This window comes from Bufo gargarizans, chromosome 4 (assembly GCF_014858855.1).
Source record: "Bufo gargarizans isolate SCDJY-AF-19 chromosome 4, ASM1485885v1, whole genome shotgun sequence".
Classification (NCBI taxonomy): domain Eukaryota; kingdom Metazoa; phylum Chordata; class Amphibia; order Anura; family Bufonidae; genus Bufo; species Bufo gargarizans.
In genome coordinates this window covers 156842236-156914324 of record NC_058083.1, presented here as the reverse complement: position 1 = coordinate 156914324, position 72089 = coordinate 156842236, and the positions used below count along the sequence as shown (strand labels likewise).

Below are 72089 nucleotides of genomic sequence, written 5' to 3'. Positions count from 1 at the left end.
CATTAAGGATGCAGACCCATTCATTTCAACGGGTCCGCAAATCCAGAGATATGGGAAACGGTGCGGAACACTACGGGGTGCTTTCTGGGGTTCCGTTCCGTACTTCCACACCGCAAAAAGATAGAACTTGCTCTATCTTTTTGCGTAACAGAAGGATCGCGGACCTATTAAAGTAAATGGGTCTGCGATCCCCATGCGCCTGCCCCACGGACGGTGCCCGTGCATTGTGGACCGCAATTTGCGGTCCATGGCACGGGCAGGGGCTTCACACGTTCGTGTGGACGAGCCCTTATACTGTGGCACCGTAAAAAAGGAGCGAGCCAGCCTAAAGCCCCATTCACACAGTCAGTGTTCGGTCAGTGATTTCCATCAGTGATTTTGAGCCAAAACCAGGTGCAGATCTTTCCCTTTCCCTTATGTCTGTGGAGGCTCCAATCCTGGTTTTGGCTCACAATCATTGATTGAAATCACTGACATATGAAAAAGGGCTCATGCGCACGACAATAGCCGTTTTTGCGGTCCGCAAACCACAGATACCGGCCATGTGTGTTCTGCATTTTGCAGAACAGAATGTCTGTCGCATAATAGAACAGTCTTAACCTTGTCCATAATATGGAAAAGAATAGGACATGTTCTATTTTCTTGGTGGGCGCCGCGGAGCGCACATATGAATGCGGACAACATATGGTGTGCTGTCCGCATCTTTTGCAGCCCTATTGAAATGAAAGGGTCCGCATCTGACCCACAAAAATGCATTTGTGTGCATAGACCCTAAGGTATTAGTGACTGCCGTAAAAAAGAAATATCAGTGGTCACTAAGGCGCTAAGGAAGCAACAGGTCTCTCTTATGGGCATGTTCACAGATTCACACACGCAGATTTTAGTGCAGTGTTGCTCAGCGCCAGCAAAGTAGATGAGATTTTAAGAAATCTCATCGACATGCTGCGTAAAAGATCTGCAGTGTAAATCGACCTGCAGTTCAAAATTTGAAATCTACAGCATGTCAAGTTAGGCCTCATGCACACGACAGTGAAAAAAAAAGTCTGTTAAAAACTGACACACAGTCAGATTTCCATGGTCATTTTGCATCAGTGTGTACATCCATTTTCTGGCCGCGTCCGCTTTTAATGTCCGTTTTGTATGTCCGGTAAAAACGGACATGAAAAATGGATGAATTTGTTTGGCAGTTATTTCTAGACCCACCCTTCTGAGAACACCCACAGGATGGTAGGCCCCCAGCTAAAATAATGTCCCCCATGTAGGCCCCCAGCTAAATAAATGTCCCCCACAGTGTATATAATTTATTTTATAATGTCCCCAGCTTTTATAATGCCCCCATGTAGGACCCCAGCTAAATAAATGTCCCCCACGGTGTATATCATTTATTTTTTATAGTGCCCCCAGCTTTATAATTCCCCCCATGGTTTATATAATGCCCCCATAGAGTCCAAAACACCCCAAAATAAAAAATAAACAAGCTCTCACCTTATCCACTTGCTTGCGCTGCAGCAGTCTCTTCTCTCTTCACAGAACGGGACCTGCTGAAGGTGCGCGATGACGTCGCTGCGCGCTCCCACGTGGTTACTTGTCACCACGCAGATCGCAGGTCCTTCAGCAGGTCCTGCTCAATAAAGAGAAGAAACTGCCTCTCCGCGAGCAAGTGGATGAGGTGCCGATTGACTCCTGTCAATCGGCAGTTAAAAACTGTCCCATTTAGTTCAATGGGGTCCGTCCATCCGTGAAAACAGCCAAAAATAGTCCCATTTTTTGGAGGGACGCTATTCACTGGCTGTTAAAAGAACGGCCATTTGAATAGCCCCACAGACTTTCACTGGTGCTAAAAATGGCCGTGTGACGGACGTTACTGACGGACAGTGACACTGCCATTTTTCACTGTTGTGTGCAAGTAGCCTTATGCTGTCGATCTTTGCCAAGCATTTCACCCTTTGCAATGGAGAGGGTGAAATCCAAAGCCATTTCCGTGGCAAGAATTGTGATACATGCATTTTTTGTTGTGTTTTTTGTTGCGGATCCACTGCAAAAGTCGCAGGATAATTTTCTATCCATGTACATGTGCCTACCCTAAGGCCTCTTTCACATGAGCGTGACGGATTAGGTCCAGATGTGTTCAATGAAACTCGCACCATTTTGCACGCAAGTTCAGTCAGTTTTTTTCCGCACGGGTGCAATGCGTTTTGAAGCGTTTTTCACGCATGTGATAAAAAACGGAAGGTTTACAAACAACATCTCTTAGCAACCATTAGTGAAAAACGCACTGCATCCGCACTTGCTTCCGGGTGCAATGCGATTTTCTCTGAAGCCCCAATCACTTCTATCAGGCCAGGGCTGTGTGAAAAACACAGACTATAGAACATGCTGCGTTTTTCACGCAACGCAGAACTGATGCGTGAAAAAAAATGCTCATGTACACAGACCCATTTAAATGAATGGGTTAGGATTCAGTGTGGGTGCTTCGATTTCACATCATGCATTGCACCTGTGTGGAAAACTTGCGGCTGACCGATTGGTCCGAGAACCACCTCTCTGCGACATTCTGGTCTGGAGCCATGAGCCCTAATCTGTTTTGTTGCTCATTTGTTGCCAGCCCCAGCAGAGGGGGAGTGGACCCCTCCCAGAGGCCGGGAGGGGAGGGGCCAGCTACAGGTAAAAAGGCTTGTGCCAGCAAGCGGGCGTGTCTTTTCTCTGAAGGGAGGTCACATTGTGCAATGTGTTAAGAGGGACCTGCACCCGACTGACATCACTGCTTCCCATGTGACTACAGCTAAGAACTCATCACAACTCAAAAGACTCATATACATGGTAAACTGACCTTTTTGTTCTGTTTAACCCTGTTTGTACCACGCCATCTGTATTCACCACTCAGACCACTGTATATATTTTCAGTGTATATTGTGTTAAGTCTAGTGCGCCCTTAAGGCAATTAAATATATAATTCAATCTTGTGCTGTCCTTGTATCTCGATCACGAATCCCCACATCCGTGTTTCAGCCTAGTTAGAAGCTTACCCTATATAATCCTGTTAGTGGACCGGGCTTATATCAAACTAGAAACTGTTGGCAGTATACCCGGGCTGAGGAAGTGCTGTTTCACTGGGGCAGTGAAAAGGCTCCCTCAGCTGTTGCCTCTCTGTGTCCGTGTGGACAGGAGTAGTCGGGGAACACCGGACCAAACTGACCTTACCTGTTCCTCAGGGATGGCGTAACGTCACGCCTTGGTAACCAGTGACTATACCGTATCTCGCTGGTTCTACGTTCTTCAACGGTATTCATCACAAAGTCATTCTATAACGCCTTGAGCTCTATTTTTACAGTTATTTCATTTTCCACATTGTTTTATAGATCAGAAATTCTTTAACACCTTGATTCTCTAATTGGGGTGAAAAAAAACAGTTCAACACTACTGCTATTTTACACTTACTACCTGTCTGTAGTTACTTACAGTATGTCAGTCAGACAGGTGCCAGGGCCTTCCAAGGGAACTGGCCATGGCAAAAATGTTCTGGAGCTCGCAGCAGTCGCAGCAACAAACCAGATCTATCAATGTTCTCCAGCAGCCGTAGTTTGACCAGCAACCCAGCTGTCTTTAAATTATTGACTCGGTCTTCAACTTCATCTCAACTGACATCAGACACTCACAGCCACACGTCGGTCGGTACCTCTGACACCACCCTTAGTTGGCATGGCCCAGGAACAAACTCTGTGCCTCCACCTGTCCTGAATCTGCCTCTTTCTTTTTCTGCTCGGGGAAGTATTGTATGCTGCTGACTCTGCTATACTTTTCAGGGAGGACAAGCTTATTGAGGGCAGTCAGCAGCCACTGCCCAGCTCACTCCTTCACATTCTGGAGCAGATGCTGATAAATTTGGCTGGCATGGGGACAGGAAATACGGAACCTACATCTCACGGCCACCTGAGACCTGTGGGGGCTGAACTGGCGGAGGAGTATGAGGACGAAGACATTTACGCACAAGCAATGTATACAGAAATAGGTGGTTTACATGCACAAGTGATAGAAGGAGGAACTGGAGGGCGATGATTTAGACAAGGCAGATGACCCCTACACACCATGAAAGTATGCAGTGAAGATGGAGGCAGGGAGTCCCTTGCACAAATGGCCAGATACATTCTGAGTTGCTTGCGTAGTGACAGCTGCATCACCACCATTCGGCAGAGGGATGACTACTCCCTCTTCACCATGTTAGAACCTTGCTACCATGTTAGAACCTTTTTTTTTTTTACACCTGCTGAGAGGAAGGATAAACTCAACTTACTACAGAAACATCCTTTGTAGTCAGTTGGTCGCTGCCTATGTGCGCCATCGCCCATCCTCACGAAGGTCTGATCAGGGAGGCCCTCTGGGCTCATGCTTCACTGCCATGACTGCTGAATTAGGGTGGGGGGCAGGAGCAGCACCAGCTCTGTCAGCAGTAACTTGGGTCTCAAGTCTCTGATGAGCACGTTTCCTCACCTGCCTACTAAAGAAACAGGCCAGCAGCAGGACATGGAGCAGAACCTGAACCAGAAGGTGGTGGCATACTTGGACTAACTTGAATTGTGGCCGCAACTGGCCAAGTTTGCCCTGGACAAACTTTCCAGGACAGTCAGCAACCACTGCCCAGCCCAGATTCGCAGGAGGGATCCTCTGCTTCCTCCTGTAGGTGGGCAAATAGTGACAATGAGACTCGCGTGGGAGCAGGTGTTGCGCGCAGTCAGTGGCGCAGCCATGAGACTGGTGAGGGCAAGCAGTCAGCAGGTAGTGGTGGGGGTAAAATTCCCTACTCACCGGTGTGGGAAATTTTCAAGTCGATGGAGGACGTCTGCATGGTCGTATGTAGAATCTGTGGGTGTGAATGTTAGAATGTGAAGCGTGGTCATGGCACCACAACACTATGTCATCACATGGAGCATCACCATAAAGTGACCTGGGAAAAACCATGAAGCTAATATGGTAGAGCCTGAGGCATCTCATAACGGCCACATACCCCTTTTCCAGTAGTCAAGGCTCCACCACCCCATAGTCTACTGGTCCTGAGCACGTTTCTCCTCCTACTACTCATTATGCATTTCACCAGCAATCTATCATCGAGGCGATTGCAAAAAGACAACAGTATGCATGCACTTATCCAACGGCACAGAAGCTAAACGTGCTCCTGGCCAAGTTGCTGGTACTACAGTCCCTCCCTTTCCATGTGGTGGACTCTGCACTTTCTAGAGAATTGATGGCTTGTGCCAAGCCAAGGTGGAGAGTCCCAAGTCATCATTACTTCTCCAAAAAGGCTATACCAGCCCTGCACATGTATGGTGAGCAGAAGGTGGTCCAGTCCTTGAGCCTGTCTGTGTCGAGTACAGTTCAGAGCAGCGCTGACGTGTGGAGCTGTAACTATGGTCAAGGACAATATGTGTCCTTTACGGCCCCTGGGTAAATGTGGTTCCTGTCCAGGCACACCAGCGAATTGGCCAGGAGACAGCAGTGTCGCCTCTGCGTTCTCAAGCTGTGATTCCGGCACCAAAGTCCTCCTCTGGTTCCTCATCCTCAACCTTGTCCCCAGCCTCCACTGTAGTCACAGTTCTCAGTGGTCCTCCAGCATACCACCTATGTAGAGCACAGAGGTGTCACGCTGTTCTGCACCTGTCCTGCCTGGGCGCATGGAGTCACACCAGGGAGGAACTGCTCTGCACCCTTCAACAAGAAATTTAATCCTGGTTGTCTTCTCGCTAACTGAAAATCGGAACCATAATCACTGATAACAGGAAGAACATTCTGTCAGCACTGCATCAAGGAGGGCTGACCCATGCGCACTGCATGGCACATGTCTTTAAAGAGGACCTTTCACTAGAATAAAAAATCTAAACTAACTATACAGACATGTAGAGCGGCGCCCAGGGATCTCCCTGCACTTACTGTTATACCTGGGCACCGCTCCGTTCTCCCAGTATAGCCTCTGGTATCTTCATATGTTAGGCTCCACCCAGGGGAACCTGCCGGCGTCTCCTCCCATGCTGTAGTGCTGGCCAATCACAGCGCTCAGCTCATAGACTCAGAGAAAAAAAAGCATCTCAGGCGATGGGCTGAGCGCTGCAATTGGCCAGCGCTACAGCATGGGAGAAGGAGACGCCGGCAGGTTCCCCTGGGTGGAGCCTAACTAGGAAGATACCGGAGGCGATACCAGGAGAACGGAGCTGCGCCCAGGTATAACAGTAAGTGCAGGGAGACCCCTGGGCGCCGCTCTCCATGTCTGTATAGTTAGTTTTGATTTTTTTTATTCTAGTAAAAGGTCCTCTTTAATCTGGTTGTAAAGCAGTCCCTGAAGTCTTCCAGTCAAATTGCAAAATATCTTGCAAATGGCCAGGAAACTGCATGCACGTCAACCACTCTTATCCTGCAAAACACACCCTCTATGAGCTGCAAAAACAGAATGATGTTCCCCAACATCACCTCCTATGCGACATTTCCACACGTTGGAACTCCACCCTCCACATGTTGGACTGATGAAACGAGCAGAGGAAGGCCGTGAACGATTTCCGGATGATACTGACGGACAGAAGTAGTCGCCTGTGTAACTTCATAGTTAGCTCAGGCACTTTATTTGTCAGTCGCCAGGACTACAGAATGAATGATGTAATTTCACTCCTTCACGTCCCGGAGCAGATGCTGATAAATCTGGCTGGCCAGGGGACAGGCGATACAGAACCTACATCTCACGGCCACCTGAGACCTGTAGGGGCTGAACTGGCGGAGGAGTATGAGGACGAAGAGATTCACGCACAAGCAATGTATACAGAAATAGGTGGTTTACATGCACATGTGATAGGAGAGGAGGAACTGGAGGGCGATGATGTAGACAAGGCAGATGACCCCTACATACCATGGCAGTATGCAGTGGAGATGGAGGCAGGGAGTCCCTTGCACAAATGGCCAGATACATTCTGAGTTGCTTGTGTAGTGACAGCTGCATCACCACCATTCGGCAGAGGGATGACTACTCCCTCTTCACCATGTTAGAACCTTGCTACCAGACCAAAACGGGGGCTTTTTTTTTTTTTTTTTACACCTGCTGAGAGGAAGGATAAACTCAACTACTACAGAGACATCCTTTGTAGTCAGTTGGTCGCTGCCTATGTGCGCCATCGCCCAGGTGTCAGAGCAGGTGTTTAGTGCGGCAGGGCATGTAGTTACCCCAAAGAGAACTCTGACTGCAGTGTGCTGCCACAGCAAAACATTGTGACAAATGTTCCCTTACTCCTGGCCATCTGCTTTACTAATCTGATGTTGCCACCTACCTGCTGCCGCCATCTTCTACTGCTACGGCTGTTGGCCCCCCAACTCACCACTCTGTGAATGGGCTATTATGATGACTCCTCTTGCTGTTGCCACCCTTATCACTTTGTGACTAGGCCACAGTGTTGATTACTCTCGCTGTTGCCACCCTCAGTCTGTCTGCCTCTCACTAGAGTTCCCAGAACATAAGTGAATGGAAAAAAAAAAAAAAAAGGTCATGGCTTTTTTTTTTTTAACCACTTCAGCCCCGCTAGGTGAAACCCCCTTACTGACCAGGCCACTTTTTGCACTTCTGCACTACACTACTTTCACCGTTTATCGCTCGGTCATGCAACTTACCACCCAAATGAATTTTACCTCCTTTTCTTCTCACTAATAGAGCTTTCATTTGGTGGTATTTCATTGCTGCTGACATTTTTACTTTTTTTGTTATTAATCGAAATGTAACGATTTTTTTGCAAAAAAATGACATTTTTCACTTTCAGCTGTAAAATTTTGCAAAAAAAACGACATCCATATATAAATTTTTCGCTAAATTTATTGTTCTACATGTCTTTGATAAAAAATAAAAAAAATGTTTGGGCAAAAAAAAAAAAATGGTTTGGGTAAAAGTTATAGCGTTTACAAACTATGGTACAAAAATGTGAATTTCCGCTTTTTGAAGCAGCTCTGACTTTCTGAGCACCTGTCATGTTTCCTGAGGTTCTACAATGCCCAAACAGTAAAAAAAAAAACAAAACACAAATGACCCCATTTCGGAAAGTAGACATCCTAAGGTATTCGCTGATGGGCATAGTGAGTTCATAGAAGTTAGCGGGAAAATTATGATTTTTTTTTTCTTACAAAGTCTCATATTCCACTAACTTGCGACAAAAAATAAAAACATTCTAGGAACTCGCCATGCCCCTCACGGAATACCTTGGGGTGTCTTCTTTCCAGAATGGGGTCACTTGTGGCGTAGTTATACTGCCCTGGCAATTTAGGGGCACATATGTGTGAGAAGTAGTTTGCAATCAAAATCTGTAAAAAATGACCGGTGAAATCCGAAAGGTGCACTTTGGAATGTGGGTCCCTTTGCCCACCTAGGCTGCAAAAAAGTGTCACACATCTGGTATCGCCGTACTCAGGAGAAGTTGGGGAATGTGTTTTGGGGTGTCATTTTACATATAACCATGCTGGGTGAGAGAAATATCTTGGCAAAAGACAACTTTTCAATTTTTCTTATACAAAGTTGGCATTTGACCAAGATATTTATCTCACCCAGCATTTGAGGGTCTCCGCAATCATTACATGTATGCAGGGGTCGAGTGGAGGGGGAACGCATGGGAACGGGGTTCCTGCACTTTTTTCATGGCAGGAACGCCGTTCCCTTTCAGCCTCAAGCCAGGAGAACACGGCTGAATCAGATTCACAGGGGGAGACGGAGCGCACTGTGCAGGGCAGGTTAAGGGAGGAGGGGCGGCTTCAGTTGAGAGGAAGCTGTCTGTGCGGTGCCGCTGCCTGCGACTCCTCTCATGGCGCCCCGCCCCCTAATGACCTCATCTCCTTCACTACGAGATCATTTAGAATGTCTTTTAGAAAAGTTTGTCCTGGGATTCGAACTCACGACCTCTACACATCAGAGGAAGGCATTTACCCTCACAGCCATGAAAGCCGTCTAGGTAGTTGTTTAAAAAAAAAAATATAAGACTTCTAATTATACCTAGTGTACTGATATCTAGTGTACAACCATACACATGACAGCTGCCCACTGTGTATGGATGTAGCAGAGCTGGGTGTGTTGGGGCAGCTGTCATGTGTATGGTTGTACACTAGGTATCAGTACACTAGGTATAAGTAGAAGTCTTATATTTTTTTTTTTAAGCAGCTACCTTGACAGCTTTTATGGCTGTGAGGGTAAATGCCTTGCCTCTGATGTGTAGAGGTCATGAGTTCGAATCCCAGGACAAACTTTTCTAAAAGTGTTTTTTTTTTTTTTATAAGACTTTTACTGATACCTAGTTTACTGATACCAAGTGTACAACCATACACATGACAGCTGCCCACTGTGTATGGATGTAGCAGAGCTGGGTGTGTTGGGGCAGCTGTCATGTGTATGGTTGTACACTAGGTATCAGTACACTAGGTATAAGTAGAAGTCTTATATTTTTTTTTTTAAACAGCTACCTTGACAGCTTTTATGGCTGTGAGGGTAAATGCCTTGCCTCTGATGTGTAGAGGTCATGAGTTCGAATCCCAGGACAAACTTTTCTAAAAGTGTTTTTTTTTTTTTTATAAGACTTTTACTGATACCTAGTTTACTGATACCAAGTGTACAACCATACACATGACAGCTGCCCACTGTGTATGGATGTAGCAGGGCTGGGTGTGTTGGGGCAGCTGTCATGTGTATGGTTGTACACTAGGTATCAGTACACTAGGTATAAGTAGAAGTCTTAGTTTTTTTTTTTTTAAGCAACTACCTCAACAGCTTTTATGGCTGTGAGGGTAAATGCCTTGCCTGTAATGTGTAGAGGTCATGAGTTCGAATCCCAGGACAAACTTTTCTAAAAGTGTTTTTTTTTTTTATAAGACTTCTACTGATACCTAGTTTACTGATACCAAGTGTACAACCATACACATGACAGCTGCCCACTGTGTATGGATGTAGCAGAGCTGGGTGTGTTGGGGCAGCTGTCATGTGTATGGTTGTACACTAGGTATCAGTACACTAGGTATAAGTAGAAGTCTTAGTTTTTTTTTTTAAGCAACTACCTCAACAGCTTTTATGGCTGTGAGGGTAAATGCCTTGCCTGTAATGTGTAGAGGTCATGAGTTCGAATCCCAGGACAAACTTTTCTAAAAGTGTTTTTTTTTCTTTTTCTGATACTTCTACTGATACCTTGTGTACTGATACCTAGTGTACAACCATACACATGACAGCTGCCCCAACACATCCAGCTCTGCTACATCCATACACAGTGGGCAAAGTTACCTACAGTAGAAGTCTTATATATATTTTTTTTTAAGTAGCAAGCTAGACAGCTTTCATAGCTGTGAGGGCATATGCCTTGCTTCTGCTGTGTAGAGGTCATGAGATCGAATCCCAGGACAAACTTTTCTAAAAGTGCTATTTTTTTAATTTATTTTTTAGTCCGCAGCGACACAAACTACAGCATGCTAGATTTTCTGTGCTTTTTTATTTTTTGGAGGGGGGGGGGGTTGCAGTGGATCTTGGGTGAGTTCCCACACTTTTTTTCCCAGGACTTGACCCCTGCATGTATGGCCAGCATTAGGAGTTTCTGCTATTCTCCTTATATTGAGCATACAGGTAATGCTATTTTTTTTTCCGTTCAGCCTCTGGGCTGAAAGAAAAAAAATGAACGGCACAGATTTCTTCATTCACATCGATCAATGTGGATGAAAAAATCTCTGCCAAAAATAAAAAAAGGAGGGGGAAAGGCATCTGCCAGGACATAGGAGCTCCGCCCAACATCCATACCCACAGGCCGCAACGCAATAATTTTATTAACTTTGGAACAGAATATATAAACTTTAACTTTTTGAACTAAACATTAACCTTTTTGCTTACTGGCGTTTTTTTTTTTTACCTTTATAGAACAAACCTCTCCTTCCCCATGGGTCAATGTGCAAAGCGCAAATCGCCCAAAGATGTGGCGAAGTGCGTTATGCACTTGTCCCAGGTGAAAGGAGAGGTTTGCAGCAGCTGTATGTGAATGGGCCCTAATAGCCCTGTGTGCCTGTCCTGGTGAGATGTGATCCCTATGCTAGGTGTATCTGTGTGTGGTACTTCCGGAAACACTCTCCAAAGCATAGGGCAGGGTGGTCAGGACAGTCGGGGCAGAAATAGCGGGTGTCCACTCCTGCTACAGACACGACATCTTTTTCGGGGTGACGGTTGGGTTGAGGTACCAGGAACGACATTGGGGAAATGTCACTCGCGTAGACGGCTAACTACACTGGTGGATGGGGCCACGGAACCTCCTAGGTACAGGAGGTTATCGATCTCTTCCTGAAATTTGAGGAAGGATCCAGTTCTCCCAGCCTTACTGTAGAGAACAAAACTATTATACAGAGCCAATTGAATTAAATATACAGACACCTTCTTATACCAGCGTCTGGTTCTGCGGGAAACTAAATACGGAGACAACATCTGGTCATTGAAGTCCACCCCTCCCACGTGAAGGTTATAGTCGTGGACTGAGAGGGGCTTTTCAATGACACGGGTTGCTCGCTCAATTTGTATTGTCGTGTCTGCGTGAATGGAGGAGAGCATGTAAACGTCACGCTTGTCTCTCCATTTCACCGCGAGCAGTTCTTCGTTACACAATGCGGCCCTCTGCCCCCTTGCAAGACGGGTGGTACAGAGCCATTGGGGGAAGCCCGCGCGACTAGTTCGCGCGGTGCCACAGGCGCCAATCCGTTCTAGAAACAAATGCCTAAAGAGGGCCACACTTGTGTAGAAATTGTCCACATAAAGATGGTACCCCTTGCCGAATAAGGGTGACACCAAGTCCCAGACTGTCTTCCCACTGCTCCCCAGGTAGTCAGGGCAACCGACACCGGCTCCAGGGTCTGATCTTTTCCCTCATAGATCCGAAATTTGTGGGTATAGCCTGTGGCCCTTTCACAGAGCTTATACAATTTGAGCCCATACCGGGCGCGCTTGCTTGGGATGTATTGTTTGAAGCCAAGGCGCCCGGTAAAATGTATTAGGGACTTGTCTACTCAGATGTTTTGCTCTGGAGTATACAAATCTGCAAATTTCAGGTTGAAATTGTCTATGAGGGGCCGAATTTTGTGGAGCCGGTCAAAAGCAGGGTGGCCTCTGGGACGGGAGGTGGTGTTGTCGCTAAAGTGCAGGAAACGCAGGATGGCCTCAAAACGTGCCCTGGACATAGCAGCAGAGAACATGGGCATGTGATGAATTGGGTTCGTGGACCAATATGACCGCAATTCATGCTTTTTAGTTAGACCCATGTTGAGGAGAAGGCCCAGAAAAGTTTTAATTTCGGAAACTTGGACTGGTTTCCACCGGAAAGGCTGGGCATAATAGCTTCCCGGGTTGGCGGTTATAAATTGTGTGCCGAACCGATCTGAGCTGTCTCAACCCGAACTCCAGACTGGGCAGTGAAAGGGGGAACTACAGGTGCGGCTGAAGTTGGGGACTGCCAATCAGGGTTTGCCAGCACCTCTGGGATTCTAGGGGCTCTACGGGCCCGTCTTTGCGGTGGCTGCAACGGGGTCACTACTGCTCGTGCCACCGTACCAGCTTCAACTGCCCTTCTGGTGCTCGCCACTTCACCAGGTTGTACGGCAGTGCTGGTACTAGGTCCAGGGAGGGCTGCGCTGCTGGTGTATGCCTCACCACGTAATCCGACAGCGCCAGCCCCACTCTGCTGGTCTTGAAGCGGATCCTGCGCAACCTACGGTCTAGCGACACGGGGCCGGGTACGCCTGGTGCCATCAGGGACCTCAGCCTCCTCGTCCGAACTTTGGGTCAGAGAGCCACTGCTTTCTACAGGTTCGTATTCTGACCCGCTGGATTCATCAGATGAGGGTTCCCATTCCTCATCCGACTGGGTCAGAAGCCTGTAGGCCTCTTCAGAAGAATACCCCCGTTTGACATTTGGGCAACTAAATTTAGGGGTATTCCCTGAGACTACCCAAGAAAAAAAAAGCAAGCCTGTCTTACAAAGGGGAGGCTAGCGAAGTACCGGAGGCCGCTGCGGTTGATAAAAAATATCAAAACTGATTTTTTTATCGCAGCAGCGCGTGTAAAGTGAATGTGCAGTGATAAAAAAAAATAAAAAATTTGTCACTGCGGTGGGGCGGGCGTGGGCGAACGCACGTGTGGGCGACCGATCAGGCCTGATCGGGCAAACACTGCGTTTTGGGTGGAGGGCGAGCTAAGGTGACACTAATACTATTATAGATCTGATTGTGATCAGTTTTGATCACTTCCAGATACTACAAAAGTACAAATGCTGATTAGCGATACGCTAATCAGCGAATCAGGGACTGCGGTGGGCTGGGCGTTAACCGATCCCTAAACTACCTAACCAAGGGGCCTAAACTATACTAAAACCTAAACGGTCAATACCAGTGAAAAAAAAAAAAGTGACAGTTTGCACTGATCACTTTTTTCCTTTCACTAGTGATTGACAGGGGTGATCAAAGGGTTAATTGGGGTGCAGGGGGGTGATCTGGACCTATGTGTAGTGTTGGTGCTACTCACTGTGAAGCCTGCTCCTCTGCTGGATCCAACCGACTGAAAAGGACCAGCAGAGGAGCAGGGCAGTCATATAACAGATCATATTTACTAATATGATCTGTTATCTGGCACTTGATTGTTTTTTTTTTAAATCAGCTTGCCAGCCGCGATCATTGGCTGGCAAGCTGATGACGCGACCCCCCTTGACGAAATGCCGTCCCAAACTGCGCATGCGCGGGCCGGCAAAGCGCGTGATGACGCGTATATGCGTGACTCTGCGCAGCGCTGCCGCCTCCGGACCGCACATCTGCGTTAGGCGGTCTGGAGGCGGTTAAATAAATAAAAACACCCGGTCGTGAAGGGGTTAAATACTACTGCTTTAGAGCTAGACAAGTTAAATTACTCTGGTTAGTTTACAGATTTAGAATATTTCTTTATAAATATTATCCTAAGGTATGCCAGATTGGGGAAAAAATAAATAAATTTTTTTTATATATATATATATATATATATCTATATATCTATCTATATATCTATATATCTATCTATATATCTATATCTCTCTCTCTATATATATATATATATATATATATATATATATATATATATATATATATATATATATATATATATATATATATAGATATATATATATATATATCTATATCTATCTATCTATCTATCTATCTATATATATATATATAATGTGACCAACCGTACTTCTTTCATTCATTTTACATAGAAATATGCATAATATATGTGCATACCTGTCTGCATTACCTTGAAATAGTTGCTCTTGATGCTCCCTCCTTAGAATCAGTATGAGCAGTAGAATGTGGCTCTAGTGACATCTGCTGGACAAATTTATAGTATCACAGCTCTAACACTTGTAATGAAACGAGAATACATATAATTATACTTGTTTACTAATTAGTATGTTCTAAATGAGTCATTTGCACATGTAATGGAAATACATTTATTGCACATTCAAATGTATAGTCTGTATGTGTTCATAATTAGACCTTTTTTTATGTTCTAGAACACAGGTTAATCATACACACAAATTTGCAATTTTTAGGGGCATTTTTTTTGTTAATCATGTGTTTGCCCACTAGCATTTTCTTCATGGCTTCTCTCTTATAGAAGTGATGTGAAAACACCTGAAAAAAAACCAAGAGCTCCAGCATGCTGCATTTAAAAAAAAAAAAACTGACATAAAAGGCCAGCTAATTAACAAGGATGTCAGTTGCAAAAACAATTGCATGGCGTGCATTTCATATTTCCCAAAGAACTTGAATCAGCTAAGGCTACTTTCACACTAGCGTTCGGGGCTCCGCTTGTGAGTTCCGTTCAAAGGCTCTCACAAGCGGCCCCGAACGGATCCGTCCAGCCCTAATGCATTCTGAGTGGATGCGGATCCGCTCAGAATGCATCAGTCTGGCGGCGTTTGGCCTCCGCTCCGCTCAGCAGGCGGACACCTGAACCATAGTGTGTCATCTTCAAACGGATCCGTCCCCATTGACTTACATTGTAAGTCTGGACGGATCCGTTTGCCTCCGCACAACAGATCCGTCCAGACTTACAATGTAAGTCAATGGGGACGGATCCGTTTGAAGATGACACACTATGGCTCAATTTTCAAACTGATCCGTTCCCCATTGACTTTCAATGTAAAGTCTGGACGGATCCGTCTGAGGCTACTTTCACACTTAGAATTTTTTTTACAATATAATGCAGACGGATCCGTTCTGAACGGATCCACCGTCTGCATTATATGAGCGGATCCGTCTGACGGATCTGCTCTGAACGCAAGTGTGAAAGTAGCCTAACATCTGCAGCTGCAATTTATAAAACGCAGGCTCAAAAAAAAAGACCACTAAAAATGCAAAAACCCATGTGTGAACCCACCCTTATGGAGCTTTTGAGACCCCCAGAAAAACAGCTGATTTTGTAATCCTCCGTCTGCCGATTGTCATTCAGGTGAGTCGCTGTCTATGTGATACATGGACAGCTTGAGTCAGCAAGTGCTGCACTGCAAAAACCTCGTTCCGTGATATCTCACCCACAAATAACCGAGCTATAGCGGGGGAAGATAAAAAAAAATGACACTGACACATTATCAAGAAAACGGTTTTAATTTTACATCCAAAAAAATACAAAAAACAATATACTTTCTAAAGATTATGAATATAGTAGATTTATTACAAATCGTAAAGAAAATAATAATAATGTAAACTAAATAGAACACAATGTGCTCTTTGCTCAAGTTCTGAGGCCCAACATTCGTGATTGCAGCATATCCGAGGGCAGACTGAAAATATGGTTGGAAGTGTACTGTAATATATATAGGCCATTAGTTTAATATAACGGGACAGTAGCATTCATACAGGAAAAGGGGAGTCTTGCATAATGTGTAATGTGGGAGTTACGTTTCTCAATAATTAGTAGTGGAATTGTTTTACTAGCGTTTTATTTTTCGTTTAGGTACACGGCAGTGCTGGTCAGTCACAGCAATGTAATTCCAGTGGTTGCCTATCCTTCACCAATGGGGCATCAGCTACAGACAGCATCTGGCAGCTGTGGGGATGCAGAATTAGGGTAGGTTAACACCTCCAGAACAGACTACTGGAGTTACTGAACCTGGCATAGCTGAATATTGCCGCACACCACCGCATTCTCATTGACTATAATGGGATCTGATGGGGAACGGGCAGATTTCCGGCATAAATGCTGGCTTTCAACCGGACAAACATAGTTGCATGCAGCAGTAACTCTTTGGCCGAAAGACAGCATTTGTGCCGGAAACCATTATGGTCAATGGGGATCCAGTGGTACCTGGCAGGATCCGGCTGTGAGAACAGACTCTAGGAGTTATGTGCTGGAGATGTGGATGTAGCCTTACCGAAATAGAGCTGTGTGGAAATTACAGTTTAATTTTACAGATTTTTGTCATAAATGAGATGAAAATATTAAAGTTACCAATATGGTCTGTTCACAGATTTCATCCCCAAGAGTGTGTAAGCAGACCAGATTGGGAATTTTCCCTGTTTTCTTATATATTGATCAATTCTAGCAATTTACTAAAAAAAAACTAAATCAAACACTTTAAAGGGGTTTTAGAGTGGTTATAATATTGATGACCTTCCTATCTTCAGGATACGTCATAAATATCTGATCGGTGGGATTTCGACACCCAGAACCAACACTGATCAGCTGGTTGAAGAGGCTGCGGTGGGCACTTTGGCCTCCTCAGAGCATACCAAGCACAGCGCCGTTTGGTACTGCAGCCTGGGCCCACGTTGTGCCAAGGCCATGTGACCGTTGTACTTGACATCACTGGCAGAGGACAGGTCATCAACATTATACTCCTGGAAAACCCCCTTTATTAGAAGGCGGCCATAAAATCTATTTCCTAAAGCCTATCCCCAGCATACTTGTCTATACATTTGCATCAGTACACAAGACAAAATCTAGCGCTTGGTTTGCAGATTTGAACAGAATCAAGAGGTATATCGCGGCGCATTATTACAAAATATAATCTTTGTGACACAAAATTGCACAATTAACACAAAGGTCCATTAAAAAAGTATCAGACTGCGGTCTTGTGTGCTGGTAACTTAGAGTAATACAGGAAAATCTACGTAAAAAAGAAAAGTCTATAATAAAAAAAATAGTTTTAAATCAGTCTCCAGGCTAAAAACTTTATGACAGGTTTTAACCAACAGGTCTGGAGGATAGTAATGATGTAAATGGAGGCGAGTTAGTCAGAATAGTACATGACACTTCGAGAGTCCCTGCTGGTCAATCTTAATCCCAAGTCTGAGCGATGAAGTCAGGTGGACTTCCTCACACAAAAGCAGCATCATCTCTGATCAGCTCCCCCTCTTCCTATATCTCATACCATTTACCAATGTTAAAAATAAAAATTAAAAAACACAACAGGCTACAACATGGCCCAGGAGATGTGGGCATGGCGTGTACAACAGTGACTATTTTCCTGATGACCGCAGATCATTTCTGGAGAGCGGGCACCATTTATAAGGTAGGTTCATGACAACATTCCCCAGTTTGCATAGACTGAAATCTCTGATACACCGTAACGGTTATGTATAATCCCTAATAGCAGCTTCAGAAATCATTTGGCACATTTTACCACACTGAAGGACAACCAATTCATGGACAAAATCCTGAGGGATTTTATTTCAAGACACTTCTGTGGGCCAAAGACGACAAGTGGCTGCAGTAGTGCTCCGGCAGCTGGAAGGGAAAAGATAAGCAATACGTGAAAATGTGGCTGCTGATCGTTCACATACACTGTGCATATTTGTTAATCATCCACACAAAAAAATATTTTTAGTCAAGTCAGTTTTCATTGAAAGTTTCAAAGAGAATACATAAACGGCAAGAAAGAATGCAGGCACACCGAATTACATCTCTGTAGGGACAGATACGAAGAAACAGCAGCGTCAATGTGGAACATATAATAAATCTCAGCATCTTGTACTTTTTTTGTGCGAGTAAATAACCTTATAATGGAAGGGAAAAAACAAGGGTTTGGGGGGGGGGGGGGCTAGGAGGAGGAGGAGTGCCACCAGGGAAGTAGCAGGTGTATATGATGAAGTGCCTCAGCGGAAAAGTGTGACCGCCATCTATGGGGCTATTCACGTGTTTTTGGTTTTTTTGTTGTTTTTTTTTTTTTAACAGGCAGTGAATAGCGGCCGTCTAAAAATAGGACATGTCCTATTTTTGGGCCTTTTCACTGTAATCAATGGGATAATTTTTAACGTCTGTTAGACAGGAATGCCCCTGTCTAACAGAATTAAACAAGTTAACATGCCTTTCAAGGGTTAACATTTTTTTTAAATGATCCACTAGCATGTATCACATGTGACGTCACTAGGAGAGTCAGGTCCATCCAGTTCCCTCCAGTGCATTCAAGTTGAGGCTATGCGAGGGCCCTTATTTATACTGGGGGGCCTTTTTATACTAAGGGAACGCTACCGGGGGTATTATATACAGGGGGCACTATTGGGAGGTATTTTATATACAGAGTGGCACTATTTTTTGTTTTGTTTTGTGGGGAGCTTATTTATACTGGGGCATTATAGACACTGGGGGCACTACAGAAGGGCCCATTATAGATACTGGGGGCACTGCAGGGGTTGGGATCTGGTAATTAAAGGCTTTAGACACAGTGATCAAGTGATATCACGGCATCTAAATGCGCAAAAATGCTTCCTAGCGACACCCCCTGCGACCAATGTGGCTACCGATAGTTGTTCTGAATGTTATCAGCCTCGCTGATGAGGCTGATAGTATTCATGCTGCAATTCTTACTTCGGCCACCAGATGGCAGGCCAACATAAGAAATGAGCAATTCACAATAATAAAGTCATAAAAAAAAATCCTGATTGTACAAATTGCAGTTGCGAGCAGGAAAACAGAGAAGACCGTGAGCGTACGAGCACTGCATTCTCTTAGAACAGCTGATTGGTGGGGGTGCTGGGAGTCAGCCCCCTGCCAATCTCATATTGATGACCTATTCTAAGGAAAGGTCATTGATAGAAAAAAAAAAAAAAAAGGGGACAACCCCTTTAATCTTATCAAACCGTTATAAAACTGATGGTGGATCATGTTGTAGCCATTTTTTATATATTTTTTTAGTTATTTAGACTGTATTTAGATTATTTTTAGTTATTATTTAAATTAAATCATTAAAGAGGTTCTCCGAGATTTTTTATATTGATGATCTATCCTCAAGATAGATCATCAATATGAGATTGGCGGGGATCAAACAAGAAGCAGTACACGTTTATTACCTGCGGTGATCATCACACGTACCTGTGCTCCCAGCCTGGAGAGATATCTAACCCTTACTGCAAACGCACTCAGCGGACGGATCCTACTTTCTGAATTTTGTCTTCGTAGTCGTGCTTTTTCAGCCCTATAAATCATATGATAACATATAGTAAATTGATGAAGCAATGATTTATGCAGTGAAATCCCAAGCAGGCTAGCCACACACTAACGCATCATTCTGCTTTCAACTACAATGTATAGTTTAAATCCACAAAATAAGTTGAGTAAATTTGTGAATACTTAGTTTTAACCCTAATTAAGTAATTTTATAGAAAAAAGTCATTGGCATAATTCAGGAGAAAGTGAGGGCCACAAGTCAACAAGGACATTAACAGAATAATTTGTACAGAAAAATATATAAAAAATATGTTAGAAAATTTAGTGTGAACAGAGCCGCATCCAATGCCCTCCTACTTGTCAGCTTTTGTAACAGCTCCCAGAATAAGTTCTTCCACGTGCCACTGCCAATCTACTGAGTTTCAAAGGGAGCCGTCATGTTAATATGTAGTTTTGTGGGAAGAAAGTTCAAAATGTATTTAAATTCCTGCTCATTCAGAGGTTAGGAGTCCAGTGGGCGGTCTTATCAGTGATTGACAGCTGTGTGTACGCACACCCATAAAGGGAATGTGGTCAATCACTAATGAGACTGCCGACTGGACTACTAAGTTCTGAAAGATTTAAATTCATAAATTAAAAGTTAAGCCTCAAGCATACAACTGTGTTAGTTTTGCCATCCGCAAATTGTGGATCCACAAAATACAGAAGCGGTCTTTGTAGTATAGGACATGTTCTGTCTTTTTGCAGAATGGACATAAACGGATGCAGAAAGCACAAGTGCTTCATCCATGTACTTTCCGCATCCACTTGTCCGTTCCGCGAAAAGATAGAACATGTCCTATACTTGTCCCAAAAATATGGACTATAGACCCATTAAAGTCAACAAGTCCGCAAAAAAAAAAATGCGGACGGCACACAGACCACTTCAGTATTTGCGGACTGCAAAAATACATACGATCGTGTGCATGAGGCTTTACACTGCATCTCTTCCCAAGAAATGATGTAGAAATCTGCTGAGCTCCTTCGGCTCTAGAGCATACTGTCCGTAGATCAGACACCAGGTGTAAAGTGACTGGTTCCAGTTAACACTGCATTAAAGGGGTTATCCAAAGCTGTAACCCCCCCCCCTACAATGTCCATTCCCTTCATACAGACAATACTTACCTGGTCCCCGACGCCTATGTCCACACAGATCCCCTCCATGGCGGTCGCTGCACATGTGACATCGTCCGTGAGCTATTGACTACAGCCCCCGTCGCCGGATGCTGTGATCTGCGCGGGGAGAAGCAGCAATGGTGGGAGGACACAGGTGTCAGGGACCAGGTAAGTATTGTCTGTATGAGGGGCCTAGGCATGGTGTTCGTGTTTTTAATTCATTGTTCCTCATCTCATTATGTACTTCATATCTAATGCCCCCTAAAGCCCCTATAAAAGGACACGCATATGATGTCTACATATAATGGTTTAACATTTCTAATAGAAATAACAGCACAGACAACAGTCTTTTATAAGAGGTTTATTTTAACAGTATTTTAGTAAAATAATTTTTTAAGAAAGTGCATTTTCATTATGAAAAATAAAGACTTATTAGTGAAACAAATTTCAAACCTGAAGATACAAATATAAAAACATGTAAATAATCAAATTCTACCAATCATCTGTAAGTAGGCCTTTCGGAATAGAGATATTCCCTGAGTAACACAAGTGAGGACCTCGGAGTTTACACCGATCAAGCCGTCTGCACTTTGGGGAAGGGGCCATCTATGAAGCAGAAAACCCTACTGCTCGAGTACCAGCTAATGAAGTGGTAGATAAGCATTAAAGATACCCCTGCTTTAAAGGTGCAGTAAAGAATACAGTGGGAAACCGCTTACATGGCGATGCTCGCAACAACAAAAATTAAGTAGCAATTCCACAAAACATATTTATTGCATTGCTCCCAGTACTAACAGAAGTGACGAGCTGTAGACAGGCTCTTACAGCAGTTTATAGTATGCCAAGCTTTATACACCAGCATGCGGTACAACAGAAATGTAAAGTTTACTTGCAGTAGATTCATGCTGCTCTAAAAAGCTTTTGTGCTTTTAGACCTCATGCACACAACCGCATACTTGGTCTGCGTCCAATCCGTGTTTTTTTTTTACAGATCACACATGGACCCATTCATTTATATGGGTCCTATGTGGCCGGGCCACTAATTATGGGAGCCTATTCCATTCTTGTCTGTTTAATGGATTGTGTGCAGGACGGGGGGGGGGGGAGGGTGGTGTTGGAGGTGAGCTGCCCAGTGTAAACTTCCCCCTGCACGGAGCTCCTTTTGAAACTATGGGGAAGATTTATCAATAAATCTGCGCAAAAACGGCAACGCTAAATGCACCAAATTTACATGTAAAGAAAATTGGGCCAAATTTATCACATGCCTACGTTAATATCCACTCCAAAATTGAAATCTACTGAAAAAAAGTGGGCATGGCTAATAAGGTGGCGTAAGGCTAGTTTCACACTGGCGTTTATCTTTTCCGGCAGGGGAACAGCTTGCTGGTTCCGTACTACAGAGTACACAGGTGTGCTGCTGGAAGTCCGCCCCCATTACCGATAATGTGGAGTGGCGTAGATCCGGCCGCAGCATGGCAAATATGCCGAGAGGCGGCCGGACACAGACCTCAGGACTGTCACATTTGTAAATGTGTTATCAGAGAAAAGGCGCAACTATAGATGTTGTAAGCATACCCCAGATGAGCGTAAACTCAGGAAAAGTCACATGCTATGGGCGAAATTGCTACTTTTTGTTAAAAGTCTCAAGATTCCTGATGAAAAGGCCATATTCATTACTTCCTGCCCTTTCCCATAAACTGGAGTAAAAATGTTGCAATGTCCATCAAAATTATGCAAATCTGCACGATGTCTCATTATGCTCTGTATGACATTTTATAAACTTAGTCTCCACTTTTACCCCCGCTATAAAAGTTAGTTATGGTGAAAATAGCGCCAAAATTGATAAATCCCTTCCCTATGAAATACTGCAGTTTGTACTATGGGAGTCACTCAGTATTTCCTGTGGTTAGAGCAGCGTGAATCTTCCCACAGGTTCCCTCTAAAATAAGCGCACGTCACTTTTCCTGCTGCCAACATCTATTCAGGACCGCACATCAACTATATACCGTATTCTACGTACCTCAAACCTTTAAGCAGTGTGCAACATTAGGCAAGTGTGGTGCAATTCCTTTCAGAAATTAGACTTTTTTTAAGCATTAAATAAAAAATAAGCATAAAAAATAAATAAAATAAAAAAAAAGAGATAACTAAGGACAAGAATGGCAATAAGCTACAGAGGAATATAGGGAAATAAATTATGTAACAAAAGAAACAATTTTTCGGATGGCCAAAAGGTAACAAGATGACTGCAGGCTCCACTGCAGCAATGGTCAGACACACTGAACTGTCCCAAGATTCCTAGATATCTGTCTTATCTGATATGATACTGGTATAGTTAGAAGCTTGTCATATTTGAAATAGCTATTTACATGCAGGACATAAAACAAGTAAGAAGGGAGCGGGGAGAGCAGCGGTGGGTGGAGGATCTGGGATTCCCCACACAAGTGAATGGGAGCGCACCGCACTTGCGCGGCCACCGCTCCTATTCATTTCTATGGGGCCTACGGAAATAGCCAAGGCAGCGCTCTGCTATTTTTGGCAGCCATATAGAAATGAATGGAGGGTGGCTGCACATGCACAGTGCACCCTCCACCACTTTTCCCTGCTCCGTTCTTGTTGTAGGTGCGGGTCCCAGAGATGCGATATCGATATCCTAGCGATATGCCCCCATTGTCTATGATGGTGGGCCAACCCCTTTAATAACCATCTATACAGTGCTAAAAGTATGAAGGGGCAACTAGGGGAAATTTTAATATTACGCTACAATGTGACCTTATTATAGGATCGCCTCTTGGCTAATAATACAATAAATGGTCAATAACTTTTCACACAATTTTGCATACATCAATTGTACAAGGGACCACAAGAAACTCTGTAATATGTTTCATCAATGAGAAATGTCTAGTTCTCCTGTTATTAGCTGTCTACCAGCCTCTCCATGCCAATTGCTTTTCACTTAGAAAAGTAATTTATTCCCATCTAGGACAGATCATTTCTGCAGGAGGATCATATTACATATGTCAATTTAAGTGCAATATATATATATATATATATATATATATATATAAAATAGCAGCTCCCCCTCTGATTACTCTGGATAAGGTGCTCTATCTAAATGACTTCCCCCTGTGACAATATAATTAATTAATAAATTAATTGGGGAGATAGGCAACTTCACCTGGAATAACCCAGAGACCTCAATATTCCCAAATTATTTATTAGATATTCAATGTTGTAGGTATGCACTATCCGTTTAGAATTTCTTCAAGAAAATTAATCATATCTCAAATACATATATATTTATTAAAAATATATAAAATAGTATATATAAAATGTCTTTTTGGGTTTTATATATACAATTTTATATATTTTTAATAAATGTGTATTTATTTGAGATATGATTAATGTTCTTGAAGAACCCTCATTCTAAACGGAGAGTTGAATATCTAATTATTGAATATCTAATAAATAATTTGAGAATATTGAGGTCTCTGGGTTATTCCAGATGAAGTGTGCCTATCTACTCCATTAATTAATCTTTCAATTTAAGTCTATGGAGAGGGGAGGACAGAGGATGAGCAGGAGCTGAGGAGACACAGAGCGCTCAGCTACATAGAAAAGTTATAGGTCAGCACAAGTGTTTTATTCACAACCACACAGGTAAGTACTTCTCTGTAATGTCTGCCCTTCTCCTGTGGATGCTTCTAAGTGAGTAACAGAAGATCAGGAAGGAGATTCTCCTCTACTTTCTGTGCAGTGGATGGGAGATCTACCCCCTATGTCAGGGAGAACTGCACTCTAGATATTCAGCATGCAGAGGAAAACGGCTATAAAATGTCAGATAAAAGTGATATAATGGCCAGAAATATATAGTGTTATTCCTCAAGTACACACCCTGTAACAGTGGTTAATATAAAGTTTGATGAAAGCTCAGTGACGCTTTAAGGCATTGTTGCTTATGCAATTCTCTAATATATATCTGCAGTTTCATACACACTGACAATGGGAGTTCAAAATGTCAACCATTGCAGGAAGACGGTCACTAAAAGTGCAGAAAACTCCAAACAAATTGCTAATAGTTTGTGTGTTTAAAAATAATATTACATTGGTTAGGTTACGGATTTTCTGAATTCACACCAATAAAAGGCAAGGAGTTGTCTGGTTTGGTTAGCCACTATTTACACTGTTATCAACAGATTTGCGTTCTTTAAAAACCGCCAATGACAGAGCTGAAGTGAACCAACCCACAGGGCAGAGATGAACAAACAGATATTCAGGAACCAGTCAGACCAGGAACCTATTGGCACGCCAGTATGAACGCCAAAGCCAAAAGATGTGCCAGAAGTAATGTATGGGCACCCCAGTTATCTGGACCTTTGGATCTGGCCCTGCCATAATACAGGACGACTCAGAAGCATAATTTAATTGTGAAATATAAGTAAAATATGGAGACCCAGTTAGACCAATATTTGCTCACTGGTCTTATTTGCAAAATAAAAGATCATTGACCCTTTCTATCCGTTTAACTGGCCAAACATAGGGTAATGCAACATTACCATGGATGCTGGCTTTCCCCCCTCCCCCACACATCCAGATGTAAACTATTGCACATACTAAAGAACCGGGTTCATAGTGCTTAAAAAAAAGTTTTTTTTATCAAAAGATAACAATACTCACCTAGCCTCTCCTCTTCCAGCTCGTCACTTCAGAACGGAGTGGGCCTGCAGACGCTGGTGGGCTCTGGTCACTAGCTATGCCTTCCCACTCGGTCTGCTAGTGTACAGAAGAAGGGATCTCGAGAGTGACTTTCTAACTATTCAGCTATCATATAATATACAGAGTGACTGAACTGTGGATTTAAACATATTTTTGTACATATAAAACAATTTAAACTTAAAGAGGACCTGTCTCTTCTCCTGACAGGTCTGTGTTAGCAACTACATGCACTCCCTATGTAACACTAAATCTTGGGCATCTTTCCATATAACTAGATTGGGTCATTCTTCTATTATTCCAACTAGAAGTTTATAAGTGAATTGCCAACAGTTTACAATGAAGGTTCAATGGGGTGTGTCCCTCCCTGCACTATCCAATCAGTGGTGTCAGTGTAAGACTGTGCAGGGACACACCCCCTAATAGTAATACCCAGCTGGACCTAGCTTTATAGGTAGGCAATTTATTCACAAACTTCTTGCAGGAGCACAAAATAGAGTCATAAGAAAAAAAGATGCTCCAGAATTGGTATTACATGAGGAATACACGTGGTTACTAAGACAGACATGGAGGAGGTGACGGGCCAGATTTAACGTGCAGGAACACATAGGGAGTTGAGGTTTAAGGCATTTCCAATTACAGTATTATGAAGATTGCAGTGGAGCACAGATGAAATGTAGTCTCTATAGGATTTCCATATTGTACAAGTCAGTCAGCAGCAGATTTACATCCCTACGGCAGACCCAATAGCCTGGGAATCCTCATCATAAAATCCTCATTACTGGAACTGGTTCCATGCATGTCAGGAAATACTACCGTAAACAGTACCATGCAGCTAGACACAAAGTGCTAAAGAGAAAGAAATTAGATTCCTTACAAAATGAAGTGCCTCATGTTAAGGACATAAGCCTCGTTAAACAATTAAAACAAGAATGATGAGATCAAACCATACTGAGTACCAAGCGCCACATGGCAATGCCATGTAACCAGTAAGTGTGTAAACCGTCCATGACAACCATTACTGCCTTTAAGAATGCCTTCATTAGCACTGGCATCCTAGAAGGTGGTTAGGGTATAGTAATGTTGATTTGACTATCTGCAGCAAGCTCAGAAGACACTAAGGCTCTTCCAGTTGACAGCTTGCTGACCGCTTTCAGCATACAGGAAGATGACATTTTGCTATTCAGTTTCTTTTCTGCAAAAGATTATTATAAAATGTTACATTAAAATGAGAACAAAGTGCAACGCTGGATTACAGAACCAATGACATATTGTATGGAAATACACTGAACACCAGAAACAAACCGTTCTAGAGCATGTACCATTTATAACCACTTTACCCATAAGGCTGACCAGCAAACGTCAGTGGACCAGTAAAAGAGAGCATAAAAATAGCATAGTCAACTGTGCTATTCCATACCACAACGTGCAAGATGTTAAACGTATACATTAGTTCAACTCTGTAGTCTATGGGTGTCACTAAACGGCATCTAATGTAGGCTAAGGGTCACTGTATAACCAGAGACAAAAAGGCGCACCATAGGGTGAGTATGTCCCAGGAAGAAGAATGTTACTCCAAAAATGGAGGTTCACCTTTTGCGGTTGTGCTGGAATAAGGCACGACACTATTGTCGGCTTGTTAGGATGTAAAATCTGGTTGTTAGGTATGCTGCCAACGCGGACGGCCTTGAGGTAGAGGCGCCCAAACTCCCAGAAGGATGGATACAGCTTCAGAAAAATTCACCTTTTCCTGGCGCAAGGAGCCATAACAACCGGCATAAGAGAATCTTCTTTTATCTTCTCAGTTGTAAATACATAAATAAAATAGTATACAATTGCAAATAAAAATAAAGATGGGAGACAACGTGTTTCGGGGATCAACAGGTCCCTTCATCAGGTCAAGGTTGCATACAAGCTGCGGTATGGGCTGTGGAAATAAATACCCTAGTGTGGAAGGTACCAAAAAAAACTGGGGGGGGTGTCCAGATCAGAATAGGGATAGTCAAAGTGCTGGAGTTGATGTAAAAAACTAAGCGATCAAGATAAAATATCGTTCAGTCGGGGCATCAACTCTCAAAACGAACTGGCAGACTTTATTAATATAGAAAATGAGGTCCCTGCAGGAGGAGGATCACATGTAAGTGATCACAAAACCTCTGATCCGACAGTACATTCAGACGCTATTCAGGAGTATACTACGGGCTGGGACGCTTGTACGCAGCTCAATATATAATGAAACTGTAGGCAGCACTCCCTTGAGAACTTGTGAAGAATGTAGGGTGCCCGCGATAGTCCCTCGACTCAGGACGGCAAACAGCAAAGAAAGGTTCGCAGCACTCCTTGAAAGATAAAATGTGCTCTTTCATTCACACATATCGAATGACAACGTTTCGGTTCTCTCACAGAACCGAAACGTTGTCATTTGATATGTGTGAATAAAAGAGCACATTTTATCTTTCAAGGAGTGCTGCGAACCTTTCTTTGCTATATATATATATATATATATATATATATATATATATATATATATATATATATATATATATATAGTACAGACCAAAAGTTTGGACACACCTTTTCATTCAAAGAGTTTTCTTTATTTTCATGACTATGAAAATTGTAGATTCACACTGAAGGCATCAAAACTATGAATTAACACATGTGGAATTATATACATAACAAAAAAAATATGTCATATTCTAGGTTCTTCAAGGTAGCCGCCTTTTGCTTTGATTACTGCTTTGCACACTCTTGGCATTCTCTTGATGAGCTTCAAGAGGTAGTCACCAAAACCCAACATGAAAACATATGGCTTGAATTTCATCACTACATACAGTATGGCAGCAATCATAATGTAGTTAGGAAAGCCTTATCACGACACTGGCACATCCTAAAGAAAGACCCAGTACTAGGAAAGATTCTGCCAATCAAACCACAACTAACATTCAGACATGCAAAAACCCTAAAAAAATAAAATATCCTCGCACCAAGCAAACTCAGATCAACAACAAGTGGAAAAAAACGAAATAACAGTTTAAACATCCTCCATAACAAAACAATCTGGAATTTTCAAATGTCACCAACCAAGAAGTATGTGTTGTCAAACTTTGTGTGACTCTGTCTTTCAAAACAAACGGAGTAGTGAAACCTTTGGGAACAAAAACGATTTTGACTGTGCTTCCAATATAGTAATTTATCTACTTTAGAGTGCCCATGTGGTCTCCGGTATTTTGGCCGCACCATTCAGCCTTTACAAAATAGATTAAACAAACACAGGTCTAACGTAAAGAAAACATTTCGGTTGCGTATCGTTTCCCGCCATGCCACAAACTATCACGAAGGCTCATTCCTGGGTTTCAAGATCACACCCATTGAAAAAATCCCGAGCTCTCACCGTAACAAATCACAAACCATTAAACAATGGGAGATGTTCTGGATTTTTTAACTCAATACCCTTAACCCATACGGCCTCAATAAAGCCTTTGAGATCAATTTGTGATTCTGACAATGTGTATTAGCTTTATTTATTTGTACTATAGAGAATATGAAGAAGTGGAGGGCACTCAGATGACTGGGTATATAGATAATCAATAGTGTCAATACAGGTATAGTATGGAAGGTTTATTATATAAAATATATATACACAGTACTGGATCTGTCGATTCAGTAATCTTTAAGCACATATAAATGATAAAAGGTTGGTTTGTTAGCTCAATATAAATAGTCTGTTGAACTATATGTTAACCTGCTTATACAGGTGATCAGTCTGTATAGAGATGCTGCTTAGAATAAAATCATGTGCACAATAAAACCATTAATGATATGGGTATTGCTGCTTGGATCCTGGATAAGTATTTACGACTGTATATACTACAAAACAGTCTTACCCCATCAGTTGTGGGTCTCAGGGGATGGCTGCAAGAGATTCTACGTATACAGTGTCCCGATGTGCGGGCAATGGTCCGGTCCTGGATGGCGTTGGTGCGCACGTGGGAGCATTACACCACGTGCGCCGAGGGAGCATCACACCACGTGCGCACCAACGCCATCCAGGACCAACATCAGCCTCCACCTAGGAGAGGCAAGCGTTCCCCATCACCATGAGAACCATCCCCAGTTACAATGTAGTATCGGCTTGGAGGGGCGGGACATCCGCAGTCACGATCTCCCCAGCCTCCCGGAGGCGCGTACAAGCGCCCCAGCCCGTAGTATCCTCCAGAATAGAGTCTCCACCTCCATGGTAACGCCAGACAGTTAGAATGTACTGTCGGATCGAAGGTTTTCCTCCTCCTGCCACGCAGGGCCCTCATTTTCTATATTAATAAAGTCTGCCAGTTATTTTTAAGATTTGATGCCCCGACTGAAGCATATTTTATCTTGACCACTTCGTTTTTTACAACAACTCCGGCACTTTGACTATCCCTATTCTGATCTGGACCCCCCCTCCTGTTTTTTTGGTGCCTTTCACACTAGGATATTTATTTCCACAGCCAATACACCAGCTTGTATGCAACCTTGACCTGATGAAGGGGACCTGTTTATCCCCAAAACGTGTTGTCTCTCATGTTTATTTTTATTTGCAATTGTATACTATTTTATTTATGTATTTACAACTGAGAAAATAAAAGATGATTCTCTTATGCCGGTTGTTATGGTTCCTTGCGCCAGGAAAAGGTGAATTTTTCTGAAACTATACGGCATCTGTCACAGGAATCAATAAAACGTATGTCATGAGCTTCTTAAGACATAGTTTAATGGCTGCCTCTATAACCTATGGGTGATGGATGAATTAAAAGAATGCCTTAAAGGGGTGTTCCCATCTGAGTCCTAGAGATATGTCCCCATTGTCTGATAGGTGTGGGCACCACCTCTGGGACCCGCACCTACACCAAGAACTGAGCCCCGAAAGTGGTGGAGGGTGCACTCTGCATGCGCAACTGTTCTCCACTCATTTCTATTCGGTCGCCCAAAATAGCCGAGCTCAAGCTCAGCTATTACCGTCGGCCCCATAGAAACGGTTGGAAGCAGTGGCCTGCGCAAGAACGGTACCCTCACATTCACTTCTATGGGGGGAGCCCCATAAAAACTATGGGAACAGTGGCCGCGCAAGCACGGTACGCTCCTATTCACTTCTATGGGGAGAGCACTCGGTGGTAGCCGGACCGGAAACCAGGGGTATTCCAGCCACCATCTTCCGTGATCCATTCTCGACATAGGTGTGTGTCCCACTGCTGGGACTCGCACCTATCAGACAATGGGGACATTTCCTAATGATCTGTCCACATTGTCTCAGATGGGAATACCTCTTTAAGGCTGCCATACAGATTCAGCCATCTCTCCCGACTTCCTCATACACACAAACGTTCGGCTCAGCTGAGTATGTATGTGTATTCAATGGGGGAGACTACAGTAAGACACCTCTGGCGGTGGCTTATCTCCTGGGAGAACATAAGGATCGAGGGAAAATATTCACCTTGCCCGATCCTTCTCTCCTTTGAAATCATCTGATAGTTGGAAGTTCCCTACACACAAAACTGTCAGCCAAACGCGCCATTCTCAACGAAAATGTGTATGGGGAACTTTAGGCTCCTTTCATACTGAGCTTAAGGCGTCTGAAGATTACCTGAATGGAAACCCTGGGTGCATACATTAAGCACATGCCATATAATGGTATCTGTCCCCCATAAGCGGCCATACTTAATTAAATACAGTATACCGTACTGGATAGCTCTGTATGAAATAGTGCAGAGGCTGCTGTGCCATTCCATGCAGTAAAAATACCTGCCCAACAAAAGCCAAGTAATGCTTTTGGCAGTATAATGGGGGCTTATGCATCCATTTAACGTATGCGGCGAGAGCTTTCCTGTTGCATACGTTAAACATACAGAGTGTGAAAACAGCCCAACTGTGGCATCTATCACTCATAGACTACAACTGCATCCATATAACAATTAAGTCATGAGAAGCTATTGACAAGCTTAGGAAAAAATGTAATGTGAACATAATCGCTAATGGAAGTTAATGGAAACAGGATCTATCTGTCACCGAGACTTTCTTGCAAACCAGCATTGTAATGTGTCATCTGAACATGGCCCAACAGTGCTCTGGGCAGTCACCAGACAGTCACAGTTTGTGGGATCAACCTGAACAACAGGAAAACTAGTAATAAAGTGGTTCTCCAACCACTTATCATGGAGCTCCCACAAATAGATTGTTACAGGAGCAGCCACAATCCAAAAGAGGATTAAGCAAACCAGACAAACCTTCAAACAGTTATGAAGAGCTAAAGAAAGCAACAGAAACCAGGTACATACTGCTTATGTGATACCCACTGCCACCAGAATAGAAAAAGGCAACCATCCCAGTGTACTGCTGGTATTCCACTTAGTAAAGTCACACCCAATATACAAAGCATACGAGAAAGTGCGAACAAGCGAGCAAGCAAGCAAAGCACGTAAATGCACAGCGTGGATTAAATATGATTAGCTTGTCAGACTGGCAAAGCATTCTAAAGCTGCAGGATTAATAACTAGTACACTACTGTGATCCTCAGTGACTCCACAACTGAAGAACACAGAAATTAAAGTGACGAAATCTCAGACTCTCATGGCAAATTGCAATTTCACTTACAGCGTGCCACTTTTCATGAGTTTTTGCCTGTCTGGAGTAGGCTTATAACAATCGCCTATATATTTGCCCCCTTTCTACCAATAAATGTGATGGTCCTAATGCCACTATATTAATTACAGCTACATTTCTCAGTAGATTTCTATTTTGGCGTGAATACTGACATTGGTGAATGATACATTTGGCCCAAACTAGATGGCTTGTAATTTTGGCGCAGACTGATGCAATCCGGCTGGTTGTTCCTGCAGAGGAACAGCCTGCCGATGTTCTCTGGATCCGGCCTACCCAGACACTGCCGTTTACTGTCGGGCCCACTGACTATAAAAGGGAACCGATCAGGAGTCGGCTAGACAAACACTGTCGCTCGCAGAGATATTTGTCCAGTCAAATCCCAGCATAAATGCCAGGGTGCGGCCAGATCCCATTATAGTCTATGGGGTCTGGCAGGCACGCACCACTATCAGGCTATACCGGATCCAAAGAACTCTGGCAGGCTGTTCCTCTGTTAGAACAGCCTGCTGGATTGCTTTAAAGCGTACCTGAGTTTTCAAAAAACTTTGCTGCATAGCTAGATGCATTTCACTCAGGAGGGGGTGTCTCCATTCTCCCAGCACTGCACTGCTGCGACATCCTTTCCCTTACTTTTCACTAGGTTTTCAGCTCTGAAGCTCAGAGAAAAGATAAGGAGAGATAAATCACAGTTACAGAAAGGCCAGAGGCTCCTGTGATGCTCAGAAGCAGAGTAGAAGCTGTTCTTTTTTCAGACTCAAGATCTCACCTAGCTCTAACTCTTGCTTCAGACATTTATGATGTAAATAAGAAAAAAGATTTACCCACCATGCTAAGTGGGTGTGACTTGGCACAGAGTGTATCCTAAGATGGACATTTTGTGCCATTACTGCATCACAATTTTGGCAAAAAATAAAAATCATCACAATGTAAGCCAACCTATAGGTGGTATAAAAGGTAGACTAAAAAAATAAAACCGTCTAGCCCTGCACCAAACTTGTCATCCAGCATGAACCAATGTGATAAATGTGGCTTATCTTTAGACTGCCTGTCTAAGCTTACACTATTCACATTTTAGACAGAATTAATCAATCAATCTGCCCCAGTGTTTTCATGGATCCAGGCTAAGCCCTGATCCAAAACCATAAAATTTAGAAAAAGTACCAAATTCAATCATCTTCTAAGCTAGATGGGACTTCTGCAGAACTAATCCCTGGTTTAGGACAGAAGTAACACAGGTGCTTTTTTTGCACCTGTATTTAGGAGGTCACACTTGGATCTCCTGTGGTTCATCAGAAACTGAGTTATGATGCCCTAACTCTGGTTCTGAAGAACGGCAGGAGGCCAGGTAGTTGATTTGCAATACGCTGGGAGTAGTTTTCAATGAATACATTTAAATGCATATTATACAATGTACTCCCCATGTTAAAGGTTGACTACATTAGCACAAGACCACAGTGGAGCAGAAACCACTACCAATATTTTGCAGTTTCAGCTTCAACAACCAACTCTGTAGCCATTTGGACAGCATAGAAATCACTAACTTTATTTTAAACATACTTATCTATAAAAAAAAAAAAAAAAAAAAAAAAAAAAAAAATCTTTTAGGAAACTAGCCCCATAAGGAAACATCTAGTGCAATTCTTTCCATTGTAAATTTTCAAAATCCTGGTACAGGAAGGCGCTAATCACATGTAGTGAAAACCTGGAGGATTTTCACATCAGAATGAATTGAAAATATTTTACCATTAAATATGCATGGAGTTTGTGCAGTGATGTGCAGTGTCTGAAATGTGCAGTGTCTGAACACACCCTAAGGCCATGTTCAGACACGTGCAATTACCAAAGATTTTTGATGCGGACTCCACACTTGATGTCCATAAGTATGGCCCTTTCTGTGATTTTGTGTTGTGACTTACCCTAATAGCAGATAAGCAGTGGCAACTAGGTTAGAAGCACATAAAGCAACATGAATCATTAGAAGATGCAGCATTAAGCAGCAAAAGGACAGACAAGCACACAAAACATTAAGGAGTTGTTCAATTTTGGTAAACCAATCTAAAGCTACCAAGTCCAATTCTTATGAAACTTGTACCTTTCTTCAATCAAGGTGAGAACAGTGGTGTCTCAATAAGGTTTAAAGGCTATGTCCACCTTTGGAGGCAATGTATTATTATTGCATTTTACTCATTTTTGGCTAAAAATCTTTTTTCTTCAATTGGCCTTTATAAAAAAAAAATATATATATTGAGCTGTGCTGTCACAAAGGGTTAACAGATTTTTCTAACTGTGTGACTGGTACTTTCACTTTGTGCCAGTCATCTAATAAACCCTATCTCTAAACTACTAAGAGGTAATAAACCCTTTTATCAGTAAGGTAAAAACGGATAATGAGTGTTTGTAATGTCAGAGAGCAGAGATAAGGAGCCCGTCAGCTCCCCAAGTGACAGAAAAGAGAAAATCCACCGGCTGCTACTGAAGCTATGTACAGAAAAAAGGGCTCCATATTTTTTAATAAAGACCAATTGAGTATCAGAATATTACATAATGTGGATGGAGGGGGAGGATCTATTAAGAGTGGCTGCCCTAACTTTGGAGGTCTCTGTAAATTTATACTGTATTAAACATACAAGTGATTCTTCTGCCTGTACTTACTCAATGTCAGCTTGTTTCTGTAGTTTTTCCCTTTCCCATGAAGACAGATTAAGATCTCCACCTAGAACAAAAACGATGTTTGAGAACTTAAACCAGATAGCAATTCACACGAAGTAGTAACTTGGTAGATATCGCCTCTCATTAATAAATTACACCATGGGAACCGCACTGCTGTACTGAATGAAAAAAAATATTGGATTACACTTACCGGTAATCATTTATATTTGAGCCTATGACAGCAACCCTGGAGAGGCCACCTCCTCCTCCGGACAGGAACCAGAACTGCCTTTTAAAAGAGGGATCCTGCCCTCTACCTCCAGTCCTTTCTCAAGAACTAAGAAAACATCTCAAATAATACCATCCTCAATCAATGTATATACAAATCTTTTTATTTTTTACTGTTTTATATTTTTTGGGGGGAGGGATGGGAATTAACCGGGTGCTGTCATAGGCTCAAAGAAAAAAAGATTACTTTCGCCTATGACAGCACCCCTGGAGAATTGGCAAGAATCATATCTAGGGCAGGACCACAGCCTGCAGCACCTTACGGCCAAAGTAAAGACCTTTATTAGAAGGTAGCTGTAGTCTATAGTGCCTAAAAAAAGTATGAAGAGAACTTCAGGTAGCTGCCCCACAAATCTGCTCAATCGAAGCTGAAGCTCTCTCGGCCCATGATGTGGAGACTGATCTTGTAGAGTGAGCAGGCGGAACTACTCCCTTAGAAGAGTAAACTAAGGAAATTGTCTGCCTGATCCACCTAGCAATAGTGTGAGAAGAGGCAGCAGAACCCTTCCTAGCTCCCTGAAATAAAAGCAGTAGACTAGAGGAAGCCCTCCAAGGCTGAGTAACCTTCCGAGTAGATCTTTACATTTCTGCCCCTGATAACGGGAAGACTCTGTACCAGGGCTAACCTAATCGCATTTAACTCCCTGAAATTGTGAGACTGGCATAAAGCTCTGCTGTCCCAGCTTCCCTGCAACAGAAGGGACTCCACATGGGCTCCCCAACCGGATGGACTCGCATTCCTCGTTAAAGGAAGAACCGCTTCTCTGATCCACGGGACTCCTCTTTGTAGATTCTCTAAATCCATCCACCGCCTCAAGGAGCTCAGAGTCCGAGGTGATAGAGATTTCCGATTCCAGAGAGAATACATTTGTCCCATTCCTGTAGAATCTGAAGCTGAAGAAATCTTTAATGATATTGGGCCCATTCTACCCCGTGAAGCGCAGCAGGCAAGAGACCCAACACAGACATGGCTTCTCTTAGGGGCGACAGACTGGGTGTGAGTGAATCCGCTGGACCCTGAACTTTATTAATAAGGCCTTTTGAAGGGGTAACAGACACTTCTGGGATCTGGAGTCTAAAATCATCCCTAGGAATCTGCACCTCTGGCTTGGACGTAAACCGGACTTTTCTAGATTTATCTCCCAACCTAGCTTTTATAGAACTACCCTCAACCAGGCAATCTCTCTGAAGAGCCTGATCTGACAGACACAAGAAGAAAGTCATCCAGGTAAGGTATAATGACTCTCTTTCTCCCTCACGTGGGCCATCATTTCTAAAACAATCTTCGTGAACACGCTCGGAGCCTGCGAAAGCCCAAAGAAATCTAGGTAATTGTTTATAATGGGGAAGGAGGTAAGCAACTGTTCACTAGGGGTACCTCCTTTAATGTGGGCCTATAACTTCCCCCATCCACACCTTTAAGGACCTAGCAACAGACGTAGAAGCAATAGCGGGTTTAAAAGCTGCTGCAGAGGCCTCCCAATTTTTAAATAAACATCTGCCCTTCTGTCCATTGGGTCCTTAAGGGAACCCATATCTTCAAAGGGGAGTGCATTTTTCCTGGACATCTTAGCCACAAGAGCATCTATTTTTGGGGCCCTATCCCAGGGGGCGGAGACTTCTTCATCAAACTGATATTTCTGTTTAACAGAGGAAGGAACGAAAAACTTCCTATCAGGTCTTTTCCATTCTCTGGCGATTACCGCCAGAATGTTTTTATGCATATCAAACATTTTCCTCTTCCTAGGACCTAGGCCCTCAAACAGTCTTGCACCGATTGCTGAGGTCTTTGATCATCCAACCCCATAGTAGTTCTAACCGCCTTGACTAGGGAGTTGGTGTTCTCAGCATGAAACAGCGGTTTCAATGCGGCCTCCTCCTTGCACCAAATCTTCTTGCACCAAACCAGAAAGGATATCGCTGTCACTGGAGGGGGAATTTTTAGATGCAGTAGCAGAAGTACCGGGGCGGCATTTAATCAATCCGCTAACCGACTCTCTGACCTTATCCTGGATCATCTGCTTAATGCTGCTCATCAAAGATGAAGCTTCCTCCTTCATTAACTTGCTGAAGGATCCTTGACAGACAGACTTCTTTTTACAGACAGTACACCCCCTTCTTTTAGCTCTGGAGGTCTTCCTGGAAGACTCCTTAGACACCTAGGCACAAACAAAGAAGACCCCATGAGCAATAATAAAAATACAATCTGCTGGGGAATGACTCCTCTTACCCCACCCTGGTACCGATGTATCATTGGTGGTTGGTCTCAGCGCGCTGAACCTGCTCTATTCTTTCACACAGCACAATCAGCCAGAATGGGAAACTGACAGCTGTTCAGTCGGCATGGCAGTCAGCTGGCTGGGCTTTTTTCTCCTCTGTGCGAGCTGCCGGCTCCCTCCCCTTACCGGTCCGCAGCAACGGTTTCCTCCCACCGCTTGAAACTGGAAGTAGATGCACACGCGGGCCGGCGGCAGAACTTGCGAACACGCCCGCAGAGGTTCGCAGGAACCCCAGAGAGGTCAAAACTCCCCAGGCTCCAGGAAGGGGAGCGGAAGGTGAGGGACAGAGACTGGAGCCTACACTTTAGCAGCGGCTCCCCATGGAGACTTACGCAGCCCTGGGTAACCCTCCTCACCGCATCAATTTCCAGGGGCCCCCGCAGCTCTAGAACAACTCCATACGGCGGTTCCGATTTTTCTCCTGCCTTAGGACAGGAAACAGAACTGGAGATAGACGGGACGAATCCGTCTTTTAAAAGGCGGTTCTGGTTCCTGTTTGGAGGAGGAGGCGGTCTCTCCAAGGGTGCCGTCATAGGCGAAAGAGAAAATGTGACTTTCAATGTGGTATGCAAAATGGCACATAAATGCCAATGAAGAAGGCATGCAGCACTTGGAGGGGAAGGGGGGGGGGGGGTTAAAATGACCCTAGGCTTTTGCCAACCAGCCTTTATATAGTAGTCATAAAACAAAAAAGACCAAAGGAATACAGTTAGGGCCCATTCACATGGCCGGCACCCCAATAGAAATGTCTAGTCTTGTCTGCAGGCTGCGGACAAGAATAGGACATGTTCTATATTTTTCTGGAGCTGCGGACCGGAAGTTCGGGGCCGCGCACGGGAAATGTGGATGCGGACAGCACAGTGAAAATGAATGGGTCCGCACCTGTTACGCATAATTGCAGAACGGATTCGGACCCATTCAACGGACATGTGAATGGACCCTTAGGGGAACATTTTTGTCCTTACTGGTTGGAAAGTCACCTACAAAACAGAATATTTTTCTTGGGTAGATATGAAGTCTACTTACCTCTAAGGTGGTTTACAAAATACAACATGACAACAGCTATAATGGCCACTGCAAAAAGAAAAGGGAAAAATCATGAAAAACATACAGAAACTGTTACAATCAATAATCATCTGCCGAACCGAAAAACCTCAATGACAGGACGATAAAGAGTGAAGTACAACACTATTTTCTCCCTGTTCCTAATGGGTGGCACAATAGATTTTTACTTGTCATAGTACATACCTTCAGTGGGCAGAATGCCCATGTTTAGGTTTATTGTAACCAGTTTTCAGTCAGTAGTCATAAACTAAGGTAGAGCTTAAAGGGGTTTTGTCACTTCAGCAAGTGGAATTTATCACGTAGAGAAGGTTAATACAAGGCACTAATGAATTGTAATTCTCCATATTCCTTCCTTTGCTGGCTGGATCCATTTTTCCATCAAATTATACACTGCTCGTTTCCATGGTTACAGACCACCCTGTAATCCATCAGTGGTGCTCGTGCGTTCACACTATAGGAAAAAGTGTCGGCCTCTCTGGTGACGGGACCCTGGGAACGCACATAGGCTGGTGCTTTTTTTCATAGTGCGCGAGCACGACCACGACTTCAAGGTGGTCATAACCATGGAAAACGAGCAGTGAATAATGTGATGGGAAAATAAATCCAGACAGCAAAGGAGGCAAAATGGACAATAACAATGTATTGGTAAATGGCTTGTAGTAACTTTCTCTACATGATAAATGCTATTTGATGAAGTGACAAAACCCCTTTAATGTCACTGCATACCTGAAATGTCATGTTCCAAAGCAGGACAGTATAGGGGGCAAGTATCTGGTCTGTGGGGGTCCGATCGCTCAGAGCCCAGTCCCCTGCATGACTAGAGTTGCACTTGCCGAAGATATTTGAGTAAAGCACTTTGCTATTTATGTCAGTGCCATAGAGAGTGAATACAGCAGCAGTGCACAGGCTCAACCTAACATTTCATTTGTACGGGGGTCCACTCAGACCCCCACTGATTAGATCATTTAGAATTTTGGCACAACCTCTTTAAGTGATACTTCAGCTGTCCATGTCTGCCTGCGACACAGAGGGAAGCATTAGCTGCCTTTTGGCAGGAAAGTGGAAGATTGTATTTAGCCATACTTAAGAAGTCATTGAGTTTTCATAAAACTTTTGATATGTGATTGAGACACACAAAAGTTTTGATTAGTGGGGGTCTGAGTGCTGAGACCCCCGCTGATCACTAAAACAAGGACAGTAAAGCTATCACACCACATTGTCTCTCCTTGCTGTAGAAGGAGAGAGGAGATGAACTCCATATAAAGTCTAAGGGTCCGCCTCAATTCCATCCCCTCTCTCCTAAAGATCGTGGGGGTCTTAGGACTCAGACCCCCGGTGATCAAATTTTTGATGTGTATCAAAGCAAAAGGTTTTATGAAAACTCAGTGACCCTTTAAGCCTAAATTTGCAGGCACAAGGGGACTTGTCTGATAAAATGATGCAATAGATTGAATAAAATGCTTACTGCAGATGCAGGCACTGAAGAAGACTTCTAAAAACAGATATCCTCGAGAATCCAATATGACACCAGCAGCAATGGCAATAATAGCAAGACCCAGGTTCTGGATGGACTGCATACTGCAAGGGGGAGAAAAAGCACGCATCTAATGTCAGGACACATGAAACGTTCACTACTTCCATCTGAAAGCCCTGCAGTTATCTACTTACAATCCATATGCAGTGCCTAGCTGATGCTCAGGGACCACAAACGCAACCATAGGCCACAACGCACAAGCCAGGAGAGAATAGGAGACCCCCAAGAAGCTCTGTGGAATAAAGACAAGCAACATAACTAAAGAGACAAGCGTGTATATGTAATATATATATAAATAAATATCCGCAGACAATAGCCATTTATTAACGGCATCTTGCAGCCTCTTGTGGCAGGCTGGGTTATAGCAGCAGGCACAGATTTTATCAATGCAGCATCCATAATGCATGAACTTTATAACTGAAAATAAATGTATTGTAATGTGCTTTCTCTCCTCCAAACCGTTTAACCTTGATATTGCAAATTTTACTACACACTATACATCTAAATTGAAAGAAAGATTGGTCTTGTTGCTCAAGGCAACTTACCGTATATTTTTCCTATTGCACGGTTTTGAGAAATGAGGCCCAGTGTTTTCTGGCTCATAGTTTACTTTATAATAATAAATAAAATATATAAAAAGATCTATAAAGTTACCAAGGGTACACTGCCAACACCGACAGAAATTCGATGCCGACCTTCTGATTTCTACTGTGATTGGCCCCTCTTGTAACTTAATGGGAATAATCTTTGCATTTTCCACCTGATCTAAGTGATCTACCACTTATTTCAGTGGCAGATAAAAACCGCTGGAAAGATTTCCCTATGCATGTGAATGGGGTTGTGGAACAGTCATTCCGAGGCAGGGGGTGTGGATTGTCCGTGGATTTCATGGGGAAACCCGTATGACATTCCGTGGAGTGAACATAGCCTTAAAGGGAACCTGTCACCGGGATTTTGGGTATAGAGCTGAGGACAGTGGGTTGCTAGATGGTCGCTAGCACATCCGCAATACCCAGTCCCCATAGCTCTGTGTGCTTTTATTGTGTAAAAAAACGATTTGATACATATGCAAATTAACATAAGAGTCATATCTTACTTGTGTGACCAGAGAAGAGTCATATTTTCAAGCTCTGACTCATCTCAGATTAATTTGCATATGTATCAAATCGTTTTTATACACAATAAAAGCACACAGAGCTATGGGGACTGGGTATTGCAGTTGTGCTAGTGGCGATCTAGCAACCCATGTCCTCAGCTATATACACAAAATCCCGGTGACAGGTTCCCTTTAAGCAGTCAGGGAACAAACCTTAATTTTATTTTAGGTTCAATAACATACAAAATATAAATGCACTCCACATGCGCACCAGTCAGCCCATTGGTGTGGCCACGCTCTCATGTGTGCTTAGAGAGCTGATGGTGCTGAGGTCCCTAATGCGTCTGTCAGGGAAGGATTTGCCCCTTCCATTCACTGTATGCAGACAAAGGTGTGTTACAAACACACTCCGTGTGACAGCTGTATCTCCCAGACTGAACACAGCTCCTCTGACCGAACTCAAAGTACCTTAATGGTTTATGATGCTGTGTGTTCCTCCCTGACTGCAGGTCTACTGAACTGTACTCCAGCCATTATGGCCCCGATTTATCATATCTTCACTCCAGAATTCTGGCATCAAAAAGTCGCAAAATAGGTCTTTTGCGACATTTTTTTAATTCGATTGTGCAAAATGTAAGTGATTGTGCAAAATGTGCAATATGCGACTTTTTGTATTTTTACACCACTCGCTCCAGTTTTGTAATATCGGTGGAAAAGTGGGTGTGATTAGCTAGGTTAATGAGTTTCACTCCAGATTTATCATTGCCACTTTTTTTTTAAAGTCGCAAATAAGTCACAACCTCACTCCAGGAGGAAGATGGAGTAGGAAAAGTGGAGTAGCTTCTGTAGACGGAAGTGTTAAGTTTAAGGACAAGCCAAATGTATCAAACAACATGTGATTACAGAAGACTGTGGTCAGGCGGGAACACAGTGTCATAAATCATCATGATACAGCGAGTCCACATCAGACGACCAGTGTTCAGTTCGGGAAATACAGTCGTCACACAGAGCGTATTTTCTGGATGCGCTCGTGTAAAATTGGTTAAAATCAAACCAATCTGTTGAGGTCATCTGATAAGTTGCCAATGCCCAAGGGTAGAGAGACAGTAGGGTAGCAAGATAAGACACCTAAGGGACTTGCTATCAAGAAAAGTAAGAGGAACTGAGGATCATTTAGATTTATTTTCTGTAACAACTTGGACATTATTTCTATAGGCCAATTCCAGCTGTAGTATGTACTCGGTTTTGTTGCTTAAAGAGGTTGTCCCATCCGACATTCATGGCATAGCCACAGGATTTCCCATAAATGTCAGATAGGTGTGGGTCCCACCTCATATCTCAAGAACGGGACACTGTCGCGCACTGCAGAGAATGGAGAGATGGCTACAAATGCCCAGCTCTATTATTTCCCTGAACACCGGACTACAGCGAAGCCTGCATACTCTGCTAGGGTAGAAGCCCCATAACAGTGAGACATGCTCCATGTTCAATTCTTCAGATAGGAGCGGTATAGTAAGGTCTGGAGTTCTTTACATGCACAACATGCCCTCGGATAAGGTCTTTTTTCACTGGCGATTTTATTTTTAATTAAAGTTAAAGATTTTAATTTTCACTAGCCAACAGTATTTTTCTCAAACTATTTGGTGATAGATCGTCATTGAAGGAAATGTGTCTTTTAAAACTGTACCTGCCAGTTAAAACCAGATAGTAACCCATCTCCTTTTTTACTAATCTGTTTTTTATTTTTGATTACGGATTTTTTAATAATTTTATTTCCTGAACATGATTATGGAGGCGGCCAACTTGCCTGACTTGTTCTTAAAGGGGTTTTCCCATCTCAGACAATGAGGACATATCACAAGGAGGTGGGACCCGCACCTATCTCGTAAAAGCAGCCGGCAAAGTGAAGGAGGGCGCATCGTGGGTTTTCTATGGGTTCGCCATTTCTATGGGTTCGCCAAAAATAGCCGAGTGAATTGAAGCGGTGGCCGCGCAAGACCGGTACGCTGACATTATTTCTATGAGGATTCCGAAAATAGGCAAGCCCGTTGATCGGCTTTTTTCGGCGGGCCATTAGCGGACGATATTCTGTTTTTTTTTAAGTTATTGGTATCGGCATCTATTTTGCCGATACACCGATAAATCGGGAACATGGATCACGCTGCTGTCAGCGCGATCCGTGTTCCCTCAGCAGCACAGGTGAGAAGGAAGCACCGTCTTCCTCCCCCCTGGGCCGCTGCTGGCACCAATGAAAGGAGAGAGGAGAAGAGGAGGGGATGGGCTGTGGTCCCTGCACTACCAATGATGTTAATTCACTCATTCATTCAAATTCAACAGGAGGCGGGAGCTGGCTGCAGAATCATATAGCCGCACCCGACCTCTATGACAAGTAGCTTCCATCCGCGGCAGTTAACCCACCTCCTGTATTTGAATTAATGGGCGTGTTATCTTCATTGGTTGCGCAGTGCACCCCCCCACCCCCCCCACCCCCACCCAAGCTCCCCTGTATTAATCCTTGGTGGCAGTGGCCACAGGGTCCCATCCTCGTCATTGGTTGCAGTGGCAGCTTCTGATCCGAGCACCAGCAGTGTAATCCTGGGGCTCCGATCGGTTACCATGTCAGCCAGGACCCTACTGAAGCCCTGGCTGCCACGGTAACATCCCTAATGCTGTGTGCACAAAGCCCAGAGAAGCAGGGAGAGTGTAAAGTCCTATTCACCCTAATAGAGATCTATCGGGGTGAATAGGACAAGGGCTCTAGCCCCTAAGGGGGCTAAAAGTTAAAAAAAAGTTTAAAAAAAAAACAAAACAAAAAAACACCAAAAATTAAGTATAAATGAAAAAGAAAGATTTACAAAAAAAAAAAGCTATACATTAACAATAAACAAATAAACATGTTCATTTTCAGCAGATTTGTTTAGGAAATATTTTTTTTCTAAAATGAAAATGCACAGAATATCGATATAAATTATCGCCTATCGGCCTGAAAGTTCACAGCTTATTGGTATCGGCTCTAAAAAAAAAAATCTATATCAGTCAAGGAGGAGTCAATTATTTTGTTACACAAAATGTTACTGGTTTTTTTCAGACACCTGTTTTGGCCTATAGGGAATTTTATAGTAAAACACCCTAAAGAAGGCAACACCTGAAGTATACTGCAATTAAAATAAAATAAAATTGCAGGTGTTTTTAGCAAACAAACAAAAAAAAAAAAAAAACACAACAACTACTCTAATCCATGCTTACCATAGCGATCCAGGGATTCCACAAAGTAAAGGCCAACATGAGATGAGCACCAAGAGTAGTCACCACAGCACACATAACCCAGATAATATTCTTCCCAACTCGGTCAACCATGAAACCAAATACAGGCGAGAGCGGTGCAGAGATGATATAAACCACACTAAAAGTTAGTAAGAAAAAGGGAAGAACATTAATAATGTAAAACTGGTGAAAGGCCAATTTCACACGAGCCTATTCGGCCCAGGAAACACGCTCCATGTGACTGCTGTATCTCCCAGACTGAACACAGCTCCTCTGACCGAACTCAAAGTACCTTAATGGTTTATGATGCTGTGTGTTCCTCCCTGACTGCAGGTCTACTGAACTGTACTCCAGCCATTATGGCCCTGATTTATCATATCTTCACTCCAGAATTCTGGCATAAAAAAGTTGCAAAATAGATCTTTTGCAACTTTTTTTGCACTCGATTGTGCAACATTTTAAAGTGATTGTGCAAAAATGTGCAACATGCGTCTTTTTGTATTTTTACACCACTCACTCCAGTTTTGTAATATTAGCAGAAGTAGGTGTGGGTAGCTAAGGGAATGAGTTTCACTCCAGATTTATCATTGCCACTTTTTTTAAAAAAAAAGTTGCAATTAAAACGCAATCTCACTCCAGCAGGAGGATGGAGTAGGAAAAGCGGAGTAGCTCCTGTAGACGGAAGTGTTAAGTTTAAGGACAAGCCAAATTTATCAAACAACCAGTGACATTTGATAAATGTGGCATAAAGTACTCCAACGCAGACTCAGCCAAAACTGACTTTAAATATTCCCCTTATGATAAATTCCCCCCATATGTGATTACAGAAGACTGTGGTCAGACGGGAACACAGTGTCATAAATCATCACGATTCTGTGAGTCCAAATCAGCCGACCAGTGTTCAGTTCGGGAAATACAGTCGTCACACAGAGCATATTTCCTGGATACGCTTGTGTGAAATTGGTTAAAATCAAACCAATCTGTTGAGGTTATCTGATAAGTTGCCAATGCTCAACCCTATCATTTCCATTCTGCACATAGCCCCTCTATGCAAGTAAAGGCATACCTGTTTATGGCTCCTGCTTGAACAGGTGAAAATTGAAATTTTTCAATAAAGAAGACCCTATAAAAATAAATAAATAATAAACACAATGGGCCACATTAACAATGTCAAACGAATACTCTCAAATCCCTGAATATGTATTAGGTGTGACATCCGTAACAAGAAGTGGAGTAGACAAAATGTCCCCAAAACTCCCCATGTCTTAACTGACAGAATTGCTGTGATTAAGAAGGATGTAGTGTAAGAGCTTTCTTACATGTGATACTGGTCAGCATCATGTATTGTATGAAATGCCCTTGTGACAATTTGTATATTGGACAGACGTCTATACGGGAGAAGGTTAATGAGCACAGATTATTCCAGTCTGTTTTACCCAAGCTCTTACACTTTTGCACCTTTCTGTACATGGATGGCTATCGACATCGAATTGAGGCTGCATCTACAGCCAGGGGCGGCGATACATTCAAAGCTAATAGAAAGTTGGCAGCAATCCCCAAGTTAAAAGCATAGAAGACACCATCTCAAATAGTATAGGTTCCCAATAAGTGTAAAACAAATAAAAAAATTAAAATCTAACAGACTTTCAATGATCTGACCCATGCTCAAATACAAGGGAACTAAGTAAATACATAAGGTATACTTACTTTCCAAGGCCAATGAAAGGGAATACCGCAACATAATAGCAAACACACACTAAAAATATCAACCAAAGGCTGAGAGAAAAGTCCTTGACATCAGTCAGCTTAATGACTTCCCCTGGGAAAAAGAAAAACATATTTAGAAAGTGCCAATAAAATAGTGAGGACTTAAGGCTCATATATCATCAGGGCGCTGCAACTTAGAGCGACGGCAGAGGGGCGCTGCAACTTAGAGCAACGGCAGAGGGGCGCTGCAACTTAGAGCAACGGCAGAGGGGCGCTGCAACTTAGAGCAACGGCAGAGGGGCGCTGCAACTTAGAGCAACGGCAGAGGGGCGCTGCAACTTAGAGCAACGGCAGAGGGGCGCTGCAACTTAGAGCAACGGCAGAGGGGCGCTGCAACTTAGAGCAACGGCAGAGGGGCGCTGCAACTTAGAGCAACGGCAGAGGGGCGCTGCAACTTAGAGCAACGGCAGAGGGGCGCTGCAACTTAGAGCAACGGCAGAGGGGCGCTGCAACTTAGAGCAACGGCAGAGGGGCGCTGCAACTTAGAGGTTCCATGAAATTTAACAGAAAAAGTTAGGAGGAGACTTATGAAGACTGATAGTCTTGATCTATTGTGTCCTGGAGTAAATTGCACCTGATTTATTAAGAGGCAGGTGGCTCCTAAAGAGTATATATCAGCAGGATCAACAGTATTAAACCAGACATACTAGCTGGCAGAGTTGATCCTGCTGATTACAAGACACATGCCTTGTGAAAATCTGTTGCGGCATTAATGAAAAAAAATAAAAATAATGAATCATTTTTTATGGCCCGCACCGAGAAGCTGAGGACTTGGGTGCACCAAGGAGCCAGGCCCTGCTCCCAAGTGCACTGAAGCCTTCATTTGCACAAATAATAAAAAAAATGTATTTTTTCTCAGGAATGCCACAATCTATTTTCATAAAATAGGCCCCTTTTTGATCAGCAGGATCAACCCTGATCATGTTGCCAGGTGCAATTGATCTAATAGATCAGGCGCAGCTCTGGCCCTTGAACTATAAAACTTTGCAGTTTCTGGCATTATTATAGGAAATCTGGTGGCCAGCTGGAGGCTCGTCCCCCTCCCACTAAGCCCTTTTGGAAAAGTGATGAAAAACTGAAAAATTTGCAACTATGGCAAAACATGACTTACCAGTTTCTCCTTGTTCTTTGTTGAGTATTTTTTCTGCTCGCCTATCCAGATACCCAAGTATTAATGCACACATCAGTGAAAAAAAACACGTTAGTCCACCTGCAACAGAAACACAAAATGTAAGGACCCCAGTTCAAATCTAACATCACACAAGCGCCTCATGTGTAATGCTGCTCACTAATGATCCACCCTGATCCTGAAAAACTTCTGACATGTCATAATCCAGTCAGTCAATCTGAGAACTAGCTTCCAGGAGAAAACTACATGATGAGCGTAGATTTCGGAAGACCAGAAGCAGAAAACTGAGTAAAAGCCTATCAGTCACAAGTTTAGAATTACATTTGAGAGTGCATTTTTGGGATCACTCTTCGAGGGCATTCACACAAGTTTTTTGCAGACTTTCGCAAGAATGCCATCTACAGCAGCTCAGGACGCCTGTTCTAGGCATAGAAAATGGTCTAAATGTAAGGTAGATAGGAAGCTGTCTTACACTTAGGCCTCATGCACACGGCCATGGCCGTATTGCGGGTCGGCAATCCAAGGCCGCCGGCCGTATGCACCCCGCATCACGGATGCTGACCCATTCACATGAATGGGTCCGCAATTCCGGAGATGCGGAACGGAACACCGGAAGCACTACAGAGTACTTCCGTGGTGTTTCTTTCCGTTGTTCTGCACAGCAGAAAAATATGACATGTCCTATTTTTTTGCGGTGCGGACTGACCATGGACCCATTAAAGTTGAATGGGTCCAGCCCGCTGCACGGAACGGCCGCGTAACGGCCATGTGCATGAGGCCTTAGAAGCGGTGGTGGATCCGCCAAAGTTATGTAGAGGCCAGAGCCGCTGCCGCTTCTCCCTGCACACGGATGAAAACATCCGGTGTCGGGGGGGAGCAGCCAATGGCAGGCGGGGACAAGCCTCCCTAGCATCGCGGCAGAAGTGTGCAGAGAAAAGCAGCAGCAGTGGCGGTGCAGGGACTAGGAGCTGGGATCGGGGTAAGTATATTCAATGTGGGGTGCCCGGCACATGAGGGGACATTTTATACTCTTGGAGAGTTGATTTCAGCGGTCGGTCATTTATAAGTTAAAAGTAAGTGGTTGCCAAGAACCAACATCACAAACATTGCAGACTGGGCCTGGAAAAGAGTCCCGGCCACCTGAGAAGAGTCCTGGTTATTCATGAATTCCTGCCCACCTACTGATGACTGACTTCTACCTAGTTTTCTCCCTTTGTCTCTAGGAGAGAACTGCCAATCATCAGCAGATGGGTGAGAGAGCAGGAGATTATAATAACCAGGACTCTTCTCAGGTAGATGTGACTCTTCTCGAGGCCTGGGCTGCAATCATTATAATGCTGGTTCTCGGCAACCACTTACTTTTAGCTGATGAGTGACACACCGCTGACATCAGCATTTCTGTCACTACTTCATACTGCCCTCAGTGAGGTCAGCATAAAGTTGATGACAGGTTCCCTTTACGTCCCAAACAAAGATGACCATTTGCTGTGTATTTTATAAAAGAAAAGATTTACCAATCATGAGGGTTATGCCAAGTGTAGTATAACCAGCAGAGCCCATAGCATCCTTTATCCGCTCATACACCAGTCCCATGATATTCATGTTTACAGTACTGCCCTGAAACAAAAATGACACCATTTAAAAGGCTGATTTATTAAGACTGGAAGAACACCGAGTACTGTGCTTTACGTATCTCCACTAAGTACATACTGAATACCTGGAATGTGTCAGCGACATTTCTGAACAGGAAAGTAGCAGATAGGCTTAAAGGGAATGTGTCATCAGAAAGTGACCTATTGTTTAAATCATGTTGTTTATGTTAAATATATTTTAAAGAATATTTGGTGGTTATTTTAAATTTTCCATGTCAATATCTAGATTTAAACAAAAACGATTAAAGGGATTCTGTCACCAGACTTAACCCTGTTAAAGGGTTTCTACCACCAGAAATACTGTTATGTAGCTGACTGACATTAGCGATTCGCTTCTGTATTCTCCTGGCGCCGGCTTCCTCGCTGCGCCTGCGCCAACTACGTTACAATGAGGAAGCCGACACCAGGAGCGCGGCATTCATTCACTGCGCCTGCGTCGAATACAGAAGCGCACGGCGCAGGCGCGGGAATTGATACTCGATACTGAGAAGTTTCACGCCAATCCACAGGAGCGGAGCGGGGCGGGCTGGAGGGACAGATGGGTGGCTGAAATGGTTAGTGGAAGGAGCCCTCTAGGTGCTAATGACGCCCACATAGCACCTAGAGGCTCATTAGCATATCGATAAAAGTACGTTTTTAACAAAAACGGCTGCAGGAACTACTGTTAGAAACATACTGTTATGTAGTGCTGACATTAGCGCATCGCTAATGTCAGTCAGCTACATAACAGTATTTCTGGTGGTAGAAACCCTTTAAAGGGACACTGACAGCCCCAATTAGCATATTTAGGTATATATACGTGAGTACAGGTCTTATAAAGTCTATTAAAATGATCTAAGTATCCCCCCTGTCCACCTTATAAGTACCAAAATATAAAGTTATATAACCTGCTTGTCCGGTCACCAATCTGCCCAAGGGGCGGCGTTTCATCACAAAATGCGCCCAGCCAGCTGCTCCTAACTGCCGTTCTGAAGCCCCGCCCAGCTCATCAATATTCACTTAGCTGGGCGGCGGCTACAACTCTCCGGACTCAAGTGCTGCAGCCTCTGCTTTATGCACATGCGCCGGGCACTTGAGTCGGGAGAGTTGTAGCCGCCGCCCAGCTAAGTGAATATTGATGAGCTGGGCGGGGCTTCAGAACGGCAGTTAGGAGCGGCTGGCTGGGCGCATTTTGTGATGAAACGCCGCCCCTTGGGCAGATTGGTGACCGGACAAGCAGGTTATATAACTTTATATTTTGGTACTTATAAGGTGGACAGGGGGGATACTTAGATCATTTTAATAGACTTTATAAGACCTGTACTCACGTATATATACCTAAATATGCTAATTGGGGCTGTCAGTGTCCCTTTAAGCTAGCTGACATTAGCTATGTGCTAATGTCAGCTAAACCTAACTGGCCTATTCCTACTTTTATCTATGCCCCCGTTACGCTAGAAATCTAACGTTTATAATATGCTAATTAGCCTATAGGTGCGGGGGGCGTTGTTCCTGCTCCTAGAGACTCCATTCTCCCACATTTGTTGCCTCCCTCCAAGTCCTGATTGACAGGGCCAGGCATCGCTCGCATCAGTCTGTCAGCCCTGTGCTCTGGTGAAATCTCGCGCCGTTCAGCCTTCGGCGCAGGTGCGGTGAGGGAAAGACGCTCACAGGCTGCCAGCTTCCTCACCGCGCCACACCGAATACTGAACAGATGCGAGCGCTGCCTGGCACTGTCAATCAGGACTTGGAAGGGGGCGACAAAGGTGGGAGAACGGACCCCCTAGGAGCAGGAACCCCCCCACCCCCCCCACCCGCTCCTAGAGGCCAATTAGTATATTATAAAAGTTAGATTTCTGGCGTAACGGGGGCATAGATAAAAGTAGGAATAGGCTAGTTAGGTTTAGCTGACATTAGCACATCGCTAATGTCAGCTAGCTTAATAGGGTTAAATCTGGTGACAGAATCCCTTTAAATCCTGCAGTTTTTACAGTGGCCACTGAGCCTAATAATAGGTGCCACATCTTGATCTGTACAGATCACTTTACTGCAGTTACCTCTTCATCATCACAGATAGGTCATCAATATTAGATTGTTGGGGGTCCGACCCCCCAGCATCCCTGCCGATCAGCTGTTTGAGGAAGCCGCTGCACACAGTTTAACAAGCACAGCTCCGTACACTGTATTGCAGATCATGTGCGCAGTGCCATCTCCAGCAGCCCCGTAGAGTTTGACTGGAGTGACGGTGTGCTAGTCCAGCACTCTGGTGAAACAGCAGACAAGGGATCTCTGTTTTTATGATTGGTGTGGATTCCAGCAGTGGGGTCCTCCTTGATCAGACACTTACTACCTACCTGCAAGATAGGTGATAAGTTTCCATTTCTGGCCAACTCCTTCAAATATACCATACTCTCAACTAGAAAGCCAAGTTCCTTTTACAAAAGATATTTGTGTGTGTAAAGTGTCAGTGACAACTGAAGACTTCATTGTTCCATATAAAAAATGAAGAATTCTGCTTGCAGCACTGGCCTTCAGCTAAGGCTACTTTCACACTGGCGTTTTGGTTTCCGTCTGAGATCCGTTCAGGGCTCTCACAAGCGTCCAAAAACTGATCAGTTTTGCCCTAATGCATTCTGAATGGAACAGGATCCGCTTAGAATGCATAGGTTTGCCTCCATTGCACTCTGCTTGCAGCGTTTTGGTGTCCGCCTGACGATGCGGAGGCAAACTGATTCGTCCTGACACAGAATGTAAGTCAATGGGGACGGATCCGTTTTTACTGACACAATATGGCACAAGAGAAAACTGATCCGTCCCCCATTGACCTTCAATGGTGTTCAAGACAGATCCGTTTGGCAATGTTAAAGATAGTACAAACGGATCCGCTCTGAACGGATGAATGCGGTTGTATTATCGGTGCGAGTCCATCTGTGTAGATCCATGACAGATCCGCAATAAACGAGTGTGAAAGTAGCCTAAATAAGACTGAAGTCAAATGGGTGATCCATTTGGTGGTATGGTGGTCTAAGATGGTCATTTGCTGAGAGCTCTTGCTGCTGGCCTTTAATGAATAGGCGCTCAGGGTAATTGAGGTACCTGCATTAGTAAAGGTCTAGAAATGTACTTTCAAGTAGTTGCAATTGCTGTAACATCAATGTAAATTCTTAGGTATTATATGTTGCTGTGCTGACCAATATAATGCTTTGGACAGACTCCACAAGACCCTGCACCAAGTTTCTGAGAGACAAGGCAGTCACATTCAGAAGAACCACCAGACAGAATGGTGGCAGTTCTGCATCTATCAGATATTAATGGCTTAAAGGGGGTGTCTCACTTCAGCAAATGTCATTTATCATGTAGAGGAAGTTAACACAAGCTACTTACTAATGTATTGTTATTATCCATACTGCTTCCTTTGCTGGTTTGATTCATTTTTCCATCACATCAGACACTGCTCCTTTCCAGGAGTTATGACCACTGCTGTAGAGCAGATACGAGGTGGTTGGGATGGAAGCTGCTGCATATGCATCCCTATGTGCCCTCCCATTGTCTCGCCCAACGCTTTTTCCTATAGTACGCAAGTACGGCCACAGCTCCTGATTAGAGGGTGGTCTATAACCATGGAAACGAGCAGTGTATAATGTGATGGAAAAATGAATCAAACCAGCAAAGGAAGCAATATGGACAATCACAATACATTAGTAAGTGTCTTGTATTCACGTTCTCTACTTGATAAATGTCATTTGTTAAAGCTGGACGACCCCTTTAATCACAGGTATACTGATTATAGTGTGTGCACTGATCAATAAGCTGAACTCACCACTCTGGCCATGCTGAGCTGCAATCCGAACACCAGGTTCAGCTCCTTTCCTTTGAACCAGCTTACGGCATATGTATTCTGCGCGACCGCAAGCGATTCCCCACCAATCCTGGAAGAAACATTGGACGTGAACACTACGGTTGTGGAGCTACTTGAACAACCTTTTCATAGGAATATTCTTCTTCTACCCAGTGCAGTACAGCAGGAATCACAGGCAGATTGTGAGCCAAAGCCAGGTATGGATCCAAAACTAAGAAGACGTATACAGGAGAGATCGACACTGCTCTTTTGCATCTTCGTATGCCTTTCACTCAGAAAAACTGAATTAAATTCCACTACATGTGCGATTCCAACATACGACGGAGAAAAATAAAACTCTCTCACATATTACTAGAACTGATACCATTAAACGGTTCCCACTTTACAACACTTTTTATGCTGCAGCGGCAATGCAGTGCGAGTCCGTGTAACACGTGGCCCGAGTTTACCAGCTGTCCGCTGCTCTCAAATCTAACTCAAAGAGGTAGGGTCCCATTACAACAATGAGCCCATTAAATGAGTGGTCCGGGAGTTGTTAAAGGGAACCTGTCACCCACTTTAACTCCCCACAACCAAAAGCCAGTTCTGCTTATACTTATTATCTACTTGATGAGCCTCAAATTGACCTTGCCAGTTGCCCCCTTACTGTGTAATTCATTGCCAAAATCTGCCTACCCTATATGTAAATGGCCTGAGATGAGCCCTACGTCCTATATGTTACCAGAGATTGCATTAAAAACAATGGGAGGCTGACAACACATGGGCCCCAAGACGGTCTAGTGTGAGCCTATATCACCTATTAGTTGGTTTACTTTGCTTTGGAATTGTGGCACACATTGTAGCATCTTAGGCTACTTTCACATTAGCGTTCGGGTGTCCGCTTGTGAGTTCCGTTTGAAGGGGCTCACATCGGTCCCGAACGCATCCGTCCAGCCCTAATGCATTCTGAGTGGATGCGGATCCGCTCAGAATGCATCAGTCTGGCAGCGTTCAGCCTCCGCTCCGCTCAGCAAGCGGACACCTGAACGCTGCTTGCAGCGTTCGGGTGTCCGCCTGGCCGTGCGGATCCGTCCAGACTTACAATGTAAGTCAATGGAGACAGATCCGTTTGAAGATGACACAATATGGCTCAATCTTCAAACGGATCCGTCCCCCATTGACTTTTAATGTAAAAGTCTGGACGGATCCGTCTGAGGCTACTTTCACACTTTTTTTTACAATATAATGCAGACGGATCCGTTTTGAACGGATCCGTTTTGAACGGATCCACCGTCTGCATTATATGAGCGGATCCGTCTCAGACGGATCCGCTCTGAACGCAAGTGTGAAAGTAGCCTTAAAGGGAATCTATCTCCCCGATATTGGACCATTATCTACAGTAATACAACATGCTGCAGATAAAGAACCCAGATCACTATTGTTTTATTTCCCTACCACCCCTGGTTACCCAGTGTCCATCAGTGCTCTAAGCTGTGCTGAAACACAATGTCAGGACTGCTGTGCATGCGCACACGAATCCTCTCCATTGTGTTAGCATAGCACAGCAGTCCTGTAATTCAGTGTAGCGGTTGAGTATTGAAAGTGGTAGGAAAATAAAAAATAGTGATCTGGAGTCCTTATCTGCAGTACTCGTGTATTACTGCAGATAACAGTCCAACATCAGGGGGACAGAGGCCCCTTTCCAGTAAGCTACACCCTTTAAAGGGAACCTGTCACCCAAAAATCGCCTATTAAGCTGTTTACAGTACCTTATAGTGCTGTATAGTCGTTTCCTGATGCACTTTTTGTTAGTTTTGCCGCATGTATGCTCAGTCAGAAATCGATGTTATATTCAGCTGCTGCCCCGTGCTTCAAGTCAGGCTTGAAGTCACGGGGGCAGCGGCCTCGGCGTCTTACATGGCCCTCTCCCCGCCCCCTGCCTCTGTGACTGACACCCGAAATCCGATTCCGGGACCGCGGTCAACGGCCGCATGCGCAGTAAAGGGCGGCAGGAGGGCGCGGGCGCGTTTGATACAGGATGTCGGGCGCATGCGCAGTGCGGCGAAAGTAAGACGGCGCGTAGTACGCGCGGCAGCCGGGACCGCGCTCCTGCCGCCCTTTACTGCGCATGCGGCCGTTGAGCGCGGTCCCGGAATCGGATTTCGGGTGTCAGTCACAGAGGCAGGGGGCGGGGAGAGGGCCATGTAAGACGCCGAGGCCGCTGCCCCCGTGACTTCAAGCCTGACTTGAAGCACGGGGCAGCAGCTGAATATAACATCGATTTCTGACTGAGCATACATGCGGCAAAACTAACAAAAAGTGCATCAGGAAACGACTATACAGCACTATAAGGTACTGTAAACAGCTTAATAGGCGATTTTTGGGTGACAGGTTCCCTTTAACACTAAACCACACCTGTTCATCGATAAATCTGCCCCAATGCATTGTGCTAAAAACACACCATTTTAAAATTGATATCTGCTCACCCAAATACTAGTCGACCAGCTTCCATTAGCCAGAAAGCATTGAAGAGGGCACCTGCCGCAAATATGACCTGAAAGGTAGAATTCAGAAGTGCTATGAAGACGTATACATACAGAAATAAAAGGGATTCTGCAGTTTGTTTAAGCTGATGATCAATTATCCTCTGGATAGATCATCAGCATCTGATCGGCGGGGGTCCCGGGTGTCGGACCCCTGCCAATCAGCTGTTTGGGAAGGCAGCGGCGCAGCCTTCTCACTGTTTACCGCTGGCCCAGTGACGTCACGACTAGTATTAACTGGCCTGGGCGGGGCTACTAAGCTCCATTCAAGTGAACCCAGGCCGCACCCAGGCCAGTGATACTAGTCGTGCCGTCAGTGGGCCGGCGGTAAACAGTGAGAAGGCCGCGGCGCTGCTGGAGCGCCGCTGCCTTCTCAAACTGCTGATCAGCGGGGGGTCCCGGGTGTTGGACCCCCGCCAATCAGATGCTGATGATCTATCCAGAGGATAGATCATCAGCTTAAACAAACTGCAGAACCTCTTTAAAGAAACAGTGAGCATCCTTTGCTGACTGCTTAAAAATAAAAGATATTAAGATTATAATTTGTCTCATATGTCACGTGGCGAGACTGTACATGGTCAGAGGCCAGCTGCTACATGGCAGCGAACTGCATTGTGGAAAATCCTGTGTACCATATACGGCACAGAGGCTCATGCTTATACGGTATACTGGGTCTGGTTTTTGTGATGTTCTTTCCCTGGATAAATGGAACCATGTTTGACTCTGGCCTGATGAAGCAATTCTCCATTTTCTGTTCACATAGCCGTATGAGGGATTGTTTTATGTGGGATTATATTAGAAAGTAGTACTTTCTAATGGAACCCTGTAATATTGCAAACAATGTAGTGGGAAGCTGTAAAAAAAATTCCAAAGTGGGGTGGAATTGGAAATAAAAATTTCATTCCAACAGAGTTTTATGGGTTTTGTTTTTATGGCGTTCCCTTTGTGGTAAAACTAATCTGTGACCTTCATGCTCTGGGTCAATATGATTACAGCAATACCACATTTTCATAGTTTTTCTTGTGTTTTAATACTAGAAAAAAAATTACATATCCATATTATACTGAATACAGCTGATAAGAACTTCATCTGAATCTCTGGGGAATTTAGTTCATGAGGAGACATGAAGTACAGAGAGGACGGACAGGACAGGTATTGGAGACTGCAGACAAGTGCTGCTGCTCATTAGTCACAAGCTCACCTCCTCATAAACTCCATTCCTACAGAGATTCAGCTGAAGATCTTATCAGCTTATTCCGTATCATAATCCCTGACAAGTAGAGCAGAGAGGAGGATGAGGCAGCTCTTTGGCTCAGTGTTGTGAAGTAACTTGTCCTTGTGTGTACTAATAGCACAGCGGCCATTTTATTTCTTCTAATGATTGCTCCCCAGACACAAGCCATTATAACTAATAAAAGGCATTTGGCAATATATATATATATAATAACGTAATATTTAAGTATTTTCAGTAATTTCTTAATTCCTGGGGAACACATTTAAAGACCCAACATGAGCCACACGCGTGTAGCCATCGCTATGCGTACCATAGAGGCTGCAAGGAGCAGCAGTGTACATGAGTGACTGCCACATCATTCAAAATAGGGGATGCAGGACTCATGATCCGTGAGGGAAAAACTTAATAATAATAATAATAATAATAATAATAATAATAATAATAATAATAATTACTACTACTTACCTGCCCTGCACAGACAAACAGGCTGAATATAATAGTTCCTAACCTGTAAATAGAAAACAAAATATTTCAAATTATCATTTCTGCATATTTAAATATATAGGGGTCATTTATCAAACTGGTGTAAAGTAGAACTGGCTTAGTTACCCATAGCAACCAGATTCCTCCTTACATTTTCCAAAGGAGCTGTCCAAAATGAATCCGCCTGGTTGCCATGGGCAACTAAGCCAGTTCTACTTTACACCAGTTTGATAAATGACCCCATAATGCTTCAATATTACCTATCTGTGAGTGTTTCTAAGAGTCAGTTAAAGGGGTTTTCCGAGAGTTTTTTTTTTTTATACTGATGACGTATCCTCAGGATAGATCAGTATCTGACCAGTGGGGGTCCGACACCCGGCAACCCCACAGATCATCTGTTTGAGAAGGCATCGGTGCTTGCAGTAACGCCGCTGCCTTCTGTCAGCTCACCAAGCACAGCGCTGTACACTGACCAGCAGCTGTTTTTGGTATTGCATCTCAGCCGCTTTCACCTCAATGGGGCTGAGCTGCACCTAGACCAGGGATGCTCAACCTGCAGCCCTCCAGCTGTTGCAAAACTACAACTCCCAGCATGCCTGGACAGCTTACAGCTATTAGCCTATGGCAGGGCATGGTGGGAGTTGTAGTTTTACAACAGCTGGAGGGCCGCAGGTTGAGCATCCCTGACCTAGACCAATGAACTTGGCATCACTTGGTCTAGGGAAAGCTGAAGATGGCCGCACGATACTGCGCGTGCCGATGCCTCCTGAAACAGCTGATCAGCGGGGTCCCCATTTGTCAGACCGCCACCGATCAGATACTGATTACCTATCCAGATTATAGGTCATCAGTAAAAAACTCCCAGAAAACCCCTTTAAAATGAATGTGCACTCTAGGAATAGGAGTTACAGTCACCATAAACATGCATACCATGTAGCTTCTTGAGGATGGATGGAATAAAGAATTAACTCCGATGTATTGCTTCTAAATCCCATTTAAGAAGCTAAACTCCTGAAGCTAAACCTCACCTCCTTAAGTACAATACCAAAGAATAAGAAAAGAGTTTTTAAAAATAACATACCGAATTCCAAACACGCGGTCAATGAGAAACCCTCCAAAGAAGCAAAGTACGACATTGGGCCAGGAATAAAAGGCATACAACTGCATGAAATTCGCTGTGTTCACCTTCATGTCCTACGGAAAGAAAAGAAAATACATTTCAAAAATTATAAAAGCAAACATGGTAAATATAGCAAACTGTTCATTCAATTTCATTCAAAACAAAAAAAAAAATATTATATATATATATATATATACATATATATATATATATATACACACACATATATACACCTCCCAACCCTTACAAAGTCTTCCTCTCAGCATTCTACAGCTGAGGACAGTGACTGGCTGCAGAGGTCAGGTGCCTGCACGTCACAGTGTCAGTGACTGTCCTCAGCTGTAGACCACTGAGGACAGTGTGTGGCTGCAGTGGTCATGTGTAGTATCCAGGCATGTCAAACAAACAGCATCAGGAGGACCGGAGGAGCACTGCAGACAGCAGTGCTGGAGTAATGGGCGAATATATGATAAGCTATCGTAGAGGTTTTCTGAGATTTATAATTATTTCAGACAACCCCTTTAAGGCTCAGAGAAAGGTTGTATTCAGGATTTGCGCAAAATGGAAGTCAGAGGCTCACCGTGGTATCTCAGGACAGAATATGGAGTACCTACAAGTTTATACTACTTTGGAAGGACCGTGACGCACCATAACTAGTGCTGTGGCGTTGGGAAGCCTAACTTCCAACTCCAGTTCAAAATCCTCAAGTGTTTGTGGACCATATTACAGACAAGTACCTTGGGTCCATGCGAGATGGGCTGCTATCAACACTCCTGACATGTCCATTTTTCTAAATGATGTATTGCCCATGGAATAATGATACTGTAGCATCTTTTCATAAAGCTCTATGTGGTTCCGTTCCACAGCTATTGCTCCTGGGCGTTACCAGTCAGGAAAGATGGCTTCCCTTTTTACGGTCTCACACTGGCAGCACTGATGGGCACACACTCACTTGGTAACACCCAGTAGAAAACTATTCGTAAACGTCTAGTAGCAATAGCAGAGGATCAACACAATATAGAGTTATAAGAAAAGAGGATGCAGAATCATTAATGCATGAGGAATACAATTCTGTAGTAACACAGTCCTCTGTAACCCCTTAAGACGCAGCAATTTTCCTTTTTGGTTCTATTTTTAAATCCCTGCCTTCCTGGAGCCATAACTTGATTTTTATTCTCCTGTTCATATAGCATAAGAGGCTGTGCGGGACAGGTTGTACTTTCTAACGGCACCATTTAATATTGCATGTGATGTTGTGCTTTATAGGAATTGTGCTATTAAAAGCCACGGAGCCTTCAGAAGGCCCGAAGCGGTCATACCAACCAAACAGTACCCACGATCTCAGCACGGGGAAGCCGTTCTGACCCCAGGAGCACAGCGCTCCTGGAAAATAAATCTCTCAGATGCCATGTCGAAACTGACCCCAGCATCTGAAGGGTTAAACATCTCATTATCGAATGGTGTCTGCTGTGTGTCATCTTAATAGTCCAGGCATCTGCAATACAAGTACAACAACGACTGCCCTGAAGGGGTTAAAGAGGACCTGTCGCCTTTCCTGACATGTCTGTTTTTGTAACTACTTGCATTCCCCATTTAATAACAATTCTGGAGCATCTATTCTTATGACTCTATGACGTGCCATCCCTTTATTATTCCTACTAGGAATACCAGTATGGGGGGGCAGCACAGGTCGACATTATCCAATCGATGATGTCAGTATCTGTGCAGGGGCACACTCCTAATTGGTATCGCCATTTGGAGCTTCACTGCAAATTGTCAGCAATTTATTCCTCACTTCTAGCAGGAATAATAAAGTAATGGCAAACAGGCTGCAGGATTGTTGTGCTTACTAAAACAGACATGTCAGGAGAGGAGACAGCTCCTCTCTAATTGCCAAAAAAAGCATTGGAACCGCACTTTAGTGGGAAATGAAACAATTTGAGAAGATTTGTTTTGGAATCAATTCCCTTTTTCCCCAAATCTGGGTTCAATTTTTGGTAATTAAGAAGACGCAGGGGGAAGGAAGTCTCACGAATAAGCAGGTGAGCAGTCTATTCTGTCAGCGGGACTTGCTCCAAATGCCACATAGAAGACGTCTCAAATGAGAAGAAGATAACCAGCATGTGGTCAACTTGTTTCACTTCCCTCTTGTAGAAAGCGAGCACTTACCAGCTGGACCTGAGTCTGCAAAGCTGCCGGGTTGTCATAGCAAAAATAACTCCCTAAAGGAAAGAAACAGCGAAAACTTAAAGCAGAACAGTAAAAGCAGAACATACATGCTGGACAATGCAATCAAGGATGAATTATGGAACTTGACTGCTTCCATGCACACATCCATATACAGACAAGGCCTCATGCACACGACCGTTTGTGTTTTGCGAGCCGCAAATTGCAGAGCCGCAATACACGGAAGGCGTCCGTGTGCGTTCCGCAATTTGCGGAAACGGCACGGACAGCCATTAATATAACTGCCCATTCTTGTCCGCAAAATGGACAAGAATAGGACAGGTTATATTTTTTTTTTTGCGGACCACGGAACGGAGCAACTGATGCGGACAGCACACGGAGTGCTGTCCACATCCAAGCCGCAAAAACTGAGGCTTGGATGCGGACCAAAACAACGGTCGTGTGCATGAGGCCTAAGGCTACTTTCACACTAGCGTTTTTTGCAGATCCATCATGGATCAGCAAAAACACTTCCGTTACAATAATACAACTGTATGCATCTGTCATGAACGGATCCGGTTGTATTATGTCTTCTATAGCCATGACGGATCCGTCTTGAACAGCACTGAAAGTCAATGGGGGATGGATCAGTTTTCTATTGTGTCAGAGAAAACGGATCCGTCCCCATTGACTTACATTGCGTGCCAGGACGGATCCGTTTGGCTCAGTTTCGTCAAGCGGACAGTAAAATGCTGCAGGCAGTGTTTTGGTGTCCGCCTCCAGAGCGGTATGGAGACTGATCGGAGGCAAACTGATGCATTCTGGGTGGATCCTTTTCTATTCAGAATGCATTAGGGCAAAACTGAGCCATTTTGGACGCTTCTGAGAGCCCTGAACAGATCTCACAAACGGAAACTAAAACGCCAGTGTGAAAGTAGCTTAACCCAATAAGTCTACGGGGAAAGTAAACGCTGGATACATTGGGGGGCCGGGTAGCTTGCCTCCAGGAGTGTGGACAGAAGCTGATCAGTGTAAACTCTTTAATAAAGCCCCCTCCGTGCCGTATAAGAGGCGGGCACATATACCGTCGAGAAAGCTGCCACGCTCAGCTCGTAATAATGATACACTACTTCCAAGACATCAAGAAATATAAATATACAGTGGAGCCCTAAGGGCTCTTTTGGATGGATGATGTTCATGCCCAGGTCTGTCTGAGTGTAGAATGGACAGTACATGGGCAGAACATTGACCCATTATAGTGAATCCCCAGGACCATCAGTTCATGCAGGGAATACAGCAGCATGCACTACTTTTTGGCGGTTCGGAGGCACGGAACCACTACGGAGTGCTTCTGTGGGTTTTCTCACCAAGCCTCCGCACCGCCAAGAAGTAGTGCATGCACTACTTTGCTGCGGTGCAGCCCATCGGATGCGGATCTCATTCAAGTGAATGGGTCAGCAGGTGGCGGCCACACGGTCGGCGTCTGTGTTTTGCGGTCCGCAGCACAGGCAAGGCCAGCACATGAGGCCTTAAGTCACTACTCATACCACTCGATACACGGAAATTTGTGTGTTATCCAAATACACATGGACTCCGGATGATATACCATCGGTATTGTCATCATTATTGCTTCAGTATGCTATCCAGAATTAAGTGCGTTTTCCTTCTATCCTCATTTTTTATGCATTCCCACAGACTATAATGTGCGTAAAACTCAGACAAGCTGCAAGTTTCAAATACTGACGGAAATTATACACCTATGTGAATTGCCCTGTTTATTAACATTAGCAGTGGATTCCGGTATATAAAAACCGGACAATACACGGATTGGAAAAACACTTGTGTGGAAGCCCTAAGGTTAGCTTCAGATGAGCGTGTCTGTGTGGGAATCACGATCCGTGTGTGCGCATGATTCCCCCTTCTGGACACTGCTCATTTTGCAGGCGCGTACTGTATTATAATAATTTATAATCCTGTGTGTCTCTGCATGACCCTTTTCTACTGAATAACACTGACAGTGTTATGTCAGTATAAGGACTCATGCACACAAACTTTTTTTTCCTTGTGTCCGTTCCGTTTTTTGCGGCCCGTATCCAGAACCATTGAAGTCAATGGGGCCACAAAAAAAAAAATTTATGACTGTGTACATTCCGTGTCCGTATGTCAGCATTATGGACAAGAATAGGTAGGACTGTTCTAGTCAGGGCCGACCATTCCGTTCCGCATAATGCGGAATGCACACAGCCGGTAACCATGTTTTGCAGATCTTCAATTTGCAGAATGCAAAACACCCAACGGTCTGTAGAAGTAAGGTCATGCTGAGACACACAGCATTATAAATCAGTATAATGCCAAAAGGAGCAGTGTCCATAACAGGGAATCGCGCTCACACACGGAAAGCGATTCCCGCACAGGACACGCTGGTCTGAAAGAGCCCTAAATGTTAAACATACTGGAATAGTATTTTATTGACAATAACTCCAATCTGATTCCAGACTATCTGCAGTTTTAATAAAAAGGGGGAAGGGGTTTATTTTTCTACTCTATTTTTTGGTTCACTTTTCTATATTTTAATGGATAATTAATGAAAAATATGTTTAAGTTATAGTGTGTATAATTGGGGAACATCAATGAGCTACATGCACGGATGATAAGCAGCTGGATTACACAAACCATATTATATGTAAAAACATAATAATAAAATGTGTGCGGCCTGAAAGTACTCTGGGGTGACGCGTACATCTCCATAAAGAAGGCACTCGGCTAATCCCGTGCTAACAGCATTAGTAACTTGCATCTGCTTGCTCCCGGATAATCCCGTGTGATGTCCCTGAGAACATAAAGACATTCCTAACTCACTGGGAAATCCTGCTGAATAAAAAAAGATTTCTTCAGAAAGTAAAAAAATAAAATTACCAAATTACTACACCCAGAAAGCGGCCAGACTTTACATTCACTGTGGCTCCTGACAGGAGAAATCCTAGCAGCCAGGCTAGCCCACCAGAGAGCCCTTCAGTAGGCCCAGGTTCTGAGACCATAATGGGCCCCAAAGATCCAGGAGAAAAACCCTGCCTTTGGAGCCAACCACGTGCCACTAGGGTCTAGGTCTGTGGTTCAAAACATATTTAAAGGATTTTTCCGGGATTTTAATATTGATGACCTCAAATATCTGATCGTGGGGGTCTGATACGCGGCACCCCTGCTGATCAGCTGGTGGAAGAGAAGGTTGTGCCCGTGCAAGCGCAGCCTTTTCTTCATTGTTTACCTGCCCGTCGCCGACATCACAGCGCTGAGCAGGTGTAATTACAAGCCGTCCCCTTCCTATACGCATGAATGGAAACAAGCTGCCCCTTAGACGTGAATGGGGCGCTTCCTGTAATTACACCTGCTTGACGCTGCGATATCGACGGCGAGCAGGTAAACAATGAAGGGAAGGCTGCGCTGGCACAGAGGGCGGCCTTCTCTTCAACCAGCTGATTGGCGAGGGTGGATTGGCTGAGGATATCTGGATCCCTCCATCTCTGACCATAGAAACTCCAAGCCGCTGAAGAAGGTCCCTATGGACCGAAACGTCCGGCTCACATATGGATATTGGTTACGCTAGAGTTGTTGCGATACCAAATTTTTGATTCGGTTTCGATACCATAAAAAAGTATTGCGATACTCGATACCATTCGATACCACGTGAAAAAAAAATAAACCAAAAAAGCCACGTGCATTCCGCATTTTTAAAAATGGCGAATCGCGCAGTTTTTATTAATTTTTTTCTGTTCCGGCGTTCACCACCTAGATTTTTTTTTATATTTTAATAGTTTGGACTTTTCTGACGTGGCGATATGTAATATGTTTATTATTTATATATGTGAAATTGGGAAAATGGGGTCATTTATACTTCATATTTTGGTGGGGGGGTTATTTTTTTTTTACACTTTTTATTTAATAACTATTTCCCCCCCCCCCCCCCCTTCCCCCCCTTAGGCTACTTTCACACTAGCGTTCGGGTGTCCGCTTGTGAGCTCCGTTTGAAGGGGCTCACAAGCGGCCCCGAACGCATCCGTCCAGCCCTAATGCATTCTGAGTGGATGCGGATCCGCTCAGAATGCATCAGTCTGGCAGAGTTTGGCCTCGTCTCCGCTCAGCAGACGGACACCTGAACGCTCCTTGCAGCGTTCGGGTGTCCGCCTGGCCGTGCTGAGGCAAGCGGATCCGGCCAGACTTACAATGGAAGTCAATGGGGACGGATCCGTTTGAAGATGACACAATATGGCTCAATCTTCAAACGGATCCGTCCCCCATTGACTTTCAATGTAAAGGCTGGACGGATCCGTTCAGGCTACTTTCACACTTAGAATTTTTTTTACAATATAATGCAGACGGCACAGAGCAGCAGGGACAGTGTGAAGTCCTATTCACCCTGATAGAGCTGAATAGGACAAGGGATGAAAGATCCCAGGTTCTCGCCCCTAAGGCTACTTTCACACTTGCGTTCAGAACGGATCCGTCTGAGAGGGATCCGCTCATATAATGCAGACGGTGGCTCCGTTCAGAACGGATCTGTCTCAGACGGATCCGTTCTGAACGCAAGTGTGAAAGTAGCCTTAGGGGCTAGAACCTGGGATCTTTCATCCCTTGTCCTATTCAGCTCTATCAGGGTGAATAGGACTTCACACTGTCCCTGCTGCTCTGTGCCTTGTGCACACAGCATCAGGGATGTTACCATGGCAACCAGGGCTTCTGTAGCGTCCTGGCTGCCATGGTAACTGATCGGAGCCCCAGGCTTACACAGCTGGGGCTCCGATCAGAAGCTGCCACTGCACCACCAATGAGGGGGAGGGGAGAGGTCCCTGTGGCCACTGCCACCAATGATTTTAATACTGGGGGGTTGAGAGGGGCCGGCGCACTGTGCCACCAATGATTTTAATGGGATGGGGGGTTGAGGGGCGCACTGCGCCACCAATGATAAATTACCCCTTTATACAGGAGGCGGGTACTGGCAGATCAGCAGTTAACCCCTTAGGTGCCGCACCTGAGGGGTTAACTGCCTATGATCGCAGCTCCCTGTCAGGGGCAGGGTGCCAGCAATGCGATTCTGCTGCCGGCACCCGCCTCCTGTATTGTGTTAGACTGACTTTCACTATCAGGCCACACAGAGCGGCGCCCAGCGATGTCTCAGCACTCACCATTAGTCCTGGGCGCCGCTCCGTTCGCCTGTAGTGCTCCATTACTGTCTCCTCTCCTGCTCCACATGCTGCTGATTACTATCGGAGCGATGGGAGGAGACATCAGCTTCACTAGTGGGCGTTCCTTCTTCCTGGCTGTAGCGCTGTCCAATCGCAGCACAGGGAGAAGGAACGCCCACTAGTGAAGCTGATGTCTCCTCCCATCGCTCCGATAGTAATGAGCAGCATGTGGAGCAGGAGAGGAGACAGTAATGGGGCACTGCGGGCGAACGGAGCGGCGCCCAGGACTAATGGTGAGTGCTGAGACATCGCTGGGCGCCGCTCTGTGTGGGAAATGGGAATAGTCCTATCATTTGTGGCGCAGTGCGCCCGCCCCTCCTCCGCCCCTCTATCCTCATTGGTGGCGCAGTGCGCCCGCCCCTCCTCCCCCCCCTCTCTTCTCATTGGTGGCAGCAGCACAGGGGGGAGGGAAGACAGCTTCCTTCTCCCCGTGCTGCTGAGAGAACATGAGCGCGCCGATAGCAGCGCGCTCATGTTCAGAGATACTAGGCTGTGCAGAAGCGCAGCCCAGTATCGAAAAAAACGGAAATCCCGGTATTGACAAAAGTATCGATTGGGTATCGAAATTTCGATACCCGCAACAACCCTAGGTTACGCAACATTGAATTTCCTATAAACTGGATCATGAGCCTTTTATTGTGAAAAACACTAAATAAAATTACCTTTAAATTGCTAAGAATATTTTGTGTGCCGCATATCTATACTACTGAAGGAGCTTGGAATGACATGCCACAGCCCTCGGCACTTTGATTGACAGGTCCAGGCATTATGACGGGTTCACTGTCTGCCCCCCCCCCCTTCTCACTCCATAACCACAGTGAGAGGCGCTCTAATGCGCACCCTGCCACTACATCCAGTGTCTGTGGGGCCGATGGAGACAGCTGAGCACTCTATTAGGCCCATAGACATTGAATGAGGTGGCAGGGTGGATGCTCCAACCAAGCTCTTCCTCACGACAGTCACAGAGTGATGGAATAGGAGGCTTAGGACCCCCATTCTAGAGATCAATGGGGGTGTCTGCAGTGGCACCCACCCCCCGAACAGACGTCCATTGTGGGGAGACCTCTTAACATTGAGTTTGTGGCAGTGGTTAGAAGAGAAGAACGCGCTGAGCACTCTGATCACACTCCATGAGACACTGCAGGTTGCTGTAAAACTGGATGTGCCATGTAAGTGTGATGTGGGGGGGCACGACAGCAGTGCCCCTCACTGACCACGTGGCCACGCATGTGGGAGGTTACAGTAATAAGCAAGTGCCTGGCTGTTATGGAAAATGACTGCACTCTGCTGGGAACACTCCGATTCTCAGGGTCAGAAGTGGGAGGTCCAGCTGGCAGACACCCCCACTCTCAGGGTCAGCAGTGGGAGGTCCAGCTGGCAGACACCCCCACTCTCAGGGTCAGCAGTGGGAGGTCCAGCTGGCAGACACCCCCACTCTCAGGGTCAGCGGGAGGTCCAGCTGGCAGACACCCCCACTCTCAGGGTCAGTGGGAGGTCCAGCTGGCAGACACCCCCATTCTCAGGGTCAGTGGGAGGTCCAGCTGGAAGACACCCCCCACTCTCAGGGTCAGTTAGGGTCCAGCTGGCAGACACCCCCATTCTCAGGGTCAGTGGGGGTCCAGCTGGCAGACACCCCCACTCTCAGGGTCAGTGGGAGGTCCAGCTGGAAGACACCCCCCACTCTCAGGGTCAGTTAGGGTCCAGCTGGCAGACACCCCCATTCTCAGGGTCAGTGGGAGGTCCAGCTGGCAGACACCCCCACTCTCAGGGTCAGTTAGGGCAGACACATGATATGTCCATAAGTCAGTCCTAGGACAATCACTGTAACAGCGGATAAAACAGTGAGAGCCCGGCGCCTTCCAGCAGTACACACCCCATAACAGCGGGCGCACACTTCCGCAGGCTGCTCACTCACCGAAGCCCAGGAAACACATCAGCGTCAGCACGACGATCCGGTGAGCGAACCTGCTGGGGTCACAGATGGCCGGCATCTGCCGCCGGGGTACACTGCTGGAGGAGCCATCATCACTGCCGGGGAGTAAAGCTTCCTGCTCGTCTTCCACCGCCATGTTCCCCTCCACTCCAGTCACGTGATGGAGGAGTTGTTGCGGTCACCTGACGGCATCCCACGTGACTACACGTAAGCTTACGTAGGTGACGGAAAGAGCGCTGCTGTGGGGGGAGGCTTTCCGCGTCCTGGCACCTTCATATTCATAGATCATTGAAACCTACAGCCGCATCCTGGCAGTGTGAACGAGGCTTCTAGAGAGGAGCCAATTTCAGATTTTGAAATTCGTTCACTTTGTTGGTAAAAGGTGAATTGTGTTATGGATCCTGTTTCCACATAACGGAAATAGAACGGATCCGTTTTGCAGCCCATAGGCTTCTATTATCAGACATCCCAACCTGCAAAAACTCATTTCAGGCTACTTTCACACTAGCGTTCGGGTGTCCGCTCGTGAGCTCCGTTTGAAGGGGCTCACGAGCGGACCCGAACGCAGCCGTCCAGCCCTGATGCAGTCTGAATGGAGCGGATCCGCTCAGACTGCATCAGTCTGGCGGCGTTCAGCCTCCGCTCCGCTCGCCTCCGCACGGACAGGCAGACAGCTGAACGCTGCTTGCAGCGTTCGGGTGTCTGCCTGGCCGTGCGGATCCGTCCAGACTTACAATGTAGGTCAATGGGGACGGATCCGTTTGAAGATGCCACAATATGGCTCAATCTTCAGGCGGATCCGTCCCCCATTGACTTTACATTGAAAGTCTGGACGGATCCGTACGAGGCTATTTTCACACTTAGCTTTTATATGCTAAAAATAATGCAGGCGGATCCGTTCTGAACGGAGCCTCCGTCTGCATTATTATGATCGGATCCGTTCAGAACGGATCCGATCGAACGCTAGTGTGAAAGTAGCCTCAGGGAGGTGCACTTCTCATTTCAGGGAGGTTTTTTTTTTGTTTTTTTTCACTAACTTTTTATTACATTTTCCAAACATATGAAGTATCTGCACACTTTGCTCTATGGTGTGGAGGATCGGGCTCATTACCCTGCCCTAAATTATCATATTTATATATATGATTAAAGCATCCAGGAGGTGTGAATTTAACACTGGGGTAAATAATATAATTAAAATGGAGGGTTAAAAAAAAATGCATCTCTCTCAATAGTTATATAGCTACTGAATGAGACAGAAGGGATGCCTTTAACATATATATCTCCTTGAGAAGCCAATTTGACCCTAAAGGGTTAATTCAACCTGTAATCTAAACTCTGTCCTGTCACTTCTCTTATCTCTCTGCTCTGCTATCTGACTGAGATAAACCTTTCCAGGAGATATTGTTTCACATGCGGGTGTCAGGGAGCCGCTATTAGCGGGGAATCCCTGAACCTCCGGGAGAGTTGAGATCCCTGTATTATGACGGAATGAATAACAGAATTCCTCTAAAGGCATTCCGTCATAGAATTACGTTATGGTCCGTGGTAATGGAATCCATAACACAATTCACCTTTTAGGCTACTTTCACACTAGCGTTTTTCTTTTCCGGCATAGAGTTCCGTCCTAGGGGCTCTATACCAGAAAAGAACTGATCAGTTTTATCCCTATGCATTCTGAATGGAGAGTAATCTGTTCAGGATGTCCGCAAAAGAGATAACCGCAGCATGCTACGGTTTTATCTCCGGCGAAAAATACTAAAGACTTGCCTGAACGCCGGATCCGGCATTTTTATCCCATAGGGATGTATTAGTGCCGGATTCGGCATTCAGAATGCCGGATCCGTCGTTTCGTTATGCACATGCGCAGACTGAAAAAAAGGTGAAAAAAATAAATGCCGGATCCGTTTTGCCGGATGACACCGGAAAGACGGATCCAGTATTTCAATTCATATTTTCGACTGATCAGTCTTACTAATGCCATCAGTTGGCATATGTTTTGCCTGATCCGGCAGGCAGTTCCGGCGACGGAACTGCTTGCCGGATCTCTCTGCTGCACTACACTTGCGTTCGGGGCTCCGTTTGTGAGTTCCGTTTGAAGGCTCTCACAAGCGGCCCCGAACGCATCCGTCCAGCCCTAATGCATTCTGAGTGGATGCGGATCCGCTCAGAATGCATCACTATGGCACCGTCTCTCCTCCGCTCAGCAGGCGGACACCCGAACGCTGCTTGCAGCGTTCATGTGTCCGCCTGGCCGTGCGGAGGCAAACGGATCCGTCCAGACTCCAGACAATGGGGACGGATCCGTTTGAAGTTGACACAATATGGCTCAATTTTCAAACGGATCCGTCCCCCATTGACTTTCAATGTAAAGTCTGGACGGATCCGTCTGAAGCTACTTTCACACTTAGTGCAGACGGATCCGTTCTGAACGGATCCCATCGTCTGTATTATATGAGCGGATCCATCTGTGCAGACACCAGACGGATCCGCTCCGAACGCAAGTGTGAAAGTAGCCTTACCAGTAAACAAAGTGGGAACGAATTTCATAAGCGGAAACTCGCTCCTCTCTAGAGGCTTCCTTTCAGGCCCTTTTGCAGGGCTGAGGAGAAGGAACCATTAACCATTAAAGGATAACTGTCATATTATTATTTTTTGGGGATTATTGGATTGTGGTGATTAATATCTCCTTGGTGGCCCTATTTCAACTTTTCACTGTGTATTCAATTACCCCTTAATTCCACAGTTTTGTTCCCTGCACTGCCTACTTTTACCTGTGCTTAAAATAAGGTTGCTAGGCATGGTCCATCTATGTGTTGAAGGATGGAGGACACAGAAGCTGCATGCAAGGTCAGATTACTGACAGCCAGGGAGTGTAAGTAAATGGTTAAAGCCAGGTCCTCCCCAGCAGCTGATAACAGTGCCTGGGCTGTGTGCACTTCTCCCTGTCCCTGCACTTGGCAGACGCTCCCTCACTCAGCAGAGCTGGAGGAGGCAGAGTTGGAGCAGCGCAGAGCAGGGAAGGGAGATCTGCCGTCTGCTCAGTGTATAAATGAAAGCAACGTGTGGTAAGAGGACCCCTTTGTGCTGCAGGAGATTAACCCTTTAGGGAGGAGGGCTCTGGTTACTGACACTTTTGGGGGGCTATTGTTACTGGCTAGTGAGGGCAGGCGGGATTAGCCTCAGGGGGAGGGCAGTGGCGGCCATCTTAACTGAATAGTGAGATTGCAGTTTTATGCAGACTGGTTGCTAAGGGCTGAATCTTATTAAATATGGGGTAAGTCAGTCTAATAGTAACTGATTCTGGAATATCATGTTATTAGTAACTGCATATATGAAAATTGAAATTAGGGTCTAAATGTGACAGTTATCCTTTAATGTTTATGCGAACACTCGTTCCCTTTAGGCTATATTCACACTAGCATTTAAAGGGAACCTGTCACCGGGATTTTGTGTATAGAGCTCTGTGTGCTTTTATTGTGTCAATTATTTTTTTTTTATAGATATGTAAATGAGACAAGTAAGAAGCCTAAGGAGCTGTTACTAATGTTTCCGGAGCCCAGCCAGTGTCGGCATAGTGTTCCTTCTCTGTGCTGGCATCAGCCTCAGGTAACGAACTGCGCATGTGCTAGCTTGCGCATCGCGAGATTATGGCTCTCTAGCTTTGTGACATCAGGGGAGCAAGGAGGAGATTCGGAGGATGCGGGGCGGTGCTGGGCTCCTTCACAGTGGGCGTGGCTGGGCCCAGAGTCAGAGAACGCTGGACTCATCTCTCAAGCACTGGATCCGTTCATAATAGATGCAGATGGTTGTATTATATGTAACTGAAGTGTTTTTTGCTGGACCCTTAATTGCCTCATTTGAATGTGCCAATGATCACCCTACCACATAAAATCTTTAAAGAGGTTGTCCAGCTTTTACTAAGTGATGGCGTATTCTCAGGAGCTAGCTGTCAGGGTCCGACACCCTGCAATGCCAATCAGCTGTTGTTGGTGCCAGAATTTCACAGGCCGATAAGCTGTGTAGTGGAAAAAAGTAAGGCTACTTTTATACTAGTGTTTTTGCTGGATCCGGCAGGGTTCAGCAAAAACCCTTCCGTTACTGATAATACAACCATCTGCATCTGTTTTGAACGGATCCAGTTCTATGGGGGACGAATACGTTTTCTATTGTGGCAGATTGTGTCAGAGAAAATTGATCTGTCCCCATTGACTTGCATTGGGGTAATGCCGGATCCGTCTTGCTCCGCATCCCATGATGGAAAGCAAAACACAACATGTTGCAGTTTGCTCTCCGGTCTGGGAATGCAACTAAATGGAACGGAATGCATTTTAGAGTATTCCGTTCTGTTCAGTTCAGTTTTGTCCTCATTGACAATGAATGGGGACAAAACTGATGCGTTTTTTTCGGTATTGAGCCCTATGGCGGAACTCAAAACCGGAGTCACACCTGGAATGAAAAAAACAATACTAAGGGACTTGCTGTACAAACTGCAAAGAAAAAAAGGGGGTCAGTCAGCACATCCCAATGCGCAGGTGCACGTTGCTATGGCTGGAAACACAACATAGAATAAAACATACAATGCAACAGCTCTCTGCAAACCAAATAAAGTACAAAAATGCATTATAATTGCTAATGCTATGCTTATAAATTAGAGATGCTTGGCAAATACATTTTGTACAAAATTATTTGAGCCCGTCTGCCGCATGTCAAGGCGATCTCTGTAAGACGGGAACCTAACACTAAATTCTACCTGTTATGTGCCATGACGGCTACCATACACTTCTGGGAGTGTAGGTTCCACATGCATGCTGGGCCCACTTAAATTTTTATCATCTTTGGTGCCAAAATGGCCTCCATTATATCCAGGGAATGCAGGTACCAACATGCATGCCGA

At 44.6% G+C, this 72089-nt stretch overlaps 1 protein-coding gene across 2 annotated transcripts; it reads right to left on the bottom strand.

Annotated features, from left to right (window-relative positions):
• Positions 1-15638: 15638 nt before the first annotated feature.
• Positions 15639-67356, bottom strand: MFSD1 (major facilitator superfamily domain containing 1). 2 transcript variants are annotated; one of them, XM_044290854.1, is made up of 17 exons: positions 67178-67356; positions 60026-60078; positions 57818-57930; positions 56719-56761; positions 54963-55030; positions 52459-52567; positions 48522-48624; positions 46990-47088; positions 45819-45930; positions 45178-45234; positions 44094-44250; positions 39886-39983; positions 39683-39795; positions 38179-38226; positions 34589-34649; positions 19355-19457; positions 15639-17770 (listed from the first exon to the last, which is right to left on the bottom strand). In XM_044290854.1, exons 1-17 carry the CDS (start codon positions 67329-67331, stop codon positions 17711-17713), a joined length of 1551 nt encoding a protein of 516 aa, XP_044146789.1. In that variant the 5' UTR covers positions 67332-67356; the 3' UTR covers positions 15639-17710. The 2 variants fall into 2 exon arrangements, with proteins under 2 accessions (XP_044146789.1, XP_044146790.1); XM_044290855.1 differs by lacking the exons at positions 15639-17770; positions 19355-19457 and adding an exon at positions 24030-26492.
• Positions 67357-72089: the final 4733 nt, after the last annotated feature.

What these genes read in the sequence shown, in the direction of transcription:
- MFSD1 (XM_044290854.1), bottom strand. Translation starts at nt 67,331, where the DNA reads ATGGCGGTGGAAGACGAGCAGGAAGCTTTACTCCCCGGCAGTGATGAT. An exon ending in CTAGGCACTGCATATGGATT is followed by an intron (nt 39,796 to 39,885) that starts GTAAGTAGATAA and finishes TCCCCCTTGCAG; the next exon opens with TATGCAGTCCATCCAGAACC. An exon ending in CAGAAACAAGCTGACATTGA is followed by an intron (nt 19,458 to 34,588) that starts GTAAGTACAGGC and finishes TATGATTTATAG; the next exon opens with GGCTGAAAAAGCACGACTAC.